Source organism: Paramisgurnus dabryanus, chromosome 11 (assembly GCF_030506205.2).
Source record: "Paramisgurnus dabryanus chromosome 11, PD_genome_1.1, whole genome shotgun sequence".
NCBI lineage: Eukaryota > Metazoa > Chordata > Actinopteri > Cypriniformes > Cobitidae > Paramisgurnus > Paramisgurnus dabryanus.
In genome coordinates, this window is record NC_133347.1 from 38,193,883 (window position 1) to 38,265,971 (window position 72,089).

At 39.6% G+C, this 72,089-nt stretch overlaps 2 long non-coding RNA genes across 4 annotated transcripts; one reads left to right on the forward strand and one right to left on the reverse strand.

Annotated features, from left to right (window-relative positions):
• The first annotated feature begins 20,247 nt into the window (after window positions 1–20,247).
• LOC135718366 (uncharacterized) lies at window positions 20,248–22,131 on the forward strand. 3 transcript variants are annotated; one of them, XR_012337887.1, is made up of 4 exons: window positions 20,248–20,823; window positions 21,357–21,450; window positions 21,549–21,680; window positions 21,763–22,131. It is a non-coding gene; the product is annotated as an uncharacterized lncRNA (long non-coding RNA). The 3 variants fall into 3 exon arrangements; XR_010520727.2 differs by lacking the exon at window positions 20,248–20,823 and having other exon boundaries at window positions 20,832–21,450; window positions 21,763–21,866; window positions 21,977–22,129; XR_012337886.1 differs by lacking the exon at window positions 20,248–20,823 and having other exon boundaries at window positions 20,832–21,450; window positions 21,763–22,129.
• Window positions 21,868–22,584, reverse strand: LOC135718367 (uncharacterized). The gene is made up of 2 exons (XR_010520728.2): window positions 22,495–22,584; window positions 21,868–22,171 (listed from the first exon to the last, which is right to left on the reverse strand). It is a non-coding gene; the product is annotated as an uncharacterized lncRNA (long non-coding RNA).
• Window positions 22,585–72,089: the final 49,505 nt, after the last annotated feature.

The window sequence follows — 72,089 nt, forward strand, 5'->3', positions numbered from 1 at the left end:
CTTGCACCCAGTCTGTTTGGGTGGATGACATCCTGTTTAAATAGTTGTCTCTGACTCCAGAAAAGATTGAAGTTGTTGATAAAGTTCAGTCCCTTTATGTTGCAGGTTTTTTGCAGCCATGTATTAAGTCCAAGCAACCGTGAAAACCTATTTGTTCCTCTTGCTGGAAGTGGTCCACTGATGAAAGGCTGAACTTTCACTCTTCTGAGTGTTTCAAAAAGTTTGTTGAAATCCCTCTTAAGGAGGTCAGATTGCTCTTTGTGAATATCATTCTTCCCCACATGGATGACAACTCGATTTACAGTCTTATGTTTCATCAGAATGTTCTGAAGTTCCCTGTTTACATCAGAAACAGTTGCTTGTGGAAGGCAGCACGTAGTTGAGTCCCTGTTGCTTATGTTTCTGATAACTGAGTCACCCAATATCAGAGTTCTGGGCTCGGATGTGCCGCTGTCTGCTCGATCTTGAGCGGCAGTTAGCATCAGTGTTAGCTGCTGGCTGATTTGATCGGTGTTCAATCACATTTATCACATTTGGGGATTCCTCACTCATATTCATTAATACTTCAAATCTGTTCTCAAGATGTATAGGTGGTGGTAGAAAGTCAGTGTTTGCAATCCTAGCTGTATCTGGGGTAGAGGAAGCTACTGCGGCAAAATGTGATGCTCGTGACAGTCTGATTTCTCGAGTGATTTTGGGTCTTGCTCCCTGTTTGTACCATTGATTAGTGTGTTGATCATTAGATTCATGGGACTCACCGGCTGAATGCTGAGGGCGTCCATGATGACGAAGCTCTGTTGTGTGTTCCGTCTGGTTTGGTAGTCCTGTAAGTAACTTTGTTTCAAGAACAGCAATCCTTTGTAAAAGTCTGTGACAGTTTGTGCAGCAAGTAGATTTTTGATGAGGCATTTCTTTTTCTTATTCTGTTGAATGAAGGCAGCTGTGTTTTTCCTTCTGGAATGTAAGCTGATGGCGGTGGGAGGCTAGACAGATGAAAAATTCCACTTTTTTGTAATCTTCCAGTCCCGAAAGTTTGTAATTTAATGTTGATGCCAAGCTCTGTTGTTTGAGCACTATGCTGATTTGCTGAAGTAAAAATTATAAGATAAAATACCAAAAAGCGATAGAGCAAAGCGCACAGCAGTAAGCAAGAGCGTCAGAACAGTAGCAAAGCAGGAAGTCTTGGGAGAATCAACAACGGTGAACTGTTCATTACTGGAAAAGGCCTAGTAAATGTTGGGATGTTATCTAAGTCTACAAATTCGTTTCTGTGTGAAATATAAACAGCACACAGTACAAATAATACAACACCAATACAAAAGTTTAAAGGAATTCATTAAAAGTACAAGCCAGATGCTTATGAACAAGGGCTCACTGATTCTGAAGACGATCTGAGCGACGATGAAAGCGACATGATAAGACTGAATAATATCCCTAATCTACAACTGAGCGAAGATGAAGACGAAGACGAGGAAGAATGTATCGGGCTGGCATCAGATGAGTTGGACCGTATATCAGAGGCTATATCGGTTGTAACATTTGAAAGTAATGAAGACAGAGAAATGTTTTTGCATGCTTGTGTGAAATATTTAATATATAAACATTAATAGCTATCTGTGTGTTGTTTCCTTATTTTATAATTACAGTTATAGGATTAGGCACTCTTTCATTAGAAAAAATAGTCTACAGTATAAGACTTTTTTTTATTCAATGTACATAAGAGTTGCCTTAATCTGTAGATGCTAAGAGACATTTTTTATATAAACTGTAAAGCACATAGGGGAGCTTTACAGAGGGTATGGCTTATCTCAATGAGATGTAAATGAGCCCTATTGTCCCTCCCAGCAGCTGAGTTGGGTGAAAAGGCACAAACTTTAAAAGCCGTTTTCTCAGCATTAAGAATTTTTGAGTGCCTATACTCATATACATAATAAACTCTCCCTTCTAAGTACGACCTGAACCATTTTAGGACCACCCCAGAAAGCCCGACCCAGTATTCCAGCCTGTCTAAAAGTATGTTGTGATCGACAGTGTCAAAAGCAGCACTGATCCTGATATCTTCCTTGAAGCAAGGAGAAGCAGCTCATTCTTTTTGAGAGGGGGTTTAAGCCGTTTACTCTTCAGTGGTGAATCTTTCTCAGGGAAATAAGATCACATGTTTTTTATTGACCATTGTAAAAACAGTTTCATCATTATCTTTCTGTGCATCAGTTAAAGCTATAGCTCAATTTCCCTCATGTCAACATTGGGGAATCCTGCAATAATTTAGGAGTTTTAAGATTAACTTTTTCCATTCGACACTTATCCAATCCTGAGTGTTCTTTAGGAGATTCACTCACAAGTTTTTAAATCTCTATCTCCCTACATGCTTAATATCCAACATTTAGTTCCACTCTGCATGCGCTGAACCTCTAACCCCCAATTTCCACCGACTGCGGAAAGGCTGCGGATCCACTGCGGACTGGCGGCAGAGTCAATCGTTTTCCATACAAGTCTATGTGTATTTCCACTGACTGCGTTCCGAATCCGTCACAGCTCAGGCCATCCGCATCCCTCCGGCACAAATACGCAGAGCTTCTATTTTGGCCGGATGCCGGACAGCTCCGCAGGGCGGAGCCATGACTTTGTGATCTGGGCTGGTCCAGCAAAACGTCATAATTTAAAGTCATAATGGGCGGAGACAGAACTAGATAACGTGCGATCATCATGTGAATTTGCGAGACCTCATGGGTCTTCGTCACTTCAGCACGCAGCCGCTCTGCAACAAATACGGAACTGGTGGGTATTGGCGGAGTGAGGAGCCGTAATGCAGCGGAGCCGATCGGCAACCGCTCCGCAGTTGGTGGAAATCTGGCGTAACTCCAACAACCCTGCCTTCAATAATTTATACACTTCAATCTATCCTTCATTCCACATAATTACACTTATCTCCTTAACTCATCAGGTATAGTTAATACACTGATGTTTGCGGCATTTAATGATTCAAAAAGGACTAATATGAACCTTTGCTTTATTTGTGCTATTGCCATATCAATCTGCTTTCCCAAATTCACTTCTCATATACAAATACATTAAATTGCACTGTAATTTACATGTATCTAACATTCTTAACCCTAAGAGCCTAAGGTCATTTTTACAATGTATTGTCCGTCTGGTTTTATTTTCTTAAAAAACTTGTAAAACATCAACCCTGTTGTGCACAGACAATCTACAAACATCTTTTTTTTCAGGACAAGTTGGACTGTCAGAATGTTTGTTTTGTATTGATTTCACATGAATGTAAAATAAGTTATGGGACCATAAAGACAAATAAAAAAATAAAACGGAAATTGTAATCACACACAAAATAATAAAAGCTAAGCATTTTTCCTCTGTAAAACAGTTGTCTCATGTCTTTGGAGTCCTGGAGCACAGAAATGAACATTATAAATTATACAGATCAAAAACTATTTAGATTTTTACAAAAAAAGTCCAGGCATTTTCATGACATTTATTGATTCCAAGCCTCAAGCCACATGCGTGATGACGCACACATGCGTGATGACGCACACAAACAGAAAGCATCAGTGGACATTGTAGCATTGAGCTAGCGGCAAACCCGACAGAAAAATTGATAAATTATGGACATCAAGTGGATAAATCTAGGATGTAAGAGTTTGGATGCATTGCTGAACAACTCCGAAAAGAGGGACAAGTTTCAGCCTGGATAGAAAACCTTCTGTAAAAGCTAGAAAGACACCAAATATCCCGTGATGGCTAACTCCTCAGCTATTAGCAGAAAAAAACAGGAAGAAGCTACGTTTTACGGTTATTAAATTATTTAAATATGAATCAGAGGTGCCGTTTTCAATCGTTGACGATTGATAAGGTTTCTGAGGGTTAATTCAATTTTTAATCCTTGCTCAGAGGAGCTTGTTATTTAAGTGTTGCACATGTGATGTGACAACATGAATAATCATAAAAAGGAGTGACATTTAGTCTCTAATGTTTACCCTTAGCTGAAAACCAGAATAACATTTGGATTTTACTCCATTTTAAGTTGATCATTTGTTGTTTTAACTGACAAAAGATCTTTGATTTGCTAACAAAGGGAATTCATCATCATCTACACTGCTATTGTCACTGCTATTGGCTAGGTCCTTTGTTTGTCTACTATTTATTGATTTCTCCTCTGCTTTTAACAGCATTCAGCCTTATGTCTAAAACTAAACTAAAGCCAAAAACTAAAGAGATGAGCATTGATTTTAGAAGGAACTCTCCTGTCTTTTCCCCAGTTGTAATGGACAATCAACCAATTGAACTCGTACAGCAGTACAAATACCTCGGGACTGTGATCAACAATAAACTGTGCTTTGAGTCACAAGTTGATGCTGTGTGTAAAAAAGCACATCAGCGTATATATTTTCTTCGTAAGCTGCGTAGTTTTAATGTTGATACTGTTTTTATGAAAATGTTTTATTCTTGTTTTATTGAATCAGTTCTTTCTTTCTCTTTTATTTGTTGGCACGGGTCACTTTCTACTAAAAAGAAAACCTGCATGCAAAGTATTGTGAAGGTTTGCGGCAAAATTGCGGGTACACCATTAGATGACCTAAATGATCTACATAAGGCCAGATCCTTAAAGAAGGCGCGAGTTATTCTGGCTGACCCGAGTCATCCCTTATGGGGTGAATTTCGGTTGCTACCCTATGGGCGCAGATATAGTCTGATGAGTTGCAATACAAATAGATTGAGGAAGTTTTCATCCCGGCTGTTATCCCTATTGTTAACAGCATCCTTTAAATCATGTAGTACTGTTGCGATGTTTATTGTTATTTGTCTATTTATTGTTGTTGATTTGTATATTTGTATATGTGTTACTGCGTGCTGTAACCCAAATTGCCCCTCGGGGATAATAAAGTGGCCTTGACCTTGAAGTCTCTTAAACATACATATCAACATACATCATTTTTGCATTGGTATTATTCAGAATCCTTATATAAATAAAGTTATGTATATATATAGAGAGAGAGAGAGAGCGAGAGAGAGAGACCATTTCAAACGATGTAAACAACACTGGTCCAGAAACACTTCCTGTTTCAGTTTGTGACTGTTTTTTATTTTATTTCACATATATCATTATATTTAAGATTTTTGTTTAACTTTTTGATTCAGTTCTATATGTTCTGTTGGTTGTATTTTATCCCAACATTTATCTAGTGTTAAAAAAATGAAACAGGAAGTGCTTCTGGACCAGTGTTGTTTACATATTTTGAAATGGTTTATATATCATTAATCATAACTCATAACTCCTCCCACTCACTCACATTCCCCTGTGTACTGATCACCATCACCTGTGCCCAATCATCATACCCCTTTAAAACACTCACCTGCTCACTCAGTTCCCATCTGGTCTCATCACTCGATCACTAGACTCAGCTACACTTACCTGAACTCTCATTTATTTATATACATATGGGTCAACCTCCTGTCTCATACAATTTAAAATCATTCACTGTGCCTATTATGCAAAGTGTTAACTTTCAAAAATATACCCTGATGTTGATGAGGTGTGTGATCGATGTAAATTTGAAAAAGCAGACTTGGTCCACGTGTTTTGGCCTTGTCAAAAGCTGCCTGACTTTTGGACATTAATATTTAAAATATTAAATGATGCCTTTAATTTAGAAATAAACCCCAATGTTAAAATTGTTACAATGATACAACATATCATTGACAAACAGAAGAAAAAATGTCATTGCCTTTGCTACTTTATTAGCTAGGAAAACAATATTACTTGACTGGAAATCAACAGTTCCACATACTGTAATGCTTCAATGTGAGCTAGTTTTATAAATTAGATAACATTAAATATTGAATGAAGAGATCTCTCCAAACCTTTTATGAGACATGGCAACTTATGATCAAATGTTTTGAAAATATGAAGAGTCTCACCCCGTAACTGAGTATTAGAAATAATTTTTGTGCCAAATGGCTTAAATATGACCACTAAAATTGTTTGGATTCATAATTGAGTTGTATTAACCTGCAGGTATTTGTTTTCATTAATTATGCTTATGTGTACTTTTTTGTCATTATTTGTTGTTTTTCTTCAAATTGTAATTGTTTATTTTGTTAGTTAAATATTTTCGTGGGGAGGTCAATTTTGGGGGGAAATTAGTAACCTTGATTGTACAAAGTACTTTACATTTGTTTTGTCCATAATTAGAAAAACAATATATGATTTAACTTATCATCTTATAAATTGGCTAATCATATTTAGGGTTGTATTTAGTAAAGGCTAAAACATTTTGGGGTAGTTTTTCATACAGGGTTTTACTTGGTAAGTGATAAGAAATATATCAGAAAACAGATAAAAGATCTGCACACTGCAAGCATCCCTTGTATTTCAAAAGTTTAAAACAGCAACATTTCGGCCAGAGACCTTCATCAGGCAAACACACACACAAAAGCAAGGATCACTATTAAACAAAAATTAAACAAGAATTCACAGGTTCAAACAGTTTCAATTAATGACACCTGTTAACAATCAAGGTCAATCAAGTGAGCAGCTAAAGTATAGTAAAGCAACACCTCAAAACATCATATGACAACACCCAAACATTCCTCATCATCTTTTTTGATATACATTTCAAATCCTAAGACTGATTAATACTTAATCATATACAAAACAAGACCATATCAATAAAACTCAAGAAGGAAATTTTGGAACTCAATATTTGGTGGATATTGGTGAAATCACAAAGCAGGAGTTTAGTTTCGTGAAGGTTGATTATCTAATTAAACCGGTCATCTACATACTTCCCAAAATACATAAAGACTTTACTAATCCTTCAGAAAGACAGATTATATCTAGAATCGGGTCTCTTACAGAGAAAATGTCAACATTTGTGGATTTTTTTCCGAAAGCCAGTTGTATGTACATTGCCCTCTTCTGTGAAAGACTCTATCGATATGATAAAAATCTTAAAAACCATTGATTTACCTGATGAAATATTGTATGTAACATTCAATGTTGACTCTTTATACACCAACATTTCACATGAAGGAGGGATAGAGGCAATAGAAGTCTTTCTTAGAGACCCACATCAGGACAAAAACCTTAGTGTTGATTGCATTAAAACAGTAGCCAAAATGGTGTTGACAAAAAAATTTTTAGATACAAAGATGATTTCTTTCTTCAGATTAAGGGCACTGCCATGGGTAGCACCATGGCCCCAAATTATGCTAACTTGTATGTGGGCCTTTTTGAACAGAAATTCATATTTAATGGTCTAAAGAATCCCTTTTTGTCAAATATTGAAATTTGGAGAAGGTATATTGATGATATTTTTATGTTATGGTCAGGTACTGAAAATCAATTGCAACAATTTCACAGTATAAACTGGAATAGTCGTTCTCATGATAAGTGCCATAAAGCTTTAGAATGGAAAATCCTTTTATCGTTTTCAAATGTGGAAAAATATAAGTACAAGGCATGTTTCAGAGGTGACAAAAAGGCGACGAATGGCATGGATAGCAGCAGTAAGGAGACCCAAGATAAAATAAGTTCTATTAATAAAGGCGTAGAACCAGTTTATTTGTAGTGTATTTTGTATAATTATTTAATAATTAAATTATTAAAAAGACTGAGATATGTTTGGTAATTGTACCTGAATGAATTTGAAATTAATTTATTATATTTTATATTAATATATTTGTTTCCCTTAACATTTTAATTAACACTAACTTTATTCTCATCTTAATTATAAAAATGTATTTCTGTATAAAATAATATTACCAATTAAAACACATTTGAGAGAGAGAGTTTTTGGTTAAGTTACAGTTTGACAAGTTTACAGTTTGACAAAAGCACAATGTTATGTTGAGTGTAAAAATATATGTAAACACTTTGCAGTTTGAATGATGTCCTGTATGAACAAAATGACAGAGTATGTTTTCATGTTTCCTGTTCGATTGCATCTGCGCCTCTCTCTCTCTCAATCACATATCTCGTCTTTGCATTAGGATTTAGTTTTAGGCGATATGGTCTGAACAATGTTTTCTTTAGCCTGCTGCATTTGTAGGATTATATTCTGTTTTTCACGCTAATTTTTCATTATTTTAATGCCAGAACACTAGCCTGCTATGCCAGTCTATGTAAACGGGCCAAACATACCCAAAATTCTTTGCGTTCTGATGATGTTGCAGCCCAATTTGTCACGTGTCTTAGCGATGTCTATAGTCATGTAATTTTTTAATTCTTTTTCGTGATACTGTCACGAAATTTCCGCGTTTTCACAGATCACAAATTTCTGTTTATGTGTCAATGTCACGTATTAATTTCTTACCATTTTCGCTTCGGTTTAGGGTTAGATTTACATAAAGTGACTTCTGTACCCAAACCCAACTCTAACCCTAACGCCAGGCAACAATGGTTTAAAATTTAGAAAATATGAAAAAATTAATCTGAAAAAATAGTATAAACCAATACTTAAAGTGACATCCGTATGCAAACACCAAATCTAACCCTAAACCGAAAATGGTTTGAAAATAGGAAAAAGCAGTTGAGTAACTGTCACATGGTGACGATTTCTAAGGGGCGGAACCAAAGATGGGGAAGATTGGTTCCGCCCGGATGTGTTCCTACCTGGACGGAAGAGCGGAAACACCGGAACTTCCGGTGAACGCCGTGAGGCAAATCAAGCCCGATTAAACGCAGGTGTGAGTAATAAACGTAGCGGCTGGGGATTGGAGGATGTGTGAAAGAGGAGACACATATATAGATCTGCAGAAACACAAGTGGGGTGCGGTTGACTCTGGGCTGAGGCAGTTCCGCCTAGTGGGGTTGATTTCAGGGGAAGCTCCGTTCCGCCAAGGAAGGACAAAGACACACACACACACACACACTCCTTCTGAAGAGTCCGTAGGCGCCGATGATCCGCGGACCGCTTTTGAAGCGAGCGGAAAGAGTGCGGGCCATAGGAGGCGAAAGGAAGGAGTTGTGTAGGATCGATAAAGGAGTACCGTGTGTTGTGGTAGCAGTGTTGTGCCATTGTTGGGCGTGCTGTCAAACCGTTCCGGTGTGCAGAGTGAGGATCTGGGCGAGGTCTACTGGATAAAGGAACAGAGAAAGATATAGAGCCAGAGGCTGAGTATATTATCCATTTTGAAGAGTTCTAAACGAAACGATCTACGTACATCATTGATGTGTTTGAGTGTTTGCTGAGGAGCGACTCACCGGAAGTGCTGTTGGAGAGGATTGTAGCAGTGGATTTAAATATGGGGTGAAGAGGATTCCGTCCGCCCTAAGAAAAAGGAAACAAAAGGAGAACATTGTTAACCATTGTGAGTACTTGGTGTCTGATACAGTGTGTTATTGTGGAGTTTGCCCTGTTCAACGTGTATTGTGAGCCTTCAGTGAATAGGTTTACGGCCCTACCACGGAGCAGAGTGGTGGGAGAGCCGGGAAGTAACGATCCAGGGAGAAGTAAGGGGCCGCGGCAGCGACGTTTATATTACTGGTCTGCACTTTACAACGCCAACCGGTCCCAGGAACAGTTAGAGGAAGACTGGGCTTTGACCTTATTTTTTCACGTAGAGGGTGAGAAGTGCTGTGGGTGAGTCTGTGCCTTTGCTGTGAGTGTACACTTAAAAATTAGTGCAGTGTGGTGCTGTGTTTATGCTGTCAGTAGCCCCTTCACTGAACTCACCGTGGGAAGACGAGAGGCTGTGGAAGCCGGTGAAACAACTTACATTATAGGCTGTTTGTGACCCCGTATTGAAGACACAAGTGTAGAGCAAAGGTCCCAGTGTCTGTAAACGTAATCCTCTGTGTTACAGCTATAAGCCTGCAGAAGGAGAGAGCCCGAGTCCAGCACCTGTGAAATACTTACTTTTCATCCGTCACAAGTTACCTGGGTGAGAGCAAAGGTCCCAGTGTCTGTAAACGTAATCCTCGGTGTTACAGCTATAAGCCTGCAGAAGGAGAGAGTCCCGAGTCCAGCACCTGTGGAATACTTAACAAGACTGAGAGATATTTCTTTTTTTTTATTTATCCCCCCCTACCTACCATTTTAATATTTCATAAAACCTGTTAAATTTGAATTCTTGTCTGTTTGGTCATTGGGGTGTTTTGGGACCTCCTCGAGGTCCCAAAAATAGGAGGAGCATGGCCCGCGACAGGGGCGGTCCGCTTCTCCGACCTGTTACATAACCAATACAGGACAATGCCACAAACAGAAATTTGTGATACGATCACGAAAAAATGCGGAAATGTGTAACAGTATCATGAAAAATAATCAAAAAATGACGTGATTATAGGTACATAATTTTGTGAGACTGGATAGCAGCTATACACAAGTCAGTGTATGAAAAGTGCTATCCAACTGAACTTGCCTTGCTTGGCTTACTCTTTACACACAAACAGCAATTCCAAGTTGTTTCCTTCATTTCCATTTGGGTTGTGTTAATTTTGACACACTGCGCATGGAACCATCTGCCACAGCTGTCACACTGAATCAACAAAGACAAAGATGAAAAATATTGTCACAAACTAATTTACTTCACAAAAACTGTTTTGCTCCCCTCAGTCTACTATTATTCCCCTAAATGTTGCATTGTTATAGTCTGACTGGTTTTCCTTTGTTAGATTAGTTAGTTATATGCAATGCAACAGTTATTTAGACCTTAACACAGAGGTGGGGAACCCTGGTCCTGGAGGGCCACTGTCCTGCAGAGTTTAGTTCCAACCCCAATTAAACACACCTAAAATATTGAATACAAGTCTTCAGGATTACTTGGAAATGATATTCAGGTGTGTTTGGTAAGGGTTGGAACTAAACTCTGCAGGACAGTGGCCCTCCAGGACCCAGGGATCCCCACTCCTGCCTTAACCCCCTGGGGTCCAAAAACGCGGGGCCGCGTTTTGACGCATTTTTTCCTGTTTCCTGTGACATCCACTTAAAATACTCCGTCATTCATAATCATACACATACATGTAATACATCATTAGAAACTGTGAAGTGTCTACTTTAATGTGAGTGCCTTCATAATAACAACAAAACCGTGTGCTTTTGGCAAATAAAGAAAATAAACAGGGAGTGCATTTCGACATCTCTGTCTCCTTGACCATCTTCCTCAAACACGTTACAAACATGAACTGATAACTCCGCAAATACTTGTCACACGAACATGATACATGTGTCTAAAGAAAGCCTGAAATGTCTACTTTTACATGATGTAATTAAAATCTGAAGAACTCATTGTCTGTTTGTGTAATCGACATGTAAGTAAAGAGAGGTACAGTTTTTCTTGCTCGACCTCATTAGCACTAATGTGATCCCACCTACCCGCGTGCGCCCCATTCATATGGAAATTACCTGATGCGGGCTATGCAAACAAGATCAACGCCCCCAAACAATGCTTTGAGAAGCAGCAAGTTTTGACAGTTTCATTCACTTATCGATGCGCTGGGAAAATGAAATGACACGCTTTACAGGTGAGGAAGCTCTACAGATGCTCCTGGACAGCGAGGAAGAGTTCACAGTTTCTTCAGACGAAGAGCAGGACTCCGACGATGAACGTTTGTGTTTTGAAGAGCGACTTGATCCCGGTGAGGATATAATTTCTGAAGAGTAAGTTGTACCTACATTTGTTGAAATGTTGTGTGATGTAAACTTTTATATACTGTATACTGACTATTTGCAAGCAGATATTCATAATGACTTTATATAAACGTCTCGTAACTTGTATTTACATTAAAATGATAGTTCTTACATTAAACCGTATGCTGATTAGTGTAATGGGAATATGTTATAAAGCAATATCACTACTATAACTATAGTGTTCATGCCGACTTATCAATAAGGCTTCTTTACGCTATTATTTGCTCGGGTGTAATGATGTGCTGTAAATGCGCCCGGAGATATGTCATGCGTTAAACAGTATGATTGTATAGTGTAATGTAAATATACAATATCATAAAACAATATCACTATTTAGAATATATTTTGACTAGCGTTTATGCCTCAACAAGTCTTGTTTACGCGACTGTCTGTTCGGGTGTAAATGTATCGATGCAGTATCGATGTGCTGTAAATGTGTCCGGAGATATGTAATGTGTTAATGTTTAGCCATAAATATGTCCGGTAATGGCCCGTTAACAAAGATATACAGCGCATCTATGTACCCAATTATCTTATCTCAACTATGCTTTACCGCCTTAGTATTGCTTTATAAGTTTGGTACTGTGGAGAATACATTATATTAATTATTAAAAACTTGTAGAATGTGGCAGCATCACTCTCCTCTTCAGCGAGCATTTGCAGAAATGCGACGGACATTCATACAGGGTAAGTCACATTTGCGGGATTTTCTGTTTTATTAGTAGACTATTACTGATATTTTGCTTAGTAATTTGGAAAATACAAGACGCACGGGGGCATCCAGAAACGAACCCGAAATTCTTAAAGTGTAAGTTACATTTCGTCCCCTTGGAATTAAAAGGTTCTATTAGGGCTGCACGATTACAGGAAAAATGATGATCAGGATTGTTTTGCTCAAACTTTCATTTAGTGAAGAACTTCTATTTACTTCAGTATTTTTATTACACTTTACAGCCATTTATATAATATTATATACATTTTATAGGCCTATATTATAAAATATTTTATTGTTTTGTAATATCCACAGCTCCCATTCTCTTAGATCTTTTTAAAACATTTAAAATAATTCCGCAAAATGACGCATAGATTTTGCAAAAGAAATCCGCAGAAATAACAAAAATAACTCCTTACACAGATTCCTAACAGCTGTACGACTATTGCAGCAATTAAAGCAGTTCAGTTTTAACTGTCAAAATTATAAAATATCTTTTATTTATTTTAGAGCCTTTTTTGTTTGTTAAATTAAGGTTTTTGATAATGACCAAGCGGATAGCGGCCGACAGCTAACGTCGACGACTTGTTTGATCAAATGAGCCTCTCAAATCAACAATTCACTTGCCTACAATAACGTCTATATAATATATATATTTTCAGCATATAACAATGTTAGTTTAAATGTTTATTATCAACACACTAATTTTTAAAAAGCGGAGGGGGGCTGCTCTGTTGCTCGCAGTCGCGGCGGGGTGGAGAAAAATAATAAATCAAAACAAAATGAAATAAACATGCAGGTTGCCTTACCTTACACATTCGCTATGCATCAATTAAATTTCAAGGCTTTACACCGCATTTTTTACATGACTACCGAAAGAAGTCTTTTATAGATTATGCACAGTATTTAAGGTTTTTATTCAGTTCTCCATATTCCCCGATGCGCTGGTCCTGCTGCTGGCGGAGACGCTAAACACCGTTGCAACAGGTGCATTGTAAATGTGCATGGTGGACTCGTGCGATAGGTTAAACGTCTTTCTTTTACAATTTATCAATGTCTCAACGTTTCTTTTAATTAAATTATTATATATAAAGGTGGGGAAGCCTGAAAAAAATCCAGAGACCTGGCCGCATATCAACTGTGATGTTAAAATTGGTCCGAAACCATTTATTTACCGAAACTATTTATTTATTTATTTACAGATTTACCACTGACAGTGATAAGGCACCTGTTGCAAAAAGAGTCAAGACCAACATCCAGGCAAGCAGCAGCAGGTCCATTCTGTCATGGAAAACAGAGCCTCATATTGATGTGGTTCCACACACTTTGCGTTTCTTTCATGCACGGGAACCTGGACATCAGCTGAGTCATGCAGACGCACACAAGCGAGTCTCTTCAAAATGTTTTTTTCCGGAGGATGCAGTTTCAAATCTAACCCATAACACCAACTCTCAGGCTGCCAGGGTAACAGCAAATGGTTGCAAGTATAAATGGAAAGATGTCAGCGTCACTGAGAGGTAACGCTACATCGGACTACTATTTTATATGGCCATGGTAAAGATGATCTCCATCAGGCACTACTGGAGACAGGACGATGTTTTCTCCGTGCCTTTTCCTGCCAGAGTAATGTCAAGAGAGAGATACCGCACTATTTCATGGAATGTGCACACGAGTCACCCAGAAGACGACAAACATGTAATGTTCCATTGTGTGTTCAGTTAAATAGGAACTGTTTTGAACAATGGCACGACAACATTTAACTCCATTCTCAAAGAGTTACAGTGTGTGATGGTTTACAAATGTATACCTTATTTTTTATATTGTGAAGTATTTTTAGATGCACACCAAACTGTACATTCATAGCTGACATTTAGAATAATTTTCTTTTAATTACAGCCATATTGTACTGGTCATATAGAATATTGTTACATGTATTGTTACTTTATTATTTATAATTACAATGATGCTTCTTTATTGATAATTACAATAAAGCTTTTTAACTCTATTGTATTGTTCATGTTTTTAGCATTTTTTGCAACCCTATAAGACTTTTATTTTACTAATTTCAGATAAAAATAAAGTCTTAACTCTTTTGTATTTTATTATAACCTATTTTTTTTAAACTACAAGCAAAATATTATCTCTTTAAGTCTCCCCGCATTCATTCTTTTGTCCCAACATTCCTCACTGAGCCATTAGGGGGTTGGGTCTCTGGTGTGAAACACATCAATATTCATGACCATTGACCCGCCCTTGGATATTGCCTTTACACAGCAAAAGGTGTCTTACAAAAGTTAAATCAATGTATTGTTTAATGTGAGTGAGTGGGTTAAATGGTTTTTACATCTTTTTGTAGCAAACTCTCTACTCTACAAGAGTAGATAACGTTTTTGCTTGTTTACAAATGTTTAGGATGTGTTCCTTGGCCTTATTTCAGCAACTTTTTGTTTTCTTTTTTTTACTAACCACGCATAAACATCATTTACTTAAAAATACAAACATGTACATACATTAATCTTACATATTATTATAGCACAGTTTGTGCTGAATACAGTGTTATGTGATATTAGCCATTAATGTGTTTTAAAGCAACTGAAAAAAGACCAAACGTGAGAGCATGTCAGAACCTCTGACAGTGTCCCAAAAGGGTCGGACCCCAGAGGGTTAACAGCTGCCAGAGAGTGCAAGTGATTTATTAATGTAGGGTAGAAATTGCTCAGTGTGGACTGCTGTAAATGAGTGTATTACCTCAATGTAATGTAATCTACTTATAATGATTATCTTAGGAGAACTGTGTACAACATTGTATTACACACAGTAAACAATGTATTAAATACATGACACATTTAAGTATCATGTAAGACCGCAAATGTTTTCATTTACACAATAACAATATAACACTATACTAATAACTTAAATAACCTGTGTTTGAAAGTGTGGCCATGTGTTTTAAGTTTGGCCATGTTTTTGGCAAGTTGGAAGTTGTCTGGGAAAAAAATCAGACATACAGTATCAAACCTTACACCATAACTGCAAATTATCTTCCAAATGTATACTACTGTTGATGTAAGCTAATGTCAGTGCCCAAGATAATGAATGAAAAGATAATATGAATTTACAAAGTCAAATTTAAGACCACTTTATGTTTGTTGGCATCATTTAATTTTACCTTTTAATGATAGGTCCAATGGAGTAACATAGAAACCTTACTGCTTCCGGTCTCTTCAACTTTTCCTCCACACCTCCATGTCCACTTTAAATGACTGCAAGAATAACACACATGAATGCAATACAGTATTGGGGTGAATAGTGTGATTAAAATAAATCAGTTACTTTTCCTATACTTTTTTCCGACATCTTTCTGTGCCTGCGTATTCCAGCAGCAGCACATCATGCATTTTTTTTGTATATACGCACAAAGTCATCAAGTCTTAAGACTCTGGGTCTTTGGAACCGTATTTTCTCAGGTCCCATTGACTTTTTTCCATTATGCCTTGGGTGTGGTTTTCTTGAGTGAAGTTCTGAAATGTGACAGTTTTAAGTGAGTTTTGAAAAAGTCAAAGTACATCTTACCTGTTGACAGTTAGTACAGGAAAAATGTATTAACAGACAGAGATCTTAGGTTTGTAGTAATACATTCCCTGTTTCTTGGACTGTCTCACTGTGTTGTAGAGCTTGCTCAAATGCTGATACAATGGACTTGACCCATGCCGTCCCAGGTTCCCTAAAGACCATTTCATTTGGTCAAAACACTTGATAAACTGCATTACAGATTAATTAACAATATCAAAGCAATGAACCTACCTAACATCATTCCAGACCACAGTGTGGCATGTGGGAGGGCATATTTGGCTAAGCTGGAAATTAATGCTGGTGTTAAAAAATGTTTCCTTGACCATAAAATCAAGCACTGCACTTTCTATGGTTTCCTGGAAATGCCTTGTGAGTGGGTTGGTTGCTACATCATGCTGAAAATATTTAACAAATGTTCATACATTTACAAAAAAATGTAATACTAATTATTTATCCTCCTTTACACTAATGTCACTCGGTTAAGCATGTCAGAAATTAACTCGTACATAAGGGTGAATATACCACTATGACTTCATTTTCTGATTAATGTGAGGATTGCTTTGTTGCATGTTTGGTCTTCCCAGAGTCACAGAATATTGCCTTTTAATAACTGGTAGTCTTCAGCAATGATTTTATCCACATTAACTGTTCCTCTTTGTTGAATAAGCAACTGGAGATGGTTGTAGTGCTTAGCCTTTTCTCCACTGCAAGGACTGCAAAAGAGAACTGATGAACTGTGCAGCATATCGTCCATCTCTTTCAGTGTCCAACTACAAGCAAGGAGCCCAACTACATGCATTGCCAGCTTGTAGTGTTGTGGAATTCTACAAAGTAAGCAATAAAAAGGTTTTAAAATCACAGGTCAGTAAATGTAATTAAATAAGACGGTAAGATATACAAATATGTAGTGTTTTTTTGCAAAGATCCTTGGCATTTCTCATGAAGTGACTAAGGCATCTGTGAAGAATGGGAAGGTCAAATACTTCAGCAGTATACTGTCCACTAATTAAGGCATAGTACTTCTGCAGTAAATCTTCCAGACCTGTCCTACAGAATGTGATCAAAATCGCTTGCATGAGCACAATGGAGCCATCACATATGATCATGACTGGGCTTTTATATACAGACGTTCCATACATCCTGACAAGATGTGTTTGAAAAGACTGCAGGAAGTAGGTCACGGATTCTGTTGTGTGGTCGCATGTGACATATGTTGCCACAGGTAAAGATGAGGCACATTTAGATGGATTTCTGACTATTAACTCATACACATAGTATGGTGAATTTCCTGCCCTTGGTTTTTGAACAATACTCCCTGTAGCATCAATATACACTACATCCTCCTTACACCTTTTAAAGAACATAGACAGTGTCTTTCTAGACCAGAGCATAATACCCTTTTGGGTGCTTGATAATCCCCTGCAGGACGTCATTCTCTGTATCATTCTGTTGGTCAAGCGTTGCTTTTAAACTCATCAGATCATCAGAATGAAGTCCGTATTTTTTTCTCTCACTGCATGAAATATATTTTAGGATCTCTTTACTCGGCGCATCATCTCTACACCCTGAATCAATGACCCTTTTGGGAAGATTTCACATGGACTGCAAATGAAGCCTTCTTGGCAGCTTTGTTGCCAGGAGTTCTGCTGTAGACTCACGTGCACCTGCACCTACTGGCCTACTCTGCACTTCCTTGGTTTTATGACAGACATCATCTCCAGCGAAAAAAAACCAGCTGCTTTCAGAGTTGACTCATCAGCAACTTCCACATGTACAGTAACAGGGCAATCTTTGAAATGACAGTATCCCATACATGTGAAAACGGGTGTTGATGTCTGTAATCGCAGGGATTTAACACAGTGTCTCTTGGGATGCACAGACTTGATGCCCTTGGCTATAATATTGGTCCACTGAAGTCCTTGAAAAAGTCTTCCCTTCTGGTTTTGTCTTAACCTTTGCCATTATTTTCTTCCAATAAAAAAGAAACAGGGCTGACATGGCAAAGAACATGTGAATTAATCCTCCTCCTCACTGCTGTGTGTAGATGGGACTTCATTTAGGTTAATGTCCTTGCCATAAGCCTAAAATACAAAACGTTATTAACATGTATTCCAGAAGTTAATTTAAAATGATTAGGATTTCTTAAACTGACTTGTTTCTTAATTTGTATACCAAGGTGTTTACATAACGTTAATTCACACTAAAAAAGTTTGGTGAATGAACCAAAATGAACACCTTTGTAGGCATAAAATTAATATTTATTTTGAAATGATATACAAATTATGTATAAAATGTAAAAAAAACCAATCTTCAACCATTGCAAACACCACACAATAAGGTTACAATACTATTTCTCATTAGCACAATATGCATGGATTAAAGTTCTCCGTCGTAGCGACGGATTTCCGTCGATTGCAGCGAGTCTACGACGGATTTCAGTCAGTTGCAAAATTATTACATTAACTTTTCATAAAGACGCAGTGTATTCCCCTTGTTAAGTGGGATGTGATCAAAGCCTGAAGTGGAGCGAAAGCACGTTTCTCTCTCCGCTCTAAGCGTTCTGTAATAACTCCGCACAGGATCCACAAAACATTGCACGGATTGATGTTGACTGGTGGAGTAAGATCTTTGCCATGAACAGCCCAGAAGGAGGAATGAGATTCCCCATCTTAGGGAAGTTGGTAAAGGCTCTTCTGTCATTGTTCACTGGCCCTCTTGTCGAAGGATCGTTTAGTATCATGGATGACATAATTGAGAAAGACAGGGTTAGGCTGAACATTGAGACTTATGAAGGCTTAGCCATTATCAAATCCCACATGAAGGTAATGGACAAAACTGCCTCCAAAATGCAAATTACTCCTGCATTAAGGAGATTGTGTCTGTCATCTTACCAGACATACCAAAATCATCTGGAAAAAAAAGAAGGATAACCTTGACAAGCAAAAGGAAAGGAAACTGAGGGAAGCTGTGAAGGTCCTCTCAGCAATTAGGATTAAAAAAAGTTTGTGCTACAGCCTCCACCTCCTCCACCCTTGGAGTTAAACGAAAAGCTGTGGCTAAGGTCTCCATCTCTTCAACCACCCCTGTAATTAAAGGCACCACTGCTGCTACACCCTCCACCTCCTCCACCCCTGGAGTTAAAGGTAACACTGCTGCTACAGCCTCCACCCCTGGGGTTAAAGGTAAAGCTGCTGCTACAGCCTCCACCTCTAGAGTTAAAGGCACTGCTGTACCTACAGCCTCCACCCCTGGAGTTAAAAGCACTGCTGCTACAGCCTCCACCCCAAGCTTCAGGAATATGGTTTATTCCAGGAATATGGACAAATGTCAGCGCATGTCAAAACTTCCCCAGGGCCCTAAAAACCCCTTAGACCCCAGAGGGTTAAAGTCTGGTCTACTTGCTACTTTTAAAAGATCTTTGTATCAAAATTTCTTAAATACTGGATTTTATTAATTAATTTTGTTTAGTTACCAATATATTTACATTTACACATTTTTTTCATATTCATTCATTTTATCCTTAAATAATCTGCAGTAATGAAACAACAAGCAAAATAGTTATGTTGGGTGATGCATTGTCTTCATAAGTAGATATAGGTATTTCAGTGGTCTCCTCCGGCTGAGATTTTTGATAATGTCATAAGACAAAGTAGCATTGTGTAATACTTTATATGTTGTTTAAAGCAACACTATGTAGTTTCAATGTAAAAATGACTTACAGCTCCCCATGTGGTTGAAAAGCGCAACAGTGCCTGGTATCAGACACTATTCTGCAGGCAGGGGGAGGGGCGGGGCTGTGTTTCCTACCCTCCACCGCCACTTTCAGAGTGTGCTTGTAGCAGCTAGGAGGCTGCTCCGGTTGCAGCAACAGTACAATTTGTCCAGTTAAAAGTTGTTCTATCACTGAAATAATTTTAGAGACATTATTTAAATGTAAAAAAAACTACATAGTGTTGCTTTAAAATATGTTACAAGACGAGTCAGACAGACCATTGACAGTGCAGTGACAGTTATTCAATAAACCATTTTTATTTTATTCTTTATCATTTTGTCTCCTGCCTGATGCTCTCATCTCGGTCTACCTTGTGGTTGAGTAAAAGCATTAACTCACCACAGAGTTGTCTATCTTTGAGCAATGGACAAAGTCATTTTCCTGACTAAGAGAGGTCTAGTGAAACTAAGAACAAGTGAACTGGACTTGCTCCTTGTATCGATTTAATCTAACATTTTTGGCATAGTCATATTTGGATCTATCAATGTCATTAAATGCCCACATGATCTTACTCTATTATATGGCATAACTGCTATCCTAGAATTAAAGAGCACCTATTATGGGATACACGTTTTTAAACATCCTTTTGTGTGTAAGTGTGCATTAGTACATGCTAACGATATTCAAAAAGTACATACCTCAAAGAAAACGATGACGCGAGTTATCGTCTCTAACGTTCGAGGACTACAAAAAACACTCGGATTGTAGGCAACAGTTTACTTCCTGGGATTAGTGACGTAGATAAGACCAACATTATCATAGTTCAGCCCTCTCTGCTTTGCTTGGGTACGCCCTCAAAGACGGGGGTGGGGAGCGCCGAGTCAGAAGAGAGCTAAAATGGCGGAGGTTGTGAGTCCCTGCTTTGACTCTGTTTGCAAACTCTTGTTTCATTGTTTAAGCGATTAAATCTCTCGAGTAGACGCTGTCTCTTTAGATGCGAGGGCAAAATAGCACTTTATGGACTTCCACAGAGGACATCATGTTTAATACGGTTCCGGAAAAATCCAGTCAGAAATTGTTCACGGAGTTTTCACAATAACTGCTTCTCATGAACCGAAGCTGGATTTGCGCGACATCTCCTTTTGAAAGTTGGATTACTGTGCACTTCTGGATCACAGACTGTAAGTATTCATGTTTATTATTTGCCTTTTACTGTACATTACGTAACCGGTAACCGGAGATTAACATAATGTGCGTGTAGAGCTAAGCTTGCAAGCTAATTGTTTTGTGTTGTAATACTGTATTTCATAAACAACGTACCATATTTACACACGTGTATGTTGAATTATGCATGCTTTCGTTTTTTTTATCGATGTTGGTTTAGACATGTTTACAAACTTGCTAAGATAAATACAAATACAAATGCCAGCTAAACTGTTACCGGTAAAATTTGTTCTCATGATCAAACTCAAGAAACTCTAAGTACAGATGATTTGTTTAAAGTTATATGTATTTTACTGTTGTATTTACTTGAAGCTTTCTTAGATTTTGAAACGAAGTAAACACGTAATGTGTGTTGCTAATGTTGGGCCATGTAATATGTAATACATTAACGTTTTAATGAATAGTCTAACGATTTATAGTCGTTGTACTCTATTGTTATAATATTTCTTTTTGACTGAATACATGTTTGTTTTATTTGTCTATATCCTAGATTCGCAGCTGTACACATCCTTCTACACTGTATGCAAACATGCAACATCATTACACACAGTACAAGGAGTCAGACTGGCATATGAGGAGCAAAGGTGTGTAACACATATTATGTATTTACCTAGTGAAACCACTACCAGTCTTAAATGTATAACTGATGATGACAAAGTTTTTTTTCTCTGCATAATAATAGGAACCCAGGCAGTAGCATCGTTTCACAATGTTTCCATCACCATCATCAGTGGATGCCTTTGCCGTCCGTAGCCTGAGATTTCAGATTTGCAGCAAAAAAATTGATTTTCTCATTTATTGGAATGCTGTGCAGGTATTTAAGTATTTTAGTAACTGTGTTAAATAAAGTAGTATTTACTTTTACAATAAATTAATTGCTTGTTTATATTTTACAGGTATTTGTACCTTGCAGCCATCCATTACAATGTCACCAAGCCGTAACAAAAGCAGGAGAGGGAAAGTACAAGGCTATGTTCCCAAAACACACAAGTGACATACCGTAAGCAGTAATGTTTTATTTCAAATACATTCATAATTAAAAACTTAATGTATGAAGCAGGGAAATAAATGATCAAAACAAAAGATTTATTGACTGCAATATTTCTACAGTTATGTGGATGATGTGATCAGGCTTGTGTTTGATGAGGTATTTGAAGATAAGCTGAAGGAAACCCCGATTCCAATGGACCTGGCATCACAATTTGAGAGACCTTCAAAGGAGGACGTGATTGCATGCCATCTTCAGTGCAGGGGTCGTCGAAAGCCAAAATTGTGACCGATCTGATCAGGAAGCTCCAAGCGTATCTGGAGAACAACAGACGACAGGATGATAACCTTACAGTGTCGTCTTAAATAGCACCAGCTGACAAAGCTTTGCTGTGCTATTTATCTGAATAGATAGCTGTAAGAAATGAATTGAACAATTTTTGAAACAAGAGCACAATATGGTTACTAAAGTATGTTTATTTGTATATTGTTTAACATTTAAATATATATTTGTAATAAATAAATAAAACTTTTGACTGACTATTACATTTTCTTTAAAGTTGCATCTTTTGTTCTTTTGGGTACTTTGTTACTATAATAATACTTTAGTGTTATTGGTTTAAAAATGTAATAAAACTTACTGTAGTCCTGCACCTCAAAGGCTTATAGTCGGTACAATAAATGTTCTGTGTGTAGGGATTTAGACAATTTGTGCAAAACCTGGATGATGAATCACGCAGGTAAGAGGTCCTGGAACATGTTGCATTCTCCTTAAAACCTAATAAGTAAAAACATAGCACTTATAAGTAAGCAGTCTTTCATAAAAAAGTTTACCACAGTGAAATAATGTAGAACATTCATTTCAATTAATACTTTCTTTGTGCTACATTTGGTGTTTCCATAAAGTTTGCACAGTAATATAGTATGTAACAGTCTTTTATAATAAAGTTTACTATAGTAAAATAATGTTAATAAGTGAAATACTTTTATAATCATTTCAACAAATACTTTCTATGTGCTACATTTGGTGTTTCCATATAGTTTGCACAGTAATATATAGTATGTAAGCGGTCTTTTATAATAAAGTTTACTATAGTAAAATAATGTTAATAAGTGAAATAGTTTTATAATCATTTCAAATAAAACCTTCTATGTGCTACATTTGGTGTTTCCATATAGTTTGCAAAGTAGTGTAGTACGTTATAATTACCTTTTGGATGTCTTTGCTACACATTTTCGTCTTCGTTTAGCATTCTGGCAGAGCTAAGGACACCTAAAAAAGTTAAATCCAATCGTGTTCATTGACGGAGATCGTTTATATCGTAATGGCCGTCTGAACTCTCTGGATCGAGCTTGAAGTGGTAAGGCAGTACAGACACCATCGTTTATAGAGAAATATAGCGCTTGTTTACGTTGCCTGTGACTCTCAGTCAGAACCGGAAAATCCACGCGTAGTCAGGGGCGTAACCTTTCAAACACACGCCGAACCCAGTTGACCAATAACAGTTGAGTAGTCATCTGACCAATCCGAATACACTAGACATTTTGGGAGGCGGAGACAGGAACTAAATCCGAGCGTTTTCCAGACATGCAGAAATCGGTGAGGTATGTAAATGTAACCCACTCAAATAATTGAATTGATGGATTGAATATTTCTGTCACTCATACCTAAGAATAAGTGTTTTTTATTATCATTTTTTTTATTTGTTTTTTTTTTTATCTGATGCATATAACTTGTTTAGTCATGTAAAATACATTTATATATATGTGTGTATTATTTTTTTTGTGAATTGTAATGGATTATTAGAGAAGTTGAGTCGAGTGATGCTGACGTCACTTGTGCGTCAGCTTGTGGTGAAAGATGTGCGCTGCATTTTGGCAGCTGCTCAACCTAATCCATCCTTGCAAATCTCTATCTTAATACATGCTGAAACTGTTTCATTGCGTTAGGTAAGGTTTAATTATTCTTATTTTCTGAATAATTTCTGTGTATTTTAATTTTTAATGTAAGATGATGATGGGTGATGCCGTCTGTGAATCGGGCATAAAGTTTGCAAACTGAGTTTTTTTTTTTTTTTCTTTCTCTCTTCTCTTTCCTTTTCTTCATATTATAGTCATTGTTGTTTAAATAGTTTTGAGATTGTATTTAAACAATATATGTTTACATAATGTTTTAAGTTGAAAGTGATCAAAGTTATGTTAATGTAGTGGAGTGATGCTGACGTCACTTGTGCGTCAGCTTGTGGTGAAAGATGTGCGCTGCATTTTGGCAGCTGCTCAACCTAATCCATCCTTGCAAATCTCTATCTTAATACATGCTAAAACTGTTTCATTGCGTTAGGATTGCAGCATGTGTTTGATGAACTTGGACTGTTTCATCACGCTGTGATTGTTTTGGGATTCGGGTCGATACGGACGCGATATGGTGGAATTTGCTACAGATGGACTGCACACTCACAGGACTCGACTACTGAAGTTCGTTTTTCTTCAGCGTTTGGATTCGTTTGGATTCGTTGGGAAATCTGTAGGCTTTCTCTCCTTTATACACACACACACACACACACACACACACACACACACAGACTGAACTGAGCTAAACACATTTCTACCTCAAATTGAGAACTTTGGTGCTTTACAATATTTGGACTCATATTGTTTGGAATATGTATATTCTTTTTGTTACTTCAATTGTTGAATGATATCTTTTATTGTTCAATGGGTTAATTGTGAACAGAAAGAAAAAGTTGCATAAATTTGCAATACAGTTCAAAGGTATAAAGAAGAAAAAAAAGGTAGTAAATACACTACTATTCACTCAGGTTAATTCTTGTGTTCGTGCCTTTATTCAAGCAGTTATATATATGTATATAAATTAAATAAGATTTGATTTCATATAAGTGCAGACACACTATTCTTAAAGTATATATTTTTTTTGTTGTTGTTGTGTGAGACCCCGAACCCGGGACTCCAAACATTAAGATAAGCTGTTAATTTAGGTGTTTGGTGATCTCAGACCTAGTAGATATTTTTCCTCATTTTCTTTAAAGTGAATCCAACGTATGGGTTACAGAATAGAGAGAGAAAAATTTGGCGCCCAACTTGGGGGCTGCGCTTGTGTGATAAAACTAATTTTTTTTTAATTCAGTTATTTTCTAATTTTTTTCTACTAACCGTCTTGAATATTTTTTTTTTCTCTTTTTCCTTTCAACATGGACTTGTGTAAGCAGTATAACTGTGATCCTGAAAGGTCTGTGTTACTTACCAATGTAGACCCAAATACTACTCTCACGGATGTGAGAAGATTTTTTGATCACCTAGATGAGGAAGTGAAGACAGAATGGGTAGGTGACAGATTTTCAGGGGAGATGATTTGTGAATTTCAGGAGGTTGCTACCCCATTAATAGCAGAAGAAGAGTATCTGAGTGCTGATGGCAAAAGTATATGGAAAATTGTACCCTTAGATGTTGGACAGATCAAAGAGAAGAAGCATTCCTCTAATAGTCTGACAGCATCACAGACTACGTATACATGTCAAACCTTGGATGATATGGCTGATCAGCTGTTGGCACAAATAGAAAGTTTAGCCCAACTACACCATGTAGATGCAGGCGATTTAAGTATACAGGTTGCATCTAAACTTGCACGCAAATCTGACGGAGATGACAGAGGCCCTAGCACATCAACTCCCGCTCCGAGAAAAATCTGTGACCGCCCTGCAGCTATGGTAAATTCACGACTACAGTCTGCATCAAAAGTGTCCTTTGCAAAGCAAGCCGATCCACCTCTAATAGAGGCTAATGTAATGAACGAGACTCCTGTCACATTTACCATACCACAGGAGGTGAAGCGTGTAGTGGTGGAACATGTAGTTAAACTTAACCAAGACTATATTGGACATGTATCCTCACCTCATAAATTGAGAATGTTCTCAGGGAATTTTCCCAAGCCTAATGGTGAAGTAGACTTCACCACATGGCAATTGTATGTGAAGCAGCTACTAGCAGATACTGCTGTGATGGAAAGACATAAATCAAGACTTATCTTGGATAGCCTACTCCCCCCTGCTCTTAATATCGCTTTAAGCGTAGGCATGAATGTAAAACCAGAAGTGTATGCGCTGGAGCTAGATAAAGCTTATGGTAGTGTAACTGGTGGAGATGAACTCTACATACAGTTTATTGAGACACACCAAAACCAGGGTGAGAAGTCTTCTGATTACTTGAGGCGGCTCCATTATCTGATGCAGGAAGTAGTTGAAAAGAAAGGAGTGATTGACAAAAATTCGGATACACTGCTTCTTAAGCAGTTCATCAGAGGGTGCTGGGACGAAGTTCTGATAACTCAGTTGCGTCTTAAAGATTTACTAACAGATTTGCCAAAACCTGACTTGAGCTATTCTAGCTTGCTATTCAAATTGAGGTCTTATGAGCATGAGAAGCAGCTCAAAGAGAACCGTATGAATCTCCATTTATGTACGCCTAAGGTTAGAGCTCAAAGCCAAGTGCAGTTAACTGTAGACTCAGGATTTGGAGCAAGTAATGCAAAAGAGAAAGACAATCTGGCATTGACAAACCGTATAAAAGAGCTTGAAGCTGAGGTGGTTAAAGCAAAGGCACAGAAGCCAACCTCAGCTGAGACGTGTACAGCTGATCACCTTCCTGCAAATATGCCTAAGAAGAAAAGAGGCAAAGAAGCAAAACTATCACGCCCTGTGTCGCAAATACAAACTAGGTCACTGCCTATTAGTGGGTTTTGTTACCGTTGTGGCGAAGACTCTCACTATTTGCAACAATGTCCTAATCCAGTGAACGCAGCTTTGGTCCAGCAAAAGTTAGTGCAGAGGCATGAGCAAAGAAGTCCTCTAAATAGAATGCCCAATGCACATTTAAACACAGAGTAGCCTCTGTTGTGGAACGAACAGAGGCTGGGATTGTAAAAAGTTCCATTGAAAATACCAACCAGGTCCCTAAGGGGTTAATCGGAGAACCTTGGGAAAGCAGAGCTTGGCTAGATGGTGTTGAATGTCAGTGTCTAATCGACACTGGGTCACAGGTAACATGTGTATCAGAATCTTTCTACAACCAATACTTACAAAGTAGGGCCATAACTCCCATGAGAAATTTACTCAGAGTAGAAGGAGCTGCAGGGCAAATCGTCCCTTATTTGGGGTTCATTGAGATAGAAGTACAGTTCCCTAAGGTTGTTTGTGGGACGGATGCAGTTGTAGGTGCATTAGCACTTGTCTGCCCAGATCAAACCTACAGTGCTCATCTGCCCTTGTTGGTAGGCACGAATGTCCTCCGCCAGCTAATGAATGATTGTAAGGTGCTGCGGGGAAGTGAATATCTACAACATCTCCCCATCGGCACCCATTGGATAGCTGCATATCAGGAGTGTGATAAGATTCTGACACATTGTAATAGGACACAGCACACTGCTTCAGTTAGACTGTCAGGCAGAAAGGCAGTAACTATAGCCAAAGGAGAAAAGTGTGAAGTAACTGGAGTCTATCGAGCTAAGGATTGTGGTAAGAGCAGGACAATGATACTTGATGAACCGCTGATGCAACATGTTCCAGGAGGTTTAGTACTGGAATGTAAATTGATACAAGCAGAGCCGAGAGCTCGAAATAAAGTCAAAGTAGTCATTCGAAACGTTTCAAACCACAATGTGACATTGCAGCCAAAGGGAGTGCTTGCAGAGTGTTCAGCGGTGGATTGGATTAAGCCTGTCCCCATTCATGAAAACTCTAGCACCTCTCAAGTGATCACGTCTCTGATGGCACCGCTTTCAGCCAAGTCAGAAGACCCTGTGATTTTGGATTTTGGTGACTCTCCTATTTGTGAAGAGCTTAAAACTCACATCACTGAAAGAATAAATTGTGAAACATCAAGCGCATTTTCAAAGCATGACTTAGATGTGGGGCGAGTGTCAGGAGTGGCACATCGTATAGAGTTAGTGGAACATGTCCCCTTTAAAGAGCGTACTCGGCGTGTCTCTCCAGCTGATTTTGAGGATCTGAGGAAACACTTATTAGATCTGCTCGCTAGTGAGATTATAGAGGAGTCTAACAGCCCATATGCTTCCCCAGTAGTACTGGTGAGGAAGAAAAATGGTGACTTGAGAATGGTGGTAGACTACCGTAAGCTTAACAAGTTGACCAAGAAGGATGCATACCCTCTCCCTAGGATTGAGGAGACATTTGCCTTGTTGTCAGGCTCTAAATGGTTCTCAGTCCTAGACTTAAAGAGTGGGTATTATCAGCTGGAAGTGGAAGAGAGTGACCGCCATAAAACGGCATTAACTACACCGTTCGGGAACTGGCAATTCAAACGTTTACCACAAGGTCTGACAAACTCTCCTGCAACTTTTCAAAGGACCATGGAAAAGGTCATGGCTGGTCTGAATTTGCAGGAGGTTATAGCTTTTCTTGATGACTTGATTATTTTTTCTGACACCCTTGAACAGCATGAGGATAGGCTCATGAAGGTACTCCAACGAATTTCAGCTTTTGGGCTGAAGTTGGCACCTTCCAAGTGTAAATTTTTTCAAACCTCTGTAAAGTATCTAGGGCATGTTATTTCTGCTCAAGGTATACACCCTGACCCGGACAAAATTTCAGCCATAACTGAATGGCCAGTCCCAAAAACTGTCAGAGATTTGAGGTCATTTCTAGGATTCACAGGGTACTATCGTCGTTTTGTTGAGGGTTACTCTCAGATAGTTAAGCCCCTCAATGCTTTATTGCAGGGTGAGTTCTCTACCAGACATTCAACTTCATCTTACCGTGGTAAGGGTAAAGTACAACCTCTAGCTGGAAGATGGGATAATGAATGCCAAGCTGCTTTTGACTCCATCATACTGAAGCTTACAACAGCACCCATTTTGGGTTTTGCAGATTGGAGGTTACCTTATATCCTCCACACTGATGCCAGCGTCAGTGGCATAGGTGCTGCTTTATATCAAGTTCAGAATGGGAAGACCAGAGTAATTGCCTATGCCAGCCGTGGCCTTTCGAAGAGCGAGAAAAACTACCCTGTGCATAAGTTAGAATACTTAGCACTAAAATGGGCTGTGTGTGAGAAATTTCACGATTTTCTGTATGGTACAAAATTACCATATTAACGGACAACAACCCATTAGTGTATGTGCTCACTACAGCAAAACTAGATGCAGCTGGTCATAGGTGGCTCTCAGCACTGTCAATGTTTGATTTTGATATCAAATACAGAGCCGGCAAGACTAATGCTGACGCCGATGGGCTCTCCCGGCGTCCTCAAGAGCCATTAATTGATGATGCAGAGACCATCAGTATGGATGAGCGAGTGGCTAATTTGATTAATAGAGCAGAATGTGCAGAGGCGGAGTTTGAGAAGTTTGATCAGGAAGCTATTAAGACCGTGCAGTTACAGCATTTGGCTTATTGCGAGACACATACGGTTCAGTCAGGTATGGAAGAAGACTTGCAGGAAAGCAACATCAGTCCGTCTCCGGCTGTAGAAATGCTTCTTTGCGATGGTGATGTTGTCCCAGATAGCCTGATTGAGCCTTGCCACTGGCCAGGACAAACTGCTTTACCCAGTATGACTCCGGCAGATTGGTACAAGTTACAAAGAGAGGATGTCTCTATCAGGAGATTAATAAACCTGGTCGAGTCTGCTGAGAATTTATCTCGAGCAGAAAAACTCAAAGAATCAAAAGAAGGGAATCTAATGCTGAGAGAGATACACAAAATGAGTTTAGTTGAAGGTGTGCTATATCGTATGGTATCTGATCAGTATGGCCAAAAATATGGACAGTTGGTAGTTCCCCATAGTTTCAGGGAAAGGGCTCTTGAGGGAGTTCATGATGAAACTGGGCACATGGGGTATGAAAGGACTTTGGAACTAGCAAGAGCTCGATTTTATTGGCCTAAAATGGCAGAATATGTGGAAAGAAAATGCAAAACATGTGAGAGGTGTGTGAAGAGAAAAGCTCGGGCACAGAACTGCAGAACTAGTAAACATCAAAGCATATGCTCCTTTAGAGTTAGTCTGTATTGACTATCTGTCCTTAGAGCCAGATTCGAGTGACACCCGTAACATTTTAGTCATTACGGATCATTTCACAAAGTTCTCGTGGGCATTTCCCACAAAAGATCAAACAGCCAAAACGGTGGCTTCAGTCTTGTGGGAAAATCTGATTTGCAACTTCGGTTTTCCTAAGAGAATTCACAGTGACCAGGGTGCCAATTTTGAGTCCGAGTTGGTGAAAGAATTGTGCACAATAGCTGGGGTTAAATCACGCACTACACCCTATCACCCTCGGGGTAACCCAGTAGAGAGGTTCAATCGGACTCTCCTTGATCTCCTGGGAACCCTGAGTGATAAAAAGAAAGAGCAATGGAGGAAATATGTTCGTCCCCTAGTCCATGCGTATAATTGCACTAGGAGTGATGTGACCGGAGAGTCTCCTTTCTTCTTGATGTTTGGTCGTCAAGCTCGCTTGCCGATTGACCTTTGTTTTGGTATTAACCCAAAGGGGCATAACCCCACAACTCATACTCATTATGTGACAGAGTTGAAACGACGGTTGAAATATGCTTACCAGTTGGCTGTTCAAAATGCTGAAAAGGGACAATTGATGAATAAAGCTAGGTGGGACAGTAAGGTGACAGCTGCTGCAGTAGAAGTTGGCGATCGGGTTTTTGTAAAGAACGTCAACATCCGAAGAAAGCATAAAATTTCCGATCGTTGGGAATCTGTGGTATATGTGGTGGTAAAGCAGCATAATGCAGACATCCCTGTGTATGTTGTTCAGCCTGAAAGTGGAGAAGGTCATGAGCGTGTCTTGCACAGAGAGCTTTTACTCCCCTGTGGGTTTCTCCCACCCTGCACTGATGAGATCAGTGAGGAGTCTGCAGTTGTGGAAGGTGCAGTTACTCGCAGGAGGAGTAAATGTGAGTTGGGAAAGAACTCAAAAGCTGAAGTTTGTGATGAAGTAACAGAAACTGAAAGCACCAAAGTGATACTGAACCCTTGTGCCCCAGAGTTTCAGTTGGGGGTAACATCACAAGAGAGTTCTGATGCTTTGGCGTCTGATAGTTTGCTGAATGTACAGGCAGAAATTGAGCTGTCCCAAAGTAATAATGATGTTGATTTGGGGAACCAATTGAATGAGGGCTGTGAAGGGAGAACTCAGCAGGAAGTATTGTCAGGTGTGGACAATGACAATGAGCAGTTAGAACATTCTGGAGAGTTACCTGCTGAAGTGAGCTCTGACATTCCTGTTGCCTTGAGAAGGTCACAAAGGGACAGGAGACCTCCAAGTAACTTGAAAGATTTTGTATGGGAAGCACAGTGTGGAATGCAAAATGCAAATACAGGTGTCATACCAAATTATGTTAGTCAAGTAATTGAGATGATGCAACAGCAAATGAGAGTGCAACAAACTCAAAGTGATTTGTTGTTTAACCTTATGGGTCATGTATCAAATTAAGTATCACAACTCAGAGTGGATTGTTTTTGATCCTTAAGAGTTATGCAATCTATAAAGTGCCTGATGAGGACATCAGAATTTGAGCAGGGGAGGATGTAACCCACTCAAATAATTGAATTGATGGATTGAATATTTCTGTCACTCATACCGAAGAATAAGTGTTTTTTTATTATCATTGTTTTTTTTTATTTGTATATTTTTTTTATCTGATGCATATAACTTGTTTAGTCATGTAAAATACATTTATATATATATGTGTGTATTATTTTTTTTGTGAATTGTAATGGATTATTAGAGAAGTTGAGTCGAGTGATGCTGACGTCACTTGTGCGTCAGCTTGTGGTGAAAGATGTGCGCTGCATTTTGGCAGCTGCTCAACCTAATCCATCCTTGCAAATCTCTATCTTAATACATGCTAAAACTGTTTCATTGCGTTAGGATTGCAGCATGTGTTTGATGAACTTGGACTGTTTCATCACGCTGTGATTGTTTTGGGATTCGGGTCGATACGGACGCGATATGGTGGAATTTGCTACAGATGGACTGCACACTCACAGGACTCGACTACTGAAGTTCGTTTTTCTTCAGCGTTTGGATTCGTTTGGATTCGTTGGGAAATCTGTAGGCTTTCTCTCCTTTATACACACACACACACACAGACTGAACTGAGCTAAACACATTTCTACCTCAAATTGAGAACTTTGGTGCTTTACAATATTTGGACTCATATTGTTTGGAATATGTATATTCTTTTTGTTACTTCAATTGTTGAATGATATCTTTTATTGTTCAATGGGTTAATTGTGAACAGAAAGAAAAAGTTGCATAAATTTGCAATACAGTTCAAAGGTATAAAGAAGAAAAAAAAGGGTAGTAAATACACTACTATTCACTCAGGTTAATTCTTGTGTTCGTGCCTTTATTCATTCAAGCAGTTATATATATGTATATAAATTAAATAAGATTTGATTTCATATAAGTGCAGACACACTATTCTTAAAGTATATATTTTTTTTGTTGTTGTTGTGTGAGACCCCGAACCCGGGACTCCAAACATTAAGATAAGCTGTTAATTTAGGTGTTTGGTGATCTCAGACCTAGTAGATATTTTTCCTCATTTTCCTTAAAGTGAATCCAACGTATGGGTTACATAAGCAATTTATAAGACTCACAGTGCATTAGTTCACGTTTTAATAACATGTATGTACTATGGGATATTACAATAACGTGCTAACGTGCTAATTTATTAGCATAATTGGTGCTCTTTAATTGTATAAAATAATTGTATAATTTATCATTTCTGTTCAAAAAAAAAAAATATTCAGCCTGCAACAGCAAACTTGCACGATTGCGTCACATCATGAGTACATTTTATGTCCGTATGCAGTAAGTGATTAACTTACTAATAAAAGCGTGATATTAATATCTGTGTAAGACTTAGCTGGATAAAGCAAACTCTGGACGCAATAGCCTCCGGAAGCTAATGCTAATAACTAACGTTGCATATTTAGATAAGAGGGATTAAAACATATGGATGGTTACACACAAGCTATTCATTTTTATACACATTCCACAGAGTTTATGAAATTAAATGATCTTTCGTACCTTACAAACAATTTGCCGCTCTCCATAGCAGAGCATCGCTCTCCTTGTTCTACAGGCAGACTTCCATGGTGGGTGGGGCAAAATGGTGACAGTAGTGGCCAATAGAAACGGGTCTTTCATTCAACTAGGTTGATCCCGCCCACTGAGACGCTTGTAACTTGCATCCAAAACTTTTTGACTCAAAAGCAAAGATTTTTGATCCGCAAACAAAAACAGCGTAGCAGAGCACAAAATGTAGGGACACGCGATGAAACTACTCAAAGAAAAATTCATATTGCAAAAAATTTGGTTAAAAATTACTGTATTGTGTAACTAAAATAATTTTAAGATAACATTTTTTAAATTTGAATTAAATTTTTTTTACAACAATTTAATAGTTTTGCTCTCAAATACTGTATGTTTGATTGAATAATATTGACACAAAATTCAGCTCATACTTCTAAAGGGCTCTAATAGGAACAAAACACAGAAATTTGTAATTCATTAGGATTATTGGTTACACAAACAGTATTTGCCTACAGCAGAACCTCATCTGTTCTGAACCACCCCTTGTCCTATACATGCAGCCTGTTTTCCTCATCTGAAACTTATCATCTAACTAAAAAGCACAAAGTGTATTTGGCACTTGTAAATCTTTACACACACTGTTCCAAAAGCCTGCAGCATGGTGAACACTGTACTCCTTTATGTTGCTCTTGTTGATGCTTGTTCTAATTTCTTGTGAATTCTTCGTAGTTCTCCTTGCCTTTGAAGTTTGGTAATACAATGTGATATTACGATATAAAGCATTTAAGGCACATACTGAAAATACGGTACATTTTACTCACTCAAAAGTAGTTTCAAACAAAGATATCTGGAAGAATGTTTGTTACCAAATACTGCAGATCAGTGCTTCCCAATCCTGGCCCTCGAGTATCCCCTCCCAGAAAGTTTTAGATATCTCCTTATTTAAAACACATGATTCAACTAATCAGCCTCTTTCCAAAATGGGAATTTCAGATGTGGCCTTTAAAAATGCGCGTCTCTGAGAGCAGAATGCCGCTAGCACTTCTGAAATTCTGCGAGATCCCGCAGAAGGGGGATTCGGTGGGGGACGCAGGAAATACAAAAACCTTTAGATGTCAGTCGTGTTTCAAGTAGGCCATACTGACGACAATATGTGTGCTCGACTTTAAGCTTTAAGCATACTATATGATATTGAAGTAACATGACAGAGATTCTCTGTGCTTTGGCAGTACTTTGATGTCACATGCACGCTTTTTGGCAAACATTTGGTTGGCGAAGTTTTCTTTTGCCAGTGCTTCTAGATTGCATTACACACGCTCCGCACACTCTATTTCACGACACGTAAACTCTATTTTAGCGTAGTGTTGCCAAAGGATGAGGAAGCACAACTGTAACTGCAATAAAAGCACCTAATGGAGGACCTCCCATTATCGTAATTGACCACCCCGACGATGAACAGGGTGAGAAAGCACCCGTGGCCGTATTTGTAAGAAATGTTTTTGTACATTGGAATTAAAGATTCCCAATTACCGAATAAAGTGCCTCTTATGCCTACCGAAAATCACCTACATTTTGTCATTTAAAAACTCCCCGTCCAACCTGAACACATTAAGGTACGTTAAAATAATAGTTATTAAGTAAAGCCACAATGGCAATGTGATTCAACATTAGTTATCATAAGCCGTATTAGATAATTATCTGTCTAATGGGATGGCCAAAAACTGCTATGTTAATCAGTGGCAGGTTAGAAAGAAAGTCTTCAAAAGCATTATACGTTTTGTCAAACTTTAGATTTCCTTTTATGTTAATTAACTCAAAACTCAGTGGTTATAGGATTATGTTGTGCTAATGTTATACATTGTGAATGTACGCTTGCATTGTTGATCAAAGTCACAGTGCTTTCATTGCCACACAACGAGTTGGCATTTTTTTCTTAGTAGAGCAGATACCTTAAAGGGATACTCCACTTAAAAATATGCTCATGTTTTGAAAGAAATAAGTTATTATTTATTTTTCATTTTCTTGAAGTTCATACAAAAGTGAAATTTCTGCTTTTTTATTTGATGTCAGCTCTAATAATATGTTTGCTCTTTGAACTTTGCCTGAAAAGTCCTGGAAAAAACAGATTTTTATTTGATGATTGAGATTAAGAAGATAATGGGAACCCTGAATATGCTTTACTATAAGAAAGCCACAATAAAGTTCACAATCAAAGTTCTAACCGCTTGCTTTAAAAAAAAAACTTTTCACTTTTACTTCAAATACTTAAGTACATTAAATATCAGAAAATACTTTTGATACTTAAGTATGTCACACGGTGACGATTACATGGGGCGGAACCAAAAGTTTAGAAGATTGGTTCCGCCCGGAGATGGTTTCCACCCGGAGGGATAAGCGAAAACACCAGAACTTCCGGGAAAATGCTGCGAGTGAAATCAAGCCGATCAAATGCAGGTGTGGAAAGTAAACGCGGCGATCTGGGATTGGAGGATGAGAGTATATGAAGGAGTATAAAGAGGACATGAAAGCCCAAGGTTAGTGTTGTGTATTTTGGTGGTGCAGTCGATACGTTGGGCTCGAGCGGTGAGGTATTTATTGAGCTGTTGTGGGAACGGAGAGCTGGATGAAGCGGTGTCTGGCAACAAATGAAGAGGATATTGGATTTGGGCTGAGTATATTGGAAGTTCTTTGTTATCTTGGAAGAATTGACATGCATGTTTCATAAATGTGTCTGTATAACAGTTGGATGAATATGACCGGATCACGTGCAGCGTGAAGGGGAACCAGCCAGCTAGGAAACGAAGGAAACGTAGGGAAAAGTGTGACCATTTACCGTGAGTACGAAGAGCTTAAAGCTGGATGTGAATTATTAAAAGTGCACTATTTAATGTGTGTGTGAGCCCTCAGGGAATTGAAATAGCGGCCCTATCACGGAGCAGAGTGGTGGGTGAGCTGGGAACACATAAATACCAGGGAAAAAGTAGTCGCAGCAGCCACGTTTAACCATTGGCCCTTCACTACTACAACGCCCCATAGGTCCCCAGCCCGGCTCCATGAAGACCCTGGCCTGACCTTATTTATTCACTTAAAGTGTGTCGTGGGTGAGTCTTGACTTTGTTGAATGTGTGTACACTTGATGTATTGCAGTGGAGTGCTGTGTAATTGTCGTCAGAAGCCATTATAGGTTGGAGTTAGCCGTGGAAGAAGAAAACGACCGAGAGGCTGGTGAAGTATTTTACAATTATATGCTGTCCAGCGACACCGTGTGGTTATTAACCTTTCGTTATTATTCGCTTTGCGTCATTTCACACACACCAGCGTACACAGCGCGGAGCACAGCGAGACCTTCAGCCAAACCCTGTTGCTGAACGAGACGGACCGGAGCTCAGGCAAGGTGTGTTGTGGACCCGAGGAGGCGGAGCTGCGCTCCGGCCCAATTTAACCTATCTTTCTTGTACTTCCTCTAACTGAGGTATCCGTCCTCCTTTGCTGTCTGCTTGGTATGATTTTATTGGTGATCTAGGAATAATTTTCACTTTATCTTACTTAATGGGGTGCAGCGCAAACCCGTTGGCCTGTGACATCACACTACCGCAAGATCTATTCAAAAGCATACTGTAGGCCTACTGTCTCGCGGTACTAAGACGTCACATGCCGTCCAATCGGTCTGCGTGGCGCCGCAAGTTAAACAAGCGCTGAGCATTGAGTCAAATAAGACAAGCGTCAGAAAATTACCGAGGTCCGGACAGCAATGCCCTTTGTTTTGCCTCAAAATTCAGACAAATATTGTTTTTAGTAAGACATGTTTGTTAAAACTAGTTATATTTCCTATTTAAACTAAGGCTCAGTCCTGGCTTAAGACCCCGCAAAAACCCTGCTACAGCTCCTGAGGGGGTGCTCTCACTATTCACATGTAAATAAAATGGTTAGAAACCGTTTTTTCTGGTTCTCATTGCAGGACTGTGCGGAGGGGAGGGCATTCTGTTTTCATGTGGAGACACTTAACAAACACATTTGAAATACACCAAGTTCCAGATTACAACAAACACCAAAAACACATCACGTTTGGGAGCAGTGCATGTAGGCCCTACTTATTTGAGTATAATGATAGAGTAAGTATTGTGTTGGACACTATTTTGGATATCAAATTGTCCTTTTCTCCAGACAAATAAAACACTGATGTGCATGTCAATAGATCTTATCTATAGAGTCATTGCTATCATTTTCACTTTTGTGTTGGGTTAATTCCCTGACCAGACCTCGGTCATTTTCTTATGCTTGTCTTATAATTTGACTCAACGCTCAGCGCTTGTGTGGCTTCTTGCTGCGCCGCGCAGACCGATCGGCATGTGACGTCTTAGCAGAGGTGGGACAAAGTCATTGTTATGCAAGTCACAAGTAAGTCTTTGCCCTCGAGTCCCGAGTCAAGTCGAGTCAAAAGTGAAAGCCTAATATAGCTGCAAGCAGCGATACAGAGCCAAGCACCATCAGCGCAATGAGCACCAAAGGCACAGCAAGAAACATACAATGTATCAATCACCCAGGGCGCATTGAGCACCCAAGGTGCATCAAGAACACAAGGCTCAGCCAAGAACCCAAAGCGTAGCATTCACAGAGCAGGACCACCGCAGTGCAGAGCAGCAACAGAAAACATAGCAAAAATAGAACATATGTGAACTACAGACAGGTCGAGAAGAATAGGTGAGAAAGAACAAAGCTTTAATAGAAGAAACTAACACTTGCCTCAGGTGGGATTCGAACCCAAGAACTCAGGATCTCTATGCATGTGATTTAGTAGATGTGCCACTCAGTTGACACAGTTCAAGGGGCAGCAGAAAAGAGCCTACATGCCATACAAAATATTCAGAAGTTATAAGCAGTTCGATAAGAAATGTTATAGTTTATTACCCCTAGGTGGCGCTGTACTCTGATTTCCCAGGTATCCTCAAGACATCATGCCGAAGCTCCCTACCGATTTTTGCGCCGATATATCCGATACTTCAAAAGTTTTAGCAATTTATGACAAATTTCAAAATGGCGGACAGGCGGTTCAGTCAAAGCCGGCATAATACATATCGGCAGATGCGGCATGAGGCAAATAATCCGTAGACACCAAGATCATAATTTTCTGACAAACGATTCAGAAGTTATGGGCAAAAATAGCCTTTTTTCATATCTCATGACCCATAGGTGGCGCTGGCATGGACCCCCAGTTCATGGTCGATATGAAGTGTACCAAATTTCATTTCGATTGATCAAAGAATGACCGAGATACAGCTTCAGAACCAATATTGCGTCAAATTTGTTAAGTTCACGCATTTATTACTTTTGAACAAAGATAAATATCAAAATTCTGTTCATTCATTTCTATGCGTCTCACTCCAAAGTTCACCGGTGCCAAAATTCATAACAATTGAAGGAAATTTGAAGGAGGAGTAGCGAAAAAACGAAATACTGTACAATTAAAAATGGCCGCTACTGTAATGGGAGGAGTCTTACGGTAAAGGATCAAATACAATAAGCGAGACGAGAGCAATCACGTGTACTAAGTAGAATTTTCATAGATCGAATGGATCACCAGTTATAACCATTTGAACATTGAATTTTTGAGCTGATGGTGGCGCTATAGAGTTACTGCTAGAGACCCCATTTTTGGCCACATGACTATTTCTGACAACCACTACAACTGTGCCAAATTTCATCATTTTCCTACATACGGTTCATAGGGCTGCCATAGACTCCCATTGGGGAAGATTAAGATTAAGAAAAAATATAGCTGCAAGCAGCAATTGCGGGGCCAAGCACCTTCAGCGCAATGAACACCCAAAGCACAGCAAACACCATATGACGCAGCAAATGCGCAAAGCACAGAAAGCGCGCAATACAGAGCCCGAACACGAAGCAAAGCAAATGCAGAACAGAACCACTGCAGTGCGGAACAACATTCGTAAAGATGGCAAAAATATAACACGTGTGGAAAACCAGACAGGTCGAGAAGAACGTGTTAAAGTGAACACAAAAGGAAATCTCAATAAGTGAAAGTAAGAGCTGGGATTAGAACCCATGACCTCAGGTTCCCAAAGCATGGAGGTTACCGTATGCGCCACTGAGTAAACGATTAAACCACTGAGTTGGTGTGTCCAAGCTATAGAATAGAGATTTAGAGCTGTAAACATTGATATCCAGCAATTACCAAAAGTGCAGAAATGACAACAGAGAGCACAAATAACTGAAATACAATGTATAGTATGAAAATCACAAAACTTAAGTGAGAAAAAAAGTTAAGACAAAAAACCACTGCACATGGGATTCGAACCCATGATCTCAGGTTCCCAAAGCACGGCACTTACCGCATGCGCCACTGAGTAAATGATTAAACTACTGAGTTGGTGTGTCCAAGCTATAGAATAGAGATTTTGAGCTGTAATCATTGATATCCAGCAACTATCAAAAGTGCAGAAATGACAACAGAGAGCACAAATAACCGAAATACAATGTATAGTATGAGAATTACAAAACAAAATACCACTGCACATGGGATTCGAACCCATGACCTCAGGTTCCCAAAGCATTGCAATTGCAACATGCACCACTGAGTAATCAAGGGTTGAAAGGCTGTGGAAAAGAGGCTTCAAAGCTGCAAACATTGACATGCCAATCACTGAAAATGCAGAAATAACACAAAGCAAAATAAACAGAAATACAAAGTGTAGGGCAATCAGATAACTTAAATGGCAGTGAATTTGTGAAGAACATTTTGTACAATAATGAACAACACGGGCAAATTTTGTCAGATTCTTTTTAATATGACAAAGGAACAGCATGACAGGCACGGTCCGCTTTACAGAGGTATTTCTCAAAAATTTGACACGCAGCAGAAAAATCTGTTCAGTCACGTCTGTGCGGATTGCTCCTCGCCCTAGGGAAGTGAAATCGCATAGGGGAGTCTGAGCTGCTTAAATGACAGCGAACGGTAGGCTTGTCTTGGACGTTGCGCGCCGCCCCCTTGATGATTTTTCCCCGCCCCAAAAACGCCTCAGGGGGGTAGTACCCCATTGGGGGCACGACGCGGAGAAGGTTTCGGGGCCCGAGACCCCACGGGGGTCCCGTGGCGAATTTCCAAAAACGGCCATCCGGAACGTCGAGTCAGGGGCAGTTCGGCCTCGGCCATGGGGTGGCGCCACCACTCCCGGCCACAGCTTAGTCGACGTCGTCGATTAGGTGGGGGGTGTCATCCCACGAAACGCCTATCGTCCCCCTTGGTGCGCTTTCGCAAGGGCCCGCCCGCAACTTATCCGACGGCCCTGCATCCCGTTCGCCACCTATCGACAAAACCTCCCGCGGGTCGCTTACGGGCATCCCGCGGAAGGCCTAAACATCCCCCTGACCGACTACGTCCCGGAAGCAGCCTAAACGACCCAGAGGTCATCCCCCTGTCCGCCTGGGGCCTCCCGCGGAAGGCCTATTCATCCCCCTGACTGCCTACGCTCTCCCGCGGAAGGCCTATTCGTCCCCCTGACCGCTTAGCTCCCATCGGCCACCTAAACGACTTCTTTTCGTCCCCCTGATCGCCAGAGACGTGTCCGGCCGTAGCTTATTTTGACCGGGTAAATAAGTTAGGAACGGGATGCTGTTTTGGACTTAGAGTTTTCGACCGATCTCGTCCGGTCGCAACTTATTCCGCCTTGTCAAAATAGGCTAAGGCCGGGACGTACAACAACAACCTTTGTCCGGTCGTAACTTATTCTTAGGGTCAAAATAGGTTCCGGCCGGGATGTACAACGACAGCCTAGTTTAGTCGCGTCAAATAGGTTACATTTGGGATCCATTTTTCAATTTCTATCCCAAACGTAACTTAATTCACACGGTCGATTAGGTTGCCAGCGGTCATCCCGACCGTAACTCATTTGACTGGCAATTTAGGCCACGACCGGGATGCCGTTTTGGACTTGTAGTTTTTTATCCGATCTCGTCCGGTCGTAACTTATTTCAAGGGTCAAAATAGGTTGCGGCCGGGATGTACAGCGACCGCCTATTCGACAACATCACATAAGTGACGGTCGGGAAGATGTTTAACATGTATGTCCCGAATGTAACTTATCTGACATGGTTGAATAGGTTGCCATTGGACATCCCGACCACAACCTATTTGACGCAAAAACTCACAAGCTATTTAAGTTACGACCGGGATTTGTATCCCAAATGCAACTTATTTGACATGGTCGATTAAGTTGCCATTGGACATCCCGACCGTAACTTATTTGACGCCACCACATTAGGTTGTTGGTGTACATCCCAGCTGTAACATATTCGAAAGGGCCCAAATAGGCTGTTGCTGGACAGTGTTAAATAGAGGGTTAACTCGCCAAAATTCATAATTCCAACTGCGTTTTTTCGTTCGTACTCGTACAGGGAGGCGTGTCTGACGTCATAGGGTAATTTGCATATTTTAATTATGCATAATTAAGCCAAAAACGGCTTGTCCAGCCACAGCCTATTTGGGCCCTGTCAAATAAGTTACAGTCGGGATGTACAATGACAGCTTATGGAACTTAAGCTGAATAAGCTATGACTGGGATGCTGTTTTGGACAGTTTTTCACCCGATCTTGTCCGGTCGTAACTTATTTTACAGGTCAAAATAAGCTACATTCGGGATGTACAATAACAGCCTATTTCAGTCTCGTCAAATAAGTTACAGTCGGGATGATCTTTTGAAATTGTATCCCAAATGTACCCTATTCGACACGGTTGAATAGGTTGTCATTGTACATCCCGACTGTAACGTATTTGACGCGAAATCCCTAAGCAATTTAAGCTACGACCGGGATAGTGTTTTGGACTTAGAGTTTTTTTAACTGAATCCCATTCACAACCTACAAACGGTGGTCTCTGTAACTTATTTGACATGAGGCAGACATTCATAATAAGTTATGCCTGGGAGAGAACCTTTGACTTGCTGACTGAATCCCAATGGCAACCTACTTAGAGTGTCCTGTATAACTTATTTGACACTGGGCGGACATTCATAATAAGTTATGTCTGGGACTTGAGGTGTTGCCTTGGCTGGGATTCGAACCTGGACCCTCTCAACTGCCAGACCACCCGCACTGTCCACTGACCCATAGCTCAGGTGTGGATATCCTATGGTTAACTGAATCCCATTCACAACCTACAAACGGTGGTCTGTGTAACTTATTTGACATGAGGCAGACATTCATAATAAGTTATGCCTGGGAGAGATCCTTGGACTTGCTGACTGAATCCCAATGGCAACCTACTTACATTGGCCTGTATAACTTATTTGACACTGGGCGGACATTCATAATAAGTTATGTCCGGGACTTGATCTTGGACTCAAAGTGTTGACTTGGCTGGGATTCGAACCTGGACCCTCTCGACTGCCAGACCACCCGCACTGTCCACTGACCCATAGCTCAGGTGTGGATATCCTATGGTTAACTGAATCCCATTCACAACCTACAAACGGTGGTCTGTGTAACTTATTTGACATGAGGCAGACATTCATAATAAGTTATGCCTGGGAGAGAACCTTTGACTTGCTGACTGAATCCCAATGGCAACCTACTTACAGTGTCCTGTATAACTTATTTGACACTGGGCAGACATTCATAATAAGTTATGCCTGGGAGAGATCCTTGGACTTGCTGACTGAATCCCAATGGCAACCTACTTACAGTGTCCTGTATAACTTATTTGACACTGGGCAGACATTCATAATAAGTTATGCCTGGGAGAGATCCTTGGACTTGCTGACTGAATCCCAATGGCAACCTACTTAGAGTGGCCTGTGTAACTTATTTGACACTGGGCGGACATTCATAATAAGTTATGTCCGGGACTTGGTCTTGGACTCAAAGTGTTGACTTGGCCGGGGTTCGAACCTATGCTCTCTCGCATGGCAAACCGAAACTAAAACTTAGACCATGGCTTACTTGAAATTGTATCTTCACGCCCCTTGTACATTTTCAAGTAATTGTACAGGTTATTTTGAAGTAACTGTGTGTGTTTGACCATGGCTTACTTGAAATTGTATCTTCACGCCCCTTGTACATTTTCAAGTAATTGTACAGGTTATTTTGAAGTAACTGTGTGTGTTTGACCATGGCTTACTTGAAATTGTATCTTCACGCCCCTTGTACATTTTCAAGTAATTGTACAGGTTATTTTGAAGTAACTGTGTGTGTTTGACCATGGCTTACTTGAAATTGTATCTTCACGCCCCTTGTACATTTTCAAGTAATTGTACAGGTTATTTTGAAGTAACTGTGTGTGTTTGACCATGGCTTACTTGAAATTGTATCTTCACGCCCCTTGTACATTTTCGAGTAATTCATACACACATTACACAGTGGCTTACTTGAAATTGTACTCGGTTAAACTGTAGGTTCACAGCGAAACAGCTTCAGAGTGCTTGTGATTTACTTCCAACACGTTGTTTCTGCTTCTACTGCTCGTCAGTTATTTATTGGATTGCTTTATTGGATTGCTTTATTGGATTGCTTTATTTTGAAGTATGCCGGTGGAATCGTGCCCGCTTTGTTTGAGGCTCTACGCTCGTTTGAGCCAGCACCTGGTGGTCTTCCACCAGGTTCGAAACAAGGAGGAGAGGCGACTCCTCTTGGCCCTGGAATCGGGCAGGATTAACGTCCGAGAGGGCGCCTGCCCGATTCCGGCGTGCCAGGTCACCACCACTCGGTTGGATCGGCACATGAAGACCCATTCCGAGCTTTCGGCCGCGAAGATGGAGGACGCCGTTAGGCTCATAAAGAGGAGGAAAGTTATTTCTCTCCTGGCAGAGCTGAGGGCGTCCAATCCGGAGGTGCCGCTTGTTTCCTGCTTGGACCTGGAGGAAGGCGAGAGAGATATGGGCGACGCCGATTTCCCCAGCAACAGGGAGGAGGAAGATGAGGAGGAAGAGGAGTGCCAGAATGCGCGGTGCCGCAAGAGGGCGGAGGGCCTGAAAGAAAAAGTAAAAGCCCTCAACGAGCAGGTTGACACCCTCAGCGAGTCCCTCCGCGAACTCACGCGGCGCTACAAGTTGCTGAAGAGGCGCTCCTCCGCAAAGGGCTCTACACATTTAAAACAGGTTACCAAGCGGCTGCTGTCGTCTCTCGGGCAGGAGGAGGGCGAAGAACCTCGCGGCGGGGCGAAGGAGGAAACCGTGGCGGAGGAACCCGCGGCGGACGAGCCTCGGCCCTCGACCAGCAGGGCGGAAGTTAGAGAGAGGTCTGCCGCTGGAACCCCCAAGGAGAAAAGTCCCCCGCATTACCCGGACCACGTCGCCTCATTGAGTGAGTACAAATGTAATTTTATAGCTTAAATGTATGTAAAGTCTTCACTGCGTCTTTACGCTGACAGTCATTTTTACATGTCTGCCTAGACGAGATGCTGGATGATTTCCGGCAGTACCAGCTCGGGCCGGACCCGAGCGCGAAGCTCCAGGAAAACATAAACGGGAAAATCTATAGGATTAAGAAGTTCCTGGCGGTGATGGCGGAGGGAAAACCGAGAATTGCCAACCTCGTCTTTTTAAACGAGACAGCGAGAATTCACAAGTAAGTCGTGCGTTTCTCCTATGTTTAAATGAGCTGTTTTTGTTTAAATAAGTGACGGTCGGGATGATATTTTTTATTTGTATTCAAAATGCAACTTATTTGAAATGGTCGAATAGGCTGTCGCTGTACATGCCGAATCTAACTTATTTGACACTATAGAAATAAGCTGTTGTTGTACATCCCTATGTCAACTCATTCGAAAGGGCTCATATAGGCTGTTGCTGGGAAGAGTGTTAAAGAGAGTGTTATAACTAGTCATAATTCACAATTCCAATGGTATGTAACTTGTATAGGCCACGGTCGGGACGTTATTGCTCATTTTGTGACTGTTGGTAACTTAAACATGCTGTAATTTGGATGCTGGTTACCATAAGTTGGCAAACATGTCACTTTCACTTTCGCTTTCTAATTTCAAGTAATTACACATTTAGTACATAGTAACAAACTTGTATTTACTTCAAAATGATATCTTCACGCTCCTGGTAGATTTCAAAGTAATTGCACGTGTTATTTTGAAGTAACCAGTTTGTTTTTTGGACTTATAGTTTTGTCACTTTCCGTTTGTAACCATTTTTCGCTGGGGCTTTGTTTTCACAGATGGGTGTCATCCGAGCCGCGCAAATGAAGGAGACCACTGTGAAACATTACGTTGATAATGTTTCACAGTTTATCAAATTCATTGCGGAGGCGCCTCCGCAGTCCTGCCGCCTTTCGAAGAACGTCCTGACCGCCCTTTGCAGGGAGATGAAGGGCATCAGAAAGTCCCTGACAAGAGGCGTCGCCCTTCACCAAACGCAGGTGAAGATCGACAAAGAAGACAAAGTGATCTTGAAGGGCACCCTGGTGGCGTGCAAGGAAAAGGCGGCCAGTCAAATTCCCGATGCTCTGGGTGAGTCGCTTTCTCATTTTCAAGGGCTGGGTCGATCGACTGGAGAGTGAGATTTTAATGGCGATGTTGTGTTCTGTGTTTTCTTTAGACCTTCTGGACAGCGACCCCAGCCCTAAGAACCAATGGCGGTTCTACGGGCTGTTTTCAGCGTACCTCGCCTGCCTTTTCGGGCACCGGGGCGGGGTGCTGCAAAACATGACTATACAAGAGGTGATGGGGGCCAAGTACTCGGCCTCCGAAAAGGCCTATCTGATAAACGTGAGTTCGCCACCTTTTAATGCCTCACAGAATTGTGCATTTATTTTGTTCTGAATCGGTTTGTGTTTTTATGCGTTTACAGATTTTAAGCCACAAGACAAACAATATATACGGCCCAGCCCAGATCGTCCTGAACAAAGAAGAATACACCTGGGCCCTGAGATTCCTCGAGGTAAAGGACCAACTGCCCGGAGGGACCACGGCAAAGTATTTTTTTTTCACGTCCACGCCCAACTCCTGCAATAATCTAAACAATTACTTTCAGGAGGCGTGGAAGTCCATGAAGTTGCCGGGGATCCCTACATTCACGGATATCCGTACCTCCATCGCCAGCCACGTAAGTGTTTTCTCACAAATAGACGAAAATAGGCAGAGGGTAATGGGACCTCTTCGAATTGCTTATTCGTTGTTTTCTGTCGTTCTAGGCCAAGTTCACGCACGGCAACGAAGACCGTGAGAAAATCTCAATGTTTATGTGTCACGACGTAAAGACGGCTGACAAGTTTTATGTTACGAATCTGTCGGCGAAGCAGGCGATGGAGCACCGGTGTCTCTTCGAGAGGTCCTTGGAGGGTGACGAGCGCTCCCCGACAAAACCGGCGTCCGCGGAGTCCGGGGCCGATAAGAAAAGGCTGCCAAAGAGAAAGTCTACCAAACCACGCAAGAGGCCCCGGACAGAAGAGACGCAGACGTCGGGGAGCGACACGGCCGCCGCCACCTCAGATGAGGAGTCCAGCCAGGTAAATTGATTTTCTGTAACCGCACAAAGTCTTTGTTGATCTTCCCTTTGCAGAATACTAATTTTGAATGCATCTTTTCTTTCACAGGAAGAGATAGCGGAGACAAAGAAGACGGGAAAAAAGAAATACCCCCTCCGACGGGGCAACCCGCGGGTCTTGCTGACTCCAGTAAAGGGTGGCGTTAAGAAATTCTCGCAGCTGTCTCCCTTAAAGGTCCGGAAGACCATCCTATCCAAATCAATGACTTTGACGGGCATGGCCCGGCTCGCCAAGGGGGCCTCTGTCGTGAGGGACCTCATGGCAAAGGGCCACAAAAGCCCTTCCCCAAAAACCCCGAAAGAGGACTAATTTGGTTTTTGATGTTTGGTGTGTTTTTTAAATAGATGTGTTTTTTAAATAGATGTGTGTGTGTGTGTGTGTGTGTGTGAAGAATTTTGTGTGTTTTCAATAAACTTAATTTTCTTAAAAGATGTGTGGTTATTCTATAAATGTTTCTATATTCCAGAAGAGTTGTGGGTTTTTTCAATAAACTTAATTTTCTTTAAAGATGTGTAGTTATTCTATAAATTGAAAACACACACACAACTCTTCTGGAATAAAGAAACATAAACTTAATTTTCTTAAAAGATGTGTGGTTATTCTATAAATGTTTCTATATTCCAGAAGAGTTGTGGGTTTTTTCAATAAACTTAATTTTCTTTAAAGATGTGTAGTTATTCTATAAATTGAAAACACACACACAACTCTTCTGGAATAAAGAAACATAAACTTAATTTTCTTTAAAGATGTGTGGTTATTCTATAAATGTTTCTATATTCCAGAAGAGTTGTGGGTTTTTTCAATAAACTTAATTTTCTTAAAAGATGTGTAGTTATTCTATAATTTGAAAACACACACACAACTCTTCTGGAATAAAGAAACATAAACTTAATTTTCTTTAAAGATGTGTGGTTATGCTTTAAAAACCTATATTTATCATTATTGACATAACGAGGTACTTTATATATTAAATGTATGTATATATGGGCTAAAAATGAAAAATGTCCAGCAACAGCCTAGATCGGGCCTGTCAAATAAGCTATGTTTGGGATGTACATTAACAGCCTATTTCTATAGTGTGCATTAAGTTACAGTCGGGATGTACAGCAACAGCCTAGGCCGGTCGCGTCTAATAAGTGACAGTCGGGATGATTTTTTGAATTTGTATCCCAAATGCAACTTACTTTACATGGTTGATTAAGTTGTCGTTGGACATCCCGACCGTAACCTAGTTGACGCGACCGAAATAGGCTGTGTGTGACGTCATAAGGTAATTTGCATACGTAAATTATGCATAATTAGGCTGAAAACTGCACGTCCAGTAACAGCCTAGATTGGACCCATTGAATAAGCTACGTTTGGGATGTACAACAACAGCCTATGTCGGTCTCGTCAAATAAGTTACAGAGGGATGTACAACAACAGCCTATTTGGCTCTCGTCAAATAAGTTACAGTCGGGATGTACAACAACAGCCTATGTCGGTCGCGTCTAATAAGTGACAGTCGGGATGATTTTTTGACTTTATATCCCAAATGCGACTTATTCGACATGGTCGATTAAGTTGTCGTTGGACATCCCGACCGTAACTTATTTGACGCGACCGAAATAGGCTGTTGTTGTACATCCCGATTGTAACTTGTTTGACACCATGGAAATAGGTTGTTGCTGTACATCCCGGCTGTAAATTATTCTAACGGGACCTAAATAGGCTGTTCTTGGACAGCTCGTTAAAAAAGAGTGTAATTCGTCAAAATTCCTAAATGCAATGGTGTTTTTTCGGTCGTACGCGTACAGGAAGGCGTGTCTGACGTCATAGGGTAATTTGCATACGTAAATTATGCATAATTAGGCTAAAAAATGCTTGTCCAGCAACAACCTAGATTGGACCCATTGAATAAGCTACGTTTGGGATGTACAACAACAGCCTATGTCGGTCTCGTCAAATAAGTTACAGAGGGATGTACAACAACAGCCTATTTGGCTCTCGTCAAATAAGTTACAGTCGGGATGTACAACAACAGCCTATTTCGGTCGCGTCTAATAAGTGACAGTCGGGATGATTTTTTGACTTTTTATCCCAAATGCAACTTATTTGACATGGTTGATTAAGTTGCCATTGGACATCCCGACCGTAACCTAATTGACGCGACCGAAATAGGCTGTTGTTGTACATCCCGACTGTAACTCATTTGACACCATGGAAATAGGCTGTTGATGTACATCCCGACTGTAACTTACTCGAAAGGACCCATATAAGCTGTTGTTGGACAGTGTTAAATAGAGGGTTAACTCGTCATAATTCATAATTCAAATGGTGTTTTTTCGTTCATACATACAGTAAGGCGTGTCTGATGTCATAAGGTAATTTGCATATGTAAATTATGCATAATTAGGCTAAAAACTGCTTGACCAGCAACAGCCTAGTTTGGCCACGTCAAATAAGTTACAGAGGGATGTACACAGACAGCTTATGGAACTTAAGCTGAATAAGCTATGACTGGGATGCTGTTTTGGACTTAGAGTTTTTTTGCACATCATGTACATTTGAGATTATTTAAGCCATGACTGGGATGTTTATTTCAAGTAAATTAAGCCATGGCTGGGATGGCATTTAAGTTACGACTGGGATGATGTTTTGGACTTAGAGTTTTTTTTGCACATCGTGTACATTTGCAGCTATTTAAGCCATGACTGGGATGTTTATTTCAAGTAAATTAAGCCATGACTGGGATAGCATGTGCAAGTAATATAAGTTATGGGTGGGATGTTTTTTGGACTTTCAGACTGAAATAAAACGTTTGTTTACAACAATTCTAAATATTAAATAAAACAAAAGGGCTAAGTTCATGGGCCCGAATTCATGTTTTTTTTTTCACACTCACACTTGCGCAGGAAAGCAGACCCTGCCTTGAACCCTGGTCTCCTGCGCAGGGGGCGAAAGCACGAACCCCTGGCCCACAATGCCGCGCCCCGTCAACAGCCATTTCTCCGCCTCGTTTGAACCGATCTGAAGTATAAGTGGTCATATTTGTGATTTTTATTTGTTAAACTTGCTATTTGTTGTATCATGAGTGTTACAGTTTCATAAAAACACACAATGTTTGCAATATTCAAATTTGATTCTGTCACCACTGATGTAAAGTGTTGCAGAAAAACATGCTATATAAAGCTTGATAGAGCAAAGATAAAACAGGGGTTTATTGTGCGCTTCATGTATGTAACACAGAAACCCACATAAACCCCATTTTGCATATTTAATGGACTGGTCACTTCCTGTTTTGACATAATATTAATTTCCCACTGACAACCTAAAATGACCACTTAAGTAAGTTATGACCGGGATGCTGTTTTGGACTTAGAGTTTTTTAAGTAATCATCTCCAGTTGTGGTTCGTCAGAGGCCCCCACCCGTCATACCCGAGCAGCTGCTCCCTGGGAGCTAGGCGAAAAAATTTTGACCCTTGCAAAGAAATCTCTCGTGTGCTCTGTCAGGCTAAACCCTCCAGACCCTTTTGAATGGCAAAAAATTTCTAAAATTTAATTTTTGCATAAGAGGCCAAAAACCATACTTAGGAACGACGCAGAGGGCCGAAACTTCAGGGGCCAGTTCGGGGGCCCCTCAGGTGCCACCGACCCAAATCTGGAGGCTCCCGCGACCTTCGACCTTAGAGATGCGCGGCGTCCTGTAACAGCCTAAGAAAATAGGCTGTTGCTGGCTTTTGGGGCCGATCGAGCGCTTAACGGGGCCCGGGGCACGCGGAACTTTATATGCGGGGCCGGTGGGTCGCGACGAGAAAAACGAGCCCCGTCTCGAGGCCCCACGACCTACGGTCGCCTAGATACGCCGCCTTACGTTCGCCGCTTATTCGACAGTAGACGGGAGTGTGGGGGATGGGTAGGCGGTCAGGGGGATGAAATAGGACGTCTGCGGACCGAGGAAGACTCCGGTGAGGCTAGGGGGTCAGGGGGACGAATAGGCGCTCTCTGGACGAGATGAAGAAAAATAAGCGGTCAGGGGGACGAATGGGCTTTCCGCGGGATGAGGAAGACTCTGGCGAGGCTAAGGGGTCAGGGGGACGAATAGGCGCTCCCTGGACGAGATGAAGAAACTAAGCGATCAGGGGGACGAATAGGCTTTCCGCGGGTGAGGAAGACTCCGGTGAGGCTAGGGGGTCAGGGGGAGGAATAGGCACTGCCTGGACGAGATGAAGAAAAATAAGTAGTCAGGGGGACGAATAGGCTTTCCGCAGGATGAGGAAGACTCCGGTGAGGCTAGGGGGTCAGGGGGAGGAATAGGCACTGCCTGGACGAGATGAAGAAAAATAAGCGGTCAGAGGGACACGTAGGCTGTCGAATAGGCTTTCCGCGGGAGCGAGGAAGACTACGGTGAAGGGTCGACAGTCAGGGGGACGTGTAGGCGCTCGGTGGACGAGATGAAGAAAAAAGGCGGTCAGGGGGACAAATAGGCTTCCCGCGGGCCCCATATAACGTATGGTAGGCGATCAGGTGGACGAGTAGGCTTGCCGCGGGACTACCCCGTGTGACGAGGGCTCCCCTAGAGGTGTCCGTACAGGGCCTATGCGGAAAAACGCCGCCTTGCCCCCCGAAAGGGAAAAACGTCTGCTCGTAGCTTATTTGAGTGGTCCGTGGATGTACACGAACTGAATACGATCCCTTGCACCACCTATGCAGCCTCTGGCAATCTATATGAATAGGCTTCGCTCCCACGAAAATGCTACATTCCCTTGCAAACATTATACGAGCAGAACCTGGCATAAAATAAACAAAGTTTGTAAAAGGAGTAGCGAAAAAATCATTTACCATATGCTTTACAATAACACATGAACAGAATGTTGGAAAATGACAAACGAGGTATCGTTGCAATCGGCATAAACCAGTGAATACAATTTCACAAAAAGAAATTAATATCAGACAAAGTATTCAGAAGTTATAAGCAGGTCCATAAGAACTGTTATAGTTTATAACCCCTAGGTGGCGCTGTACTCTGACTTCCCAGGTACCTTCAGGACATCATGTCAAAGCTCCTTACTAATTTTTGCGCGGATATGTCCAATAGTTAAAAAAATATAACAAATTATGTGAAATTTCAAAATGGCGGACAGGCGGTTCGGTCAAACCCGGCATCATACACATCGACAGATGCGGCATGAGGTAAGCACTAGAAGCAGGCAATGCCAAGGCTCCTTGAAAGAGTGAAGGAAGAGTGCCCAAAACAAAAGGGCATTCTGTCCTTCTGCCATGTCAATGTAGTGACTTAGCTGCAGTGGTATAGTTTAGATTTTTGTTTTCCCTCTCACCCTTATGCTCGTCCCATCGCAACACCCCATAAGCACCACCACACTCACAGATGCTTACAGTATGGATCTTCATGTAACTGAGAGCATTCTGAAAGTGTACTCATAAACTCATAAACTGAATGTGTTATCAACATGTCAGTTTATTATATAAAAAAAGACTTTAACAGCCAATGGGTTTACAGCTGGGGAAACTGGACAGATTTTTAGACTAGTTTAGTGTTAATCAACATCTAACTCAGGCCCAAAAGTTACTCAACTGTTAATTAAAATTAAATAAACTGTTTACAGTCTTCAATCCATGGCTAACACATGCATTGAAGGAGAAAAAAATATCCACTCTTTCAATAGATATTATCTGCCAACTATTGATAACATTAACACATGTAATTTAATGGTGTAAAAGTTTTTAATTAATACACATTTAAGATGACCATGAATTAACTCTAATTTGCATAGTCATTGATATAAAAAACTTATTTTTTTGCATATAATACAAGCATTGTCTAAAAATAAAAATAGGCTTTAACTTAATTATTATTACAAGACCATTATGAAGCCTAATATTAGACACCCAAACCAAACAGAAGTTTAAGATCATATATATCTTGAACTTAGATATATAAATGAACACAGAGAAGGGAAGTTTAACACTGTGAAGCACAAGCAAACATGCAGCTAAATACCATCAGGCGAGGATGCTGGTAGCTCTTGATAATAATGTGTTAATGTTTTGTGGATGTACTGTTTAGTGGGGTTAATAACTGCACTTTGACACTGTTTGGGGGGAGGTGTCCGGGAGGGGGCAATAGAGGGTGGTGGAGGCGGTAAAAAGATAGGGGAAGAAGAAGTGTTTTTGTTGTTAGTTAGACTACTGTGATATAACATAGTCGTTTTTGTTTTTCTTTGATGCCTGCTAGTTTTGCACCAGAGGGAGTTAAGGACACCTCCTAATACCCGTGTTAGTCTGGACAAAATAGGCAATAAACCAACAATCCGTTTGGGTTTTGTGTGAAATCTATCCGGTCTCCTGCTCGTTCTTCTGGGAAATAATACACGCCGCCACACTGGTGTCAGAAGTGGGATTACGATCCCAGAAGATAATGGAGAAAAATCCGGTAAGATCGCTGCTGTTGTGCAATGAGATGTTGGAGGGAGACAGAGAAGAGCCCCGGTATGGGCGGGATTACCGTAGTCCCGAGGGAGAGCGAGCGCTGACGGAGAAAGATAAGTTAATTAACATGCTATCGCCTAGTAATCCTTTTCTGCTGCTTTTGCTTGATGAAATTAATCAGAGGAGTTGCAAAAATACCGGAACACAGCCCATATTGGGCACTGACGTGCCTTTTGGCGAAGATATTTGCATGGCGAGCACCCCCGTTACAGAAGCGTGCACCACGGAGCGCATGCGGTTTGTTGACCCGGAAGTCGCCGGGAGTAAAAACATCCGGCGCGGGGTTATGATGGTGAATTTGGATGAAAACACTATTAAACAAGGCGCTTATATGGGGAACAATGCTGATAAAACGTTCTCTGTGTATTCTAAAGATTTAAGTTGCAGTTATGAGCTCCCCCAAATAGGTGATATGCATGTTACAGAGGGGTCTGTAACTGATTCTTGCAGCTTAGTTTTCAGCCCTACCATCACCAGAGATGTGCTGAGAAGAGCTAATAAGCCTTTCCCCATCGCACACACATATAGCAGGCATCCAACAGTTACACCGTCTTCCCTACAACCCTCAATGATGACTGATTTTTGTTGTTCCAAACAGACTGATGGTGCCAATACACATCCCGATTTGTCACAAAGTCGAAGCTGGAAGCTAAGACGGGACGATCATCCCGTTTCAATCAAAGAACCGATGTCTGGGCGTGCCTTTTCTAATTATTCGGATCAAACTACTCCAGTTGAGCCTGAAAAATTGTGTAATAAGTCCCGGAGCTGCCTAAAATTGGGGTACTATGATGGGCATTCATCTTATGAGGCATTCCAGAAGAAGTTTGAGCTAGTGAGCAAGGTAAATGGTTGGGATGAAACTGAACAATTAGGTCAGCTAGCAGCAGCTTTAGAAGGTGATGCACAGCAGGTGTTGTTGGACATTCAAGGAAGTCAGCTTCATAGCGCTGAGGTGCTACACAAAGCGCTGTCTCGACGTTTTGGGGATACCACACCCCCAATGGCTTTACGGCAACAGTTTCAGGAGCGTCGCCGGCGAAATATGGAACTCTTAGGTGTATTTATGGCTGATCTGCGACACTTGGCCCACCGCAGCTACCCCATGTTCAATGAGAATGTGAGAGATGCCTTGGTGCTGGATGCGTTTGTGAGGGGCCTGACACCAGATCGCTTGCGGCAACAAGTACGGATAGCGCAGCCCTCTAGTCTTGATGAGGCTCTTGACCAAGCTCAGATCATAGAAGGCATATTGAATGAGCAGCCCAATGGAATGGTCGACGGCAGTAATACCAACCGTCCCAGGGTTTTCGCTGCCTACTCTGCGGGACAGACACAGTCACAGGCGGCTACAGGAAACGTGGTTGTGGTTTGCTGGTGCTGCGGAAAGACCGGTCATATGCGCCGAGAATGCCTGACCCTGGAGTCTGCTGTGTCTCTTCAGCAGTCGGGAAACGCACCTGGGCCGGAGTAGACGGGGGTACTCTTGGCCCATTTATCTTTCCAGAAACTCCCTGTGGAACAACGTTTGAGTCAATAACCCCAGTTGAATGTTGTCGTGTAGAAGTCGAAGTGGAGGGGCAATCTATACAGGCTTTGTTGGATACCGGTTCTACGGTCACTATAGTCCATCCTAAACTTTTAACAGGAAGGCTTCTCCAAACCGCCTGTTTTCCCCTTATGACTGTCACAGGTGAACGAGCAGCGATGATGGGCCGCTGTAAGGCGAATCTCAAGGTGGGCGACTACAATAAAAATATAAAATAATGATATAAAAAACTTATTTTTTGCATATAATACAAGCATTGTCTAAAAATAAAAATAGGCTTTTACTTAATTATTATTACAAGACCATTATGAAGCCTAATATTAGACACACAAACCAAACAGAAGTTTAAGATCATATATATCTTGAACTTAGATATATAAATGAACACAGAGAAGGGAAGTTTAACACTGTGAAGCACAAGCAAACATGCAGCTAAATACCATCAGGCGAGGATGCTGGTAGCTCTTGATAATAATGTGTTAATGTTTTGTGGATGTACTGTTTAGTGGGGTTAATAACTGCACTTTGACACTGTTTGGGGGGAGGTGTCCGGGAGAGGGCAATAGAGGGTGGTGGAGGCGGTAAAAAGATAGGGGAAGAAGAAGTGTTTTTGTTGTTAGTTAGACTACTGTGATATAACGTAGTCGTTTTTGTTTTTTCTTTGATGCCTGCTAGTTTTGCATGAGAGAGAGTTAAGGACACCTCATAAAACCCGTGTTAGTCTGGACAAAATAGGCAATAAACCAACAACCCGTTTGGGTTTTGTGTGAAATCTACCCGGTCTCCTGCTCGTTCTTCTGGGAAATAATACACGCCGCCACAATATAATCACAGGCTTATTTATTGCATTTGGAGCCTTACCTCCAGATAAAGTAATAAACTGGACTGATGATTTAAATGTTGTTTACTCACATGTGCGTTGTTAACTCTCCGGATTTAATGTTGTATGGAGTCCCAAAAGGATCTAAATTATGACTCTGCAACACACATTCGTGTCACTGAATGCGACGTCTGCGTCTGCCCAACGCGACGTCTGCGTCTACACTTCACTGGAACGCCTGTCCAACGTGACGTCTGCGTCTGCCGAACGCGACGTCTGCGTCTACACTTCACTGGAACGCCTGTCCAACGTGAAGTCTGCGTCTGCCCAGCGTGACATCTGCGCTTTACTTGGCTGCATGGACGTGAACTCCTCTGCAAAACTGCGGTGTAATATTGTGTACTATTAAAGCATATTAAAGCTTATTTTACAAATATTTAACTTCACGGTGTTGTTGTTTTGGTATGGTTTTAAGTCACACATTTATTTGTTGTTATAGTACTTCTGTGTCTTATTATTTCTTAGGATTTCATGTAATTACCCTCTTACATATGTTTCTTCTCTTACCTTTGGCATTGTTTTAATTTATGGCATTGCTTCTTGTCAACATAGCCAGATACTTGTAAAAACGTAGCTTATTAAACGTAGTTTGTAATAGTCACCATTAGTCTCCTGGGGCCCGTTTTAGTAAGGTTTAACCAACTCAGAGTTCAAGTTTTAATATCAGAGTTGACTTACTCTGAGATGGGAAACTCTGAGTTTTCGGTTACAGAACAGCTGAAAAGATAACTCTGAGTTATGCGCGTGCACAAATACTATGAAAATCCATTATCATTGGAGCTCCGATATTACGATTCACCATGACAACAGCACGTGAAAAAAGAGTTCCAAATCCTACTAAAACTGAAAGTGTTGCTGCAAGTATACAGCAACTATGAAGATTTATTTTAAAGAAAAGAGTTGTTGGAAATTGCTACTCTAGTAAATGCGTACATTTAATTGTTCATCACATTAGTAAATAAACTGAACTGAACGTTATTATACATCATATTTATTTTCATGCAGATGCAATCCCATGGACAAAAATAATATAAACGCATCTCAGCCAAAAATTACATGTAAGCATAAGACTTAGCATAAAAGGCTACGAATTTTACAATGTTTCGTCATGTATAAAACTGAAATATGTCAAGCCAGTATTCGAACTCAGGTCCTTAGTCTGCCCTGACCACTGCGCACAGCACTACCCACTTGACCAGCAGCTGAATGTATGCATCAGACATGTGAAGACAACTATTCTGATGTAAGGGCACGACCACAAAGGCTGATAGTCACGTAAGGCTATTTATATATTTAAAATGAATGCCAAGAAAAATAATACCTCTCACATAATTTCAAATATGACAAAAAAATCCACTCGGGGTCTCAAAATCCTCCCCCGACATAAATGTAACTTCCTACAAATTAATGCAACATCATTAATTAGTAATTGTTGAAATTAACGTTAACAAAGATTAATAAACGCTGTATAAGTGCAGTTCATGTGGTTTACAATTTAATTAATGTTGTTTGTTAATTTATAGCAACATTTTTTACTTCATTGTAATGAAATGGCAATCTTACATAGCAAATGTACTTAGAATAACTTGTGATTGTGTTCAACATTTATATAAATTATATGGTTACACCCTAAGACATTTTGGAAAAAGTGTAGCCCTGACAACTATGCAAAAAAAAAAAAAAAAAACACACACACTCTTTTGCATGTCTTTTATTAGAAGTCAAAGACATTAAATAAATCAATGACTATTTAATGAATGACATATTACTTTAGAGAACCGTAATAGCCACAAAAAAGGCATTACAAAAAATGCATAAAAAAGACAGTTATATCATGGCGAATGCAGAGGCTTGCAAAATTCCTCTTCTCATATTTTCTACAAACGCTTCGTAATTATTATGTATTGGAAGCCATAAACATGTGTTGGCTTTGGGAAAATTTTTAAGATATTACTAACTCTTTTGCATGTCTTTTATTAGAAGTCAAAAACATTGAATAAATCAATGACAATTTAATGACACGTGACTTTAGAGAACAGTAACAGCCACAACAAATGGGCATTACAATAAAAAAAGTCAATTAATTCACACCGAATGTAGGTGCTTGCAAAATGCCACTCCTCATAAATTCTACAAACGCTTCGTAATTATTATGTATGGGAAGCCTCAAACAAATACTACACGTGTTGGCTTCGGGAAAAATCTTTGGAGTCTCAGTTTCCTGTTGATGTAGAAATTCCAGGATTGGATCTACAGGGAAACCCAATCTAGGGATTTCTGTGTATCCCGACGCAAATGCCAATATGTTCTTCAGGGAAAGAGGTGATGAAGCTCCCTCTGTAAACTAAAATGAATACAAAAAGGTAATGTTGGCCATTTAGAGATTAAGGGCCCTATTTTAACGATCTGAAACGCAAGTGCGAAGCGCAACGCGCAAGTGAGTTTGTGGGCGGATCTTGGGCGCTGTTGCTATTTTCCCGGCGTGAAAAATAACTCTTGCGCCGGGGCGCAAATCAATAAGGGGTTGGTCTGAAGTAGGTTCATTATTCATAGGTGTGGTGTGGGAGTAACGTCAAATAAACCAATCAGAACGTCATCCAACATTCCCTTTAAACGCAAGGGCGCAAGTTCCATGGCGGGTTGCTATTATTATGACGGATTTACCAGGCGCACGCCAGGAGCGGTTTACAGCCGAGGAGACCCACGTTCTTGTAAGAGCAGTCAAAGACAGAGAAGTTGTTTTGTATGGGGATAGGAGAAACCCGCCCAAATCAGCGTAGGTTAAACAGGCGTGAGAGGAAATATCCACAGTCTCATCATCTGGCATCCCCATCGTTGCGCCAGGCGCTACAATGATGTCAGGAGACGGGGGAATCCCAAGCTTGCCAGCATAAATCGGGCACGCCGTGTAACGGGAGGTGAATCTGCCTCTACACAGCACCTGACGCCAACAGAGGACGCTGCGTCCACCCTAACCACTGAAAGGGTTTGGGGGCTTTGAAATCGGACCCAAGAAACGCAAGCAAGGTCCAACCCCAAAGTACAAATCAAGTTCATATACATTAAGTTTCTTATGAAAACATTTTAATTATTATTTACATAAAATAAATGTAATACAGCCACACAACAAACTTATGAAAATATTTTAATCGTTATTTGCATGAGAATTTTTTAACGCAGCCACACAATAAATAAAAACTATCACCACAATGCTCACTACTATGATTCCCCTTATCTCGTGTATTAATATTTTTTAGTGTAACAATTTATAATTTGCAAAAATAACTGTTGCATCTGTGTAGATTAGATGCAAAGTGTATGCGCGTTGCAACGCGCCACTGACTTTAAACTTTTTTTTTCTGGTCAGTGGCGCAATTGTTTTTTGAAACTGCAAAATAACATCAGGGATGGTTTGCGGTGGAACACGCCTCTTTTTTTGCGCTGAACCGTCCAGGGAGCGCAAGTTCATGCCCTAGTTTGCCGACGAGCGTTTGTGGAGGGAAAAACCCGCTGTGCGCCGGTGCAAAATATGAATGATACATGCGTCACTGACAAAGTCAATTGCGCTGGGTGCAAGATAGGGCCCTAAGTGTTCTTTATAAAAAAAAAATGAACTTCAGAATATTGCCGACATTCTAGGCATGTGATTAAGTTTGCATGTCAAGGGGGCAAGTTTGGATATTTACTATATATTTATTATTAATAATAATTGTTTTGCTGTAGTGTTTAAATTAACCAAATGGTTCCAGAAAATATGCATATGCTACACATGTGAGCTCAGGTTAAAATTTCATTTGATGCAAAAATAAAGTTGTAGCCATCTTTTTATTTTATTTTCAATTTACAATAGGTGACTATTTTGGTTTACAATTTGAAACATTAATAAATGCCTTCAATAGATGTTGGAATCAAGTAGCCTGTAATGGTTTAGCATTATTATTGTACCATTTCCACGTTTATATGAAAATGATCAAAGGTGATGTATCTTGCAGTCAAGGGAGAAGTCAGTTTGTACATTAACGTTAATTAAGGACAAATATGGAATAATTAAAATGTTCAACTATGACAAGATTCTGCAAAGCATCTAGAGACACATTGGAGTGCTGGAGACAGCACTAATGCTGTCAACGTATATACAATCTTATGGTCTGTTTACACCTGATATTAAGATGCATTTTGGTCAATCAGATCAAAAGTGGACATTTGTTATTTGATTTTGAATATAATAAGCAACCTAAGAAGATTGGGCCCCAAGTCTGTTACCAGAGCACATTAATAGAATCAGTAAAAACACTTAAAACAATTATTAACAAACATTCTTTTAACCCTAGATAATCAGTTATGATGCATATGTTACCTTCCACATCCAGGAGCCAGTCCCTCCAGTAGCAGATAATTTTACTCTCCAGTACTCTTTTATTGGTTCCTAGCGGAGACAGCTGAGGTACAAACAGATCAGCCAAATCTCTTGCAGTTAGGGGCTTCTCCTCAAACATCAGTACCCCTCTAAAGAGACTGGGATTCTTCTGTAAATCTTGAATTAGCCCCAAACACTGCAGGCCTTCTTGAAATCTGAAAAAAGGACACAAAAACAAACTTCAGGGTTCCCACACCTTAGTTAACTCCAAATTCAAGGACCTTTTAAGGACTTTCCAGGTCCAATACCCTTAAAGGACAAGTTGGGTATTTTAGACTTAAAGGCCTGTTTTCTGATTGTTTATGGTGAAATAGAACGGTTTTGACTGAAATTTCGACATTTGCGGCTGTCCTGAGAATTTTCGCGTGTTTGTGTTTCAGCTCACACCTCTACAATGGGTTTAATGGTGCAACAATCCTTCCTAAAATGCATTAAACTTTCGTTTACAAAGACGTGAAACTCACCGAGTGGTCAGGGGTGTTCACTGGTATGCTCACACAAAAATCGCTCCAAAAGAGCTCTGTTAGAAAAGCAGATTGTTAAGACACATTTTTAAAATGTCTCTGAGGAAAATATATTTTAAAGTCACACTACCATAGTAGCATCTTTCTGCTGTGCCAGTAGTTCCAATTAACAATTTAGTTCTAGCAGTAACAACCCTTCCTATGTCTATTCCTTGCAACTGACATTACCTTTCAGTAGGTGTGTTTTCTTATCCACATTCTTTGTTTTAAATCTACTTATTTTTAAGTTACCCACGTGAAAAAGAAGTAGATTTCCAAGGTGTACTTAAAGTGCTCTATTTTTGCGCACTAATTTTGTACTTAATATACTAACAATTCTTCTTTTGTACTTTTTAAGATGTTCTTAAGATTATCTAAGTGTACTTATTTGTGCTATTTTGAGACACCACAAATATGAACTATAATGTGCTAAAAATGTTTTTTAAAATGTATTTAGGTACCACTTGTAATAAACTTGAACCCATCTTTGTATGAAAGTTGAGTTCAAGTTTAATACAAGTGTTAATTAAATACGTTTTTTAATACAGATATTATGTTAAAAGTGCATTTTAGTTCATATGCATGGTGTCTCAAAATAGCACAAATAAGTACACTTAGATGATCTTAAAAACATCTCAAAATGTACTTATGATGAATTTTTTGTATCAATTACAAAATAAGTGTGTAAAATAGAGCACTTTAAGTACACTATGGAAGTGTACTACTATTTCACCTGGGTAGCACATAGACTCAAAGACTTACTACAGGGTTCTTGCAGGTTTCAGCAAGTTAAATTTAAGACCTTTTTAAGACCTTTTAAGACCATTTTGAGTAAAATTTAAGACCAACACGACACATTACTAGAAGCATTCAAATGATCTCAGAAATTCTTAAAACGTTCTATTTTTATTGATTCAGTTATAGAAGAATATAAAATGAAATACATCAAAATGGACACAAGTAATGGTTTTAGTAAGGCATGTTTATTAAAACTAGTTATATGTCATAATTAAACTAAGGCCTAGTCCTGGTTTAAGCTAATCCCTGATTCCCTGCCCGGGAAACCACCCCATAATGTTTAATGTTCAACTGACTGTGTGCTGTGTATATATCTTGTGCCTGTTTATAAATATACAAAGAACAAAGATCACTTTAAATTATTATTAATCCCTAAAAGCATTAATATATGCATTTTATCAATACAAGTTATTAATAAATTAATGTATTGCATTGCATTTAATTGAATACAGAATCACAGAGCCAAAAAAAAAAAAAACACTCCACCCATACGTTTTATGCATAAATATGCACTATATACCGCCATCAGGTTTAATAGCCTCTCTAATTACACAATAACGGATTAATCTGCATTAAGAAAATGAAATTTACCATTAAAAGGCTGTTTGATATGTGTTGCTAACGTTTTCCAATAAGACCGTTTCTCAATCCGAAGGCTGTAGCCTCCGAAGGGTCGCATTTCTTATTTCAGAAATGGTCTTATTTCAGAATATTAACTTTGAAATTAACTTTAAAATATTGATTATTATTCTTAGTTAATCGTTAATTGTTGTAATATGCTTATGACTTGCAAATGTAATGCTCAGTTAACTTAAATAAACCAGGCGATGCAGCAGCCTGCCTATGCGAAAGGGCTCTGATCTACCGCTGTTCATTTAACGTAACTCCTGAAGCATTTGCGCAATCAAAAAGTTTGAATTGTTCCTAAAAGAAGACAATTGCACTTTTTTGAAATATATGGTTTATTACGGTACTTTCTTGCTTTCCGTCTGCCAATCGCTGTTTGTGGAGAGCTGAAGGGAAAGCGCGTTAGGTTCGAGTGCATCGCAACAGAGAGCAATATTAAAGTCTAAAATATAAAACTGTGTAACACTAAAGTTGACACGCTGTTGGTGGCTCGTGACTCGACGGCCCTACTGTTTAAGTTGATTTTCAATAAACAGGGTTCCTACAGGTTTCTTCAAGTTAAATTCAAGTCTTTTTAAGACCTTTTTAAGACCATTTATATAAAAAATTAATACCCATTTCACGTCCCTACCAGCAAAGAAAAACTAAAATCCTTGAACTTGTGTTCATTTATTTTTCCGATGTGAAATGGGTAAAAGATGATAAGCCAAGCAGGTGTGAAAAAAAAATTTCAGTAGGCCACAAGAAAGTTTGCCAAACAATGTTAAGTTGTTAAGGAATTTCTGAGATTTTATTTGATTTTTCCCGCTTCTCCTTTGCCTGTTGCTGTGTTGTGTTGCAGTCTATGGTTGTGGTGATCTTCATTTACTGAAGGCATCACGTGTTCGCAGTATTTTGTACTGTGACCCGGGACTGTGTTGCGTTCTCAATTATTGGATCCGCCACTCTTTATTTATACTACGTTATTAAACAAACAGAGATGCAAACACATGTATGTTCAAAAAATAGAAAGGTAATCTAAGCCCTCACACCCAGGCAAATATCCAGATACTTAGGCTACATTGCCACCGACCCCTGCCATCCCTACCAACCTATGTATATAGAGTAAAATGAAATTCGAAAATCAAAAGACGCCGACATTAATTTGGAATATTCAATTTAATTTTTTATGTTAAACCAAAACTCTTATTGAACTATCTAGCACTTCTTCTTGCTTTACTCCTTCCTCTTCTTCCTGGCCACCTCCTGCAACGTAACCAGGGCCTTCCATCTGGCTGCATTCATTTATATTAATTTCACATTATATTTCATAAATCCAACCATAAATGAACAAAGCTGACAACATTTGTCAAAGCATCACAAAACACTTTACTGTTTTTGCACTGACATATGAAGCAATTATCGTGTAAATGACCCCTTTTATCAAACTCTTTTGAATACAATAATATGTATAGTATATTAATGATAGAAAGTGCAGGTCTAGAGATTATAAATGTAATTGGTGTGTTATGGTTTATGTAGTTTTCTTTCCTTTTTAGATAGAGCAGAAGCAGTAAAAGTGCCTCTTTTAATTCCTCTCTTGCGGATTAAAAGAGCTTTATCCACTTATTATTTTAGATTCAAAAGTCTACTTGCTGTCCCAGTGAGTTTTTATATTATGTGAGTGAGTTTTATTATTGACGAACCTGGCACAGAGTTCAGTCAGGTTCTTTTCAAGGATGTGGAATCATTGGCGTTTTAGTTTATATGTACATGAGTAAGTGTAACTGTATGTGTCTATGTGTGTATATCTGTTGTTTGTTGTTTTATGGACCAAGACAGAGTGTCCTTAATAAAAAAAAAAAAGATTATTATATCTAGAGTCAGCTTGAGCTTTGCTCGTGCAATGGGCTTGACATTCACAATTCTTTTTTGCTACCATCTCTTTGATCTTTGAGCAAACTTTTTATATATATATAAACTTTTTAGATATTCATTAATAATAATATTATTAAACAAAGGGACGGAGAAAGAAACTGCAGCGCGTGGTCGTGACTTTCAAACCAAGCCAGTTGTTATCGCAATAGAAACGGAGGCACGCAGCTTGAAACTGCACGTGAACATTAGCGCTGACTGACTCTGATCACGGCCGTTTTCCCATCGCCTCGGGTTTTACACATAATGTTAATCGGACCCGGTCCTCCGTGAAACCCTCTATGCATACAACTCTGCTCAAGTTCAGAAACATGTGACGCTGAACTCGCTTCATGTCGCACCCAATTCATCGAGAAACAGCGAGCACGTGAACGTACAGCAGACTCATCGGGAGAGACACGATGTGCTCGCAACCAAAATGCCATTAATAATAAAAAGCCGCAGGCGCCGAAAAGCGATGTGTTTGCATCCCTGATTTAATCAAAATGTGGTTGACAAAGAAACTTTTAAGGAAAAATATGGAGAAGTTACATACAGCACAATTTTTAAGACCCAGACATCAAAATTTAAGACTTTTTTAAGTCTTTTTAAGGTATTATTTCCAAATTCATAAATTCAATGCTTTTAAGGCTTTTTAAGACCCCGCGGGAACCCTGAATAAAGCAGCATTGATTTTTGTTCGCTTCTGTGTCCTCTGTTTCAGAACCTGGCAAATGCTCAGGTAAGCCACGGGCTTATAAATTACCCCGAAAAAGATTTTTGCTTATACAGAACTAAGTTTAAGGATTTTTTTCTCGCCAAACCCACAGTAAACAGTCAGATCACAACACCTAAAATATAGCTTATGGCACGATTTGCGTGGATTATGACAAAGGGCGGCACTTTCTGCCTCCGCCACTGATTAAGTTAGTTCTTCAGCATTTTAAAGTACTATTTTATTTTCTGCGGACAACGCTTTTCGAGAATGAACATAGGTAAGAAATTTAAGACTTGGGTAAATTAAATTTAAGACCTGGGATAAAAATCTGGGTGTTTTTAAGACTTTTTAAGGCCTTAAATTTAACATTCTGAATTTTAGACTTTTTAAGACTTTTTAAGACCCCGCGGGAACCCTGTTACTAGTTCTTTATGTCATTACGCATGTTGATCAGAACAGAAGCCCACTGTCTTTGACTTTGAAAACTCTTAAAAGTAAAATCATTGGTAGGGTAGATTTTGTTACTCACTGTTCCAAAGAATCTCTCAACCTGCTCTCCAGCAAGAAGTTCATTGCTGCGTGTACCAGGTCATCTCTGTCCTCCAAGGCCTGTATATGTCCCAGAGACCCCAACATTGAGAGCTCCTCAGAAGCTGTCATAATGGCCTTCTGTGCATCAGGAACATTCTGTGCTGATTGGATCTAACGAGGATCTAAAGTGTAGTGTATAGAGTCAAGTCTTAATTTAGTAGTCAATAAACAGAAATTACTCATTAACAGTGGAGGTTTTTGATAGTGGCTGGCTGCACCCGGAAGCTAAAAAAAATTCTGCCTTCTGAGGCAGCAGTCCAAAGCATGAAGGCATCGCGGGAGACAGGAAGTAAACCTAACCTTGATGCCTTCATGCTTTGGACTGCTGCCTCAGAAGGCAGAATTTTTTTTAGCTTCCGGGTGCAGCCAGCCACTATCAAAAACCTTCATTGTCCAATCCCACAATTCTACATGTGGGCATGCACAGAAATGTGACTGGTCGAGCCTGGTCAAGTTCGAAAAAATAAAATGGCAGCCAAGGTAGTGACCGTAGACAATATGAATGAATGAATGAGTTTATTTTTAACATACTTAATCAGGGACAATGCACAGGGAACATTAATCTAAAAAAAAAGAAGAGATGTCATGTGCCAGGTTATAGCAAAGAAATGCTAATTTCCACCTGCAGTCCCTAGACAGATGTTACATTACATAAGGTCATAAGATATATACAGTATTATACATGGAAGCGTTATTTCACTCACCTCATTAAAAACACTCTTCATATCATGATTTATAGGTGTGATTGGTCTGTGCAGCGCCGCATGAACTCACACCCCTTATATACATAAACACCTCATAGACTGACGCTGCCTGTTGGAGCTGAAGTATCAGCTTGACAGCCATCTTTGATGGATCCCCTCTGCCCCCTCTGCATTAATTTCTACTGAATAAAGTGTATCCCCCAACTACAATAATCATAACTCCCCAAGTTTTTAACGGATTTGTCAGTTATGATGACAATACTATAAATGGTAAAATAAACAACATTATTTTTCAATCATAATGTGCGCCTGTGATCTGGGTATTTTAAAATTAACATTCAGAACTGTAGTTAAATAAAAGTGTATTTTGCAAATTTAAGGTCCAAGTCACGTTTTTGCTATTATAAATTATGTTTTAGTGATGTGAATTAATATTGTTGCTGCAATGTTGCGTGTGTTGCAGTTTACGTTTGCAAATTTCTAAGGTTGGTAAATTGTATATGATTAGTTTAATCTGCATGAATGTGTCATTTAAGAAAAATTTGTGGTTCCGTATTTATTTTTAAAAGTCTGATAAGTCTCAGCTGCTGTGTACCGCTGACCAGCGTAGTGGGCGGGAACAGCAAGTGACGCAACTCACCCTGTAGGCTAGACACACCCAATGTCTATGGAAGTAACTGGAGCACAAATGTAGCACATTCCTCACTCTAAATAAAGTTATATTTTCACTTTTTTAACATTTTAATTGCATTTTTAGTGAGAAATTAGTTTTGTAGTTTTCAAATATGGGATTAGTTATTAAAAAGATGCCCTCTGTTTAAATTTCACAGAGAATTTAATTTTCCTGCCTATGGAGTCTGTCCAAATGCTTGTCACTGAGCTGCCTTTATGCCTCCGAAGTCATTGTGTCATGAGGCAGTAAACCAACAAGTCAGCTGCCTAAGCCTTCAGATGCAGCCACTGTTAGTGTAGGACCAGAGTAACCAGAGCAAAAAACATACAACAGATGGCACAGTAGGCTTTAATAGGGTCATCAGTTATTTTTAAAAGAATTACAACTTACTTTCTTCATCTTCTCTCTGAATTCATAGTCTGCAATCTCTTCAATGTCTGGTGCAGGTGGCTTAAGGTTGCAAACTTGACAGAATAATCGTTCAGAGAAGAAGTGTGGCTCAACACCACCATGGACGAGGCAGACAGCAATCATTTGTCCTACATGTTTGTACATACCGTTGTACAAAGCTGCAACACAAATAGACAAAATTACATCTGCTAAAAGGATAGTTCATCCAAAAATGAAAATTGCAATCTCATGGTGTTACAAACCTGTATAAATGTATTTGTTCTAATGAACACAAAGGAAGATATTTTGAGAAATGTTTTTAACCAAACCGTTCCAGGGGCCTCATTTATAAAATGCTTCGTAGAAACCATCCTACATTTGATCTTACGGTCATTTATCAAAAATGCGTACGTGTGATTAATAAACCGAACGTACGCATAGAAAATGTGCATACCCCTTTCTTTCAGATGTGAAATTTATAAATCGCAAATGATCTTGAACTTGTGTGCAGCTGAGCAGTATCATCTCCGCCTTTAAACGATGCCTAATGAATGTCATAGACATATAAAAGAGCGCGTGTCAATGTTTAAACACAATTGAATTCGAGCAGCAAGAATGACTTCTATTTCCAAAAACGTGCAGCAATCAGACAAGCAAAAGAGCGTACGTCTACTCAGGCCCTGCCGTGGCGCTAAGCACTTTTCCATGTCAAAGACAGTTTTTATAAATATGGACTTTGCCATGGATTTTTGCATACGCACACTTTACGATTAAATCTATGCGTATGCACGCTTTATAAGTAAGGCCCCTAGACCCCATTCAGTTTCATAGTAGAAAAAAAAGAATACTATGGAAGTAAATGGGGTGCCAAACGGCTTTGTTACAAACAATTCTCAAAATGATGTAAATGTCAAATTTTTGGGTGAAGTATCCCTTTAATGTATTAAATATTTAACAAGCACATATACGTAGACATGAAAGTCACCTTTAGAATTACAAGACAGAGTCTTCCGCCAGTCAGGTCCATCAAAAATCTCACAAGAATGTATCTCCCTCATCAATAAGGTAAAAAATTCTCTTGTGGGACCACCTTCATCAGCTGCCCCCTCTCCGATACCATCAGCATCTACAAAAACTACATCTATTTTTTTCTCTGGGTCGAAGCGCTGTCGACGAAAAGCTCGAAGAGCACCTTCCAGAATGTTGCTTCGGGTGACATTAACTTGATTATATGGTGTAGTCTGGGATAAATCCACATTCTTTTGCATTTTATACAGTAATGATTTGAGGTCAACTCTAAAAAGGAAAAAAAATTCAATTTAGTTGTAACAAATCATTCATGCTTTCTGTTTTCTATTGATTATTTAAACTTACATATCCTCAGATTCATTCTCCACTCTAGAAGGGAGAGGTGATGCCCCCGGAGAAGGAAGAGGTGACGGCACAGGAGAAGGGAGAGGTGATGGCACAGGAGAAGGGAGAGGTGATGGCACAGGAGAAGGAAGAGGTGACGGCACAGGAGAAGGGAGAGGTGATGGCACAGGATAAAAGAGAGGTGACGGCACAGGAGGAGAAGGGAGAGGTGACGGCACGGGAGGAGAAGGGAGAAATGGCGGCACAGATGTTGTTTCAGGAACAGTCTGTAGAGTGAAAATGTAGTGTTTTTAACAAGATGTATTGGATCATTAAAGATTAAGGCAATAAATCAAATGCTCATGGAATGTATTTGCATGTTGACTACAAAACTGTTTCTTAAGTTTTACAACGCTAATTAAATATTTCATTTAATTTATAAAGGCATTTCAACAGAAAATATATGTTTATAGCTTTAGAAGTGTATTTGAAAAAACACTTGAGTGATCAAAGGATTTATGCTTGGTAATTTTGTAGTTTTTACCTGCATATCCTCAGTGAACAACCATCGAATGTGGAAGTTACATGCAGAGGTTATATTGAAGTCAAGTAGGGTTCCAGAGGCAGTATTCATAACAGACAGGGCTGATGTCATTTCTCTGATAAAGAAAACCTCTGTTGCAGATGTATGTGCCCCGACAAAGTTAAAGAGGACCTAAGAACAAGTAAAATATTTGAAGTTTAAAATGTGTTGGTCATAAAACTTAAAGGAACAGTATGTAGGATTGTGGCCAAAACTGGTATTGCAATAACAAAACTTGTGGCTAAAACTGGTACTGCAATCTCACAACTGGTGGCCAATACACAAAATGACAACATAAACATCAGTTGAGGGCTGCAACTCCACTTTTTAAATGACAATATCCTGGCCGGACTGCTGTTGTCAGTGATATAAGTATTTGAGATGAAAATGATTTCTAAATGTCTAGTGACATATCAGGGCCATTTTATGATTAATTGATATACATTTCTTACATACTGTTCCTTTAAAGTGCAGTTTTACTGGTGTGTAGGTAGATTTTTCAGATTTTCAGAACAGAATAATTAGTGAATCAGTACTACCTGCATTGGATCAGATGGACGGAACCTTCTGATATTTGTTGTGTTATCGGGGTAATGGAATTTTAATGGCACGCCATCAGCAGGTTCTTCTGTGACTCTGCTTTTCCTTTCATTGATTATCTAAAAAGGAAATTAAATAGTTTGATAACTTGCATTCTTAAAATTAAAACAATAAACTTATACAAATGCATTACCTTTAAACGCTTCTGCTCATTCTCCTCCAGTTGTTGTTTCCTCTGATCCTGTTGTAAAGATAAGACACTATTTTTCCTACACTATGGGGCAATTTCCTGGACAGGGTTTAGATTAAGCCAAGACTAGGCATTAGTTATAGTAGGACATTTAAGTTATTTTTACAAGTATACCTTACAAAAAAACAATTTACTTAATGTTGTGACAAAACAATGGCAATGACGTATGTTAAGATATGCCATTACAATATGTTTTTAAATTATGCAGCTCAAACATGCATTTTAGTCTGGCATTAGGATAAACCCTGTCTGGGAACACCAACCCATAAATGTATTGAAAACACACAAAACTGCAAGCAGAGATTCACAGGGTTTGTGCAGATGTTTTACTGTGCATACAACATCAAAAAAGTAAACAGAGATAAAGCCATATTATTCATATGCATCACTCCATACATAAGACAGTTTCAATGAAATGTTTGTGTTTTTTGGATTACTTATGTTACTGACAATAGTAATATAATCATTTACATTAGCAGTCCTTTAAGATTTAGGAGAAACTTGTTAATGTTTTGTGTTGCAAGACTCTTATGGGACATATCTTAGAATTTACAGAGAATATAAACAACATTTAGGGAATAATTGACAAAGGGCACATAAATTATTTAAAAATAATGGTTTATGGATATTTATGATGCATCAAAATATTTTACCAACATTACCAGAGGTCAGGGGAAAAAAGTCAATTACTTGATTTCATGCCTCGAAAGATAGACCTACCTTTTCTTGATCAGCGCTTAGGGAGAGAGCATTTTCCATATCTTGCTATTGCCGTAAAGCCCTGAATTCCTAAACATACATACATACATACATACATACATACATATATATTACACACACACACACACATATAAACATCAAACATTTAATATCAATAACTCAATGTAATATCAAACTACATGACAACCTGTAAGGCATGGTCCACAGACTGAACATGGCTCACAATCTTGTTCTCCTTTAAAGAGACAAAGTGGAATGGTAAACAGAAAGATTTAACATTAATCTTTATAATTAAATCTTTAATGAAAAACCTTTATCGACTAATGACATCAATTTCCACCCCTGGGGCATGGTCAAGATCGAAACGGTGCGCAATGTTTCCTGTAAACGGTGTGCACCGATGTGCAACAGGGTTTGAGATACGTTTCTCTTGTTTGGTGGGCGTGTCAGAACCGCAGTCCAATCAGCAGCAATATGTAAATAAACCACGCGGTACTAGACAGCTCACACAATTCGTTTCAGTTGGAATGTTCTCTTTTTATTCGGATAGCAGCAAGGTCAGTGACTGTAACATCAAGCGTATTTTACAGTATTAACACACATATTTATAACGATTTCATTACAAAGTTCAGTGGTATAGTCACAGAAATTTTTTGTTAATTTATCTGTGTCATTGTCACGGATCTCCGCATTGTTCCGTGTTTGTACCACAGACTTTCTTTTCATTAGGTGCCGGAAACATTAAAAAAAGAACACAAATAGTGAAGTGAAAGTACAAGTACAGATGTGGCCTTTAAAAATGCGCGTCTCTGAGACCAGAATGCCGCGGAGACTTCCGAAATTCTGCGAGATCCCGCAAAAGGGGGGTTCGGTGGGGGACGCAGGAAATATAAAAACCTGTAGAGGGCAGGCGTGTTTCTTGTAGGCCATACTGACGACAATGTGTGTGCTCGACTTCATGCTGAGCGTATACTGTATGATATTGAAGTAACATGACACGGACTTTGATATCATACAAATGCATGCTTTTTGGCAAACATTTTGTTGGCGAAGTTTTCTTTTGCCAGTTACATAAACAGTCACATATTCTTCATAAAAATCCGACTCAAACGCGGATCATTTGTCTTATTTTTTCCGTGTACTTACAGTAGAAGAGACGTGATGTATGATAATCGAGTCTTATAACAAAATAATTCGCGAAGACCTTTGAAGAGACCGAGCGCATTTACGCAATATCATTAACTAGTTTATTTAATTTTACATTTAGTTCATTTTTGCATCTGAACGTTTTAATAGCTTTAACATGGTTGTGGTGCGCTTTTCTGCATTACTGAACAGTAGGCTACTTTTTATATTATTATGTTTCCCTTTACATGGTATGAAACACGATAAAAAGTATGCATTGGTGTTTAATACATTTCACTGAGAATTTGTATAATATGTTATACTTTTGTACTAAGGAAATAAAATCATATTGTGAGTGTAAATATTCATAAATTCGAGGAGTTTCTGATGTGTTTGTCATCGGCAAAATGCGCAGTTTCTTTGTTGCTGATTAAAAACCGTTGGCTATGTGATTGTTTAAAATTGACATTTTTTCTACTTATTATTAATTTATTTTTTGCCTACATTTACTCAAATAATATCAATGTGAAAATATAAGTAAATCATACTTCAAGTTAGGCGTAAAACTTACACATTTTTGATGTCAAATAGAAATAATAATAATTTGAAATATGCAATTATTACAGTTTTAAAAACTTAAATATATTACTCTGACCTTTTTTAATATATTGACTAAAATAATCTGTAAATGTAATACTTATATTATTAAGGCGTATACATCAAATAATATATGTACATTTTACACAAAATATCTGTTCTATTTTTAGTAATTTATTTTCCAACTAAAAAAATCGCATAACTGCATTAAGAGATTTTATTAAGTTACTTTAATCATTTATT